This window comes from Cornus florida, unplaced genomic scaffold (genome assembly GCF_030987335.1).
Source record: "Cornus florida cultivar Cherokee Brave unplaced genomic scaffold, ASM3098733v1 CherokeeBrave_3.0.0_Hap2_Chr11, whole genome shotgun sequence".
Lineage (NCBI taxonomy): Eukaryota > Viridiplantae > Streptophyta > Magnoliopsida > Cornales > Cornaceae > Cornus > Cornus florida.
In genome coordinates this window covers 127,061,896-127,133,491 of record NW_026775581.1, presented here as the reverse complement: position 1 = coordinate 127,133,491, position 71,596 = coordinate 127,061,896, and the positions used below count along the sequence as shown (strand labels likewise).

At 35.2% G+C, this 71,596-nt stretch overlaps 5 protein-coding genes across 9 annotated transcripts in view; 2 read left to right on the top strand and 3 right to left on the bottom strand.

The window, feature by feature from the left end:
- Positions 1 to 7,410, bottom strand: part of LOC132283011 (gamma carbonic anhydrase 1, mitochondrial-like) — a 7,939-nt gene extending 529 nt beyond the window's left edge. The window contains exons 1-5 of the mRNA XM_059784880.1: positions 7,194 to 7,410; positions 5,797 to 5,940; positions 1,210 to 1,335; positions 958 to 1,109; positions 1 to 103 (exon numbers count right to left, since the gene is read on the bottom strand). The exon at positions 1 to 103 is cut by the window's left edge and continues 529 nt beyond it. Of these exons, the coding sequence (XP_059640863.1) occupies positions 1 to 103; positions 958 to 1,109; positions 1,210 to 1,335; positions 5,797 to 5,940; positions 7,194 to 7,308 (640 nt within the window). The 5' untranslated portion in view covers positions 7,309 to 7,410. The remainder of the gene's footprint in view (positions 104 to 957; positions 1,110 to 1,209; positions 1,336 to 5,796; positions 5,941 to 7,193) is intronic.
- Positions 7,411 to 26,812: 19,402 nt separating this feature from the next.
- Positions 26,813 to 33,270, bottom strand: LOC132282622 (soluble inorganic pyrophosphatase-like). Its single transcript, XM_059784361.1, has 9 exons — positions 33,130 to 33,270; positions 30,510 to 30,656; positions 30,208 to 30,236; positions 29,976 to 30,041; positions 28,741 to 28,848; positions 28,569 to 28,634; positions 27,841 to 27,961; positions 27,419 to 27,500; positions 26,813 to 27,275 (listed from the first exon to the last, which is right to left on the bottom strand). The coding sequence occupies exons 2-9, from the start codon at positions 30,637 to 30,639 to the stop codon at positions 27,233 to 27,235; spliced, it is 645 nt and encodes a 214-aa protein (XP_059640344.1). The 5' UTR covers positions 30,640 to 30,656; positions 33,130 to 33,270; the 3' UTR covers positions 26,813 to 27,232.
- A 6,615-nt stretch (positions 33,271 to 39,885) lies between these two features.
- Positions 39,886 to 45,037, top strand: LOC132281130 (phosphopantetheine adenylyltransferase). Of its 4 annotated transcripts, none has more exons than XM_059782863.1 (7): positions 39,886 to 40,085; positions 40,159 to 40,230; positions 41,141 to 41,200; positions 41,779 to 41,873; positions 42,061 to 42,130; positions 42,273 to 42,383; positions 44,849 to 45,037. In XM_059782863.1, exons 1-6 carry the CDS (start codon positions 39,978 to 39,980, stop codon positions 42,378 to 42,380), a joined length of 513 nt encoding a protein of 170 aa, XP_059638846.1. In that variant the 5' UTR covers positions 39,886 to 39,977; the 3' UTR covers positions 42,381 to 42,383; positions 44,849 to 45,037. The 4 variants fall into 4 exon arrangements, with proteins under 4 accessions (XP_059638846.1, XP_059638845.1, XP_059638848.1 ...); XM_059782862.1 differs by having other exon boundaries at positions 42,058 to 42,130; XM_059782865.1 differs by lacking the exon at positions 41,141 to 41,200.
- Positions 45,038 to 47,623: 2,586 nt separating this feature from the next.
- LOC132281129 (tubby-like F-box protein 5) lies at positions 47,624 to 50,880 on the top strand. Its single transcript, XM_059782861.1, has 5 exons — positions 47,624 to 48,001; positions 48,549 to 48,925; positions 49,035 to 49,122; positions 49,568 to 49,697; positions 49,787 to 50,880. The coding sequence occupies exons 2-5, from the start codon at positions 48,578 to 48,580 to the stop codon at positions 50,457 to 50,459; spliced, it is 1,239 nt and encodes a 412-aa protein (XP_059638844.1). The 5' UTR covers positions 47,624 to 48,001; positions 48,549 to 48,577; the 3' UTR covers positions 50,460 to 50,880.
- A 2,672-nt stretch (positions 50,881 to 53,552) lies between these two features.
- Positions 53,553 to 62,323, bottom strand: LOC132281726 (U-box domain-containing protein 5). Of its 2 annotated transcripts, XM_059783399.1 has the most exons (6): positions 61,895 to 62,323; positions 60,794 to 60,870; positions 59,640 to 59,825; positions 58,704 to 58,811; positions 55,524 to 56,680; positions 53,553 to 54,787 (listed from the first exon to the last, which is right to left on the bottom strand). In XM_059783399.1, exons 2-6 carry the CDS (start codon positions 60,845 to 60,847, stop codon positions 54,019 to 54,021), a joined length of 2,274 nt encoding a protein of 757 aa, XP_059639382.1. In that variant the 5' UTR covers positions 60,848 to 60,870; positions 61,895 to 62,323; the 3' UTR covers positions 53,553 to 54,018. The 2 variants fall into 2 exon arrangements, with proteins under 2 accessions (XP_059639382.1, XP_059639383.1); XM_059783400.1 differs by lacking the exon at positions 61,895 to 62,323 and having other exon boundaries at positions 59,640 to 59,838.
- Positions 62,324 to 71,596: the final 9,273 nt, after the last annotated feature.

The following is a 71,596-nucleotide window of genomic DNA, read 5'->3' as shown; positions in this document are numbered from 1 at the left end:
GAACCTGTGCTAAGTTGGTATAATTCAAAGCTGACTGGGAGATGAAGGCTATCTCTTCTTCTGTGAGCTTCCTCAGGAACTTTGCTGGGTTACCTCCCCAAACCTTTTCAAAAATTACGTATTAGTCAACTAAATTTTGTTCATTTGCCCATCTCAAGTCATAGAAATACTTAAAAATTTCATTTTCAGTAAGTAGTCGGTCTCAAATCGTTGTAGAGTCACCTCCCTGGCCTGGACCAGGGAATATTAACTTTCACCTACAACTTTATTTATTTATTTGGTAGGTAAGAAACACGCCCAACACTCATAGACCCACTAATGCCTCAAAGGAGCTCGAATCCTCAACCTCCCACGTTGAAGGATGAGGAGATGTGATTAGAGTCAAAAATATGGTTCTCTATGCCACCATTTGGTATGGCAGAAGATAACAATGGAATTAATTCCTCAAACAAACAGGAATGCGCAACTCAACTGTAGGTGAATAGAAGCAGCAGCTGTCAAGATACTTTTGAGACCTAGACTCCGAGTCTATGAAAGCATTATTAAACTAGAATCCCCAATACATAGAGAGATGTTTAGCTATGGCAACATGGCAATTTCTAACCAAGACACTTTCAAAGAATAAATGACCAGAGGGACCAGGAGGATGAAGCCCCTGGACTGAAATCTTTGTGCATCATCACTTCAATACATCCAGTCAACACCTTCTGGCATTCCCACGGCTTGCAGAACCATATTTGGCCAGAAAACAGGGGAAGCAAGAGACCCAACCTTGCTGTGGCACTAATGCAATTAGCATAGTATAGGAGTAGAATTACTCTATTGAACACATTGAAATCATGAATTTCACAATGATTTCATTGCAAAAGATTTAGAATGATTTGTTATGTGATCTCCAACATTCCAGAGGAATGTAATTAACACCCAATTACCCAAAAGCCATTAGAATATACAAACCTCTCCACAGGGTACCCTTGTATTTTGCCTCACAAGGGCTCCAGCAGCAACCATGCCATGCTTCTCAACAAAAACCCCATCAAGCAAAGTTGCACCCATACCAACAAATGCCTCATCCTCAACAGTACATCCATGCAAGACAGCACTATGGCCTGTCAAGTCAAAATTGGACATTGTAAAATTCAAGATGCCTGATAGGTAAAAATATATATATACAAATAAATAAATAAAACTTGATAGAGTGTCACACACCCACAGTAACATTGTCGCCGATAATAGTTGGCAAAACCTTTCCTGCTAGATTAGATTTAGCTACATGAACAAGAGAGTTGTCTTGTATATTTGTTCCAGATCCGATACTGATGTTGTTCACATCACCTGCACAGAAGTATTCACATTCAGACAAGAAACAATAGCATCGAACATGTGTGTGCCCTTGCACACAGCTAGAAATATTTATTTATTTATTCATTCTTAGAAAATATTGGATAGCGTGCGGTTTATCCGAGCTTATGCCCTTAAAAAGCGCAGAATGGTGGAACATAATACATGTAGCCAATGCTTTTTTGAGTTGAACTGGGTTAATTCTTTATAAATTTTGAGAGAGGGAGCTTTTTCTTATCTTTTTCTAACAGCGGTGATGAGGGAGAGGAGGACAAAGGAGGGGAGGATTGGGAGGGGTATCGTTTGCAATCAGCTGGGAAAAATAAAATAAATATACAAACTTGTGAACTGCATATGACTAGCTCCAAAAAAAAAAAAAAAAAAAAAAAAAAAACCATTATTAACTTCTGGATAACATCAAATCGAAAACTTTTTAAAATGATAATCATGATGACGATAACATCAATCACAACAAAATATGAAAACTGAGTAATCATTAACTCATGGACTTATGCCAACTTTTGCAGTTTGCAAAAACAATAATAAAAATATGCAAATATCAGCTGCAGCATCCAGTCACTATAATCTTCTTCTTCCTCTTCTTTTACTTCTAGTTATCGCTAAAGAGGGCAAAGGAGAACATAAATGCTCTAAAAAATGCAGTATGCCACAGCTACCTCTTTGCTTCCTTTCCATGGCCACAAGGCCCACAAGCACAATTCATCTAATAAATGGTCTACAATGTTACAGCATACAGTTCATAAAACCACCACTCCCCTTGAACAAATCTCTTCTCTAGGCACCTCCATAAATATCCACAAGCAATTCTATCTCCCCTCATGCCACCAATGCCCCTCATCACCAGTAGATTCACCACCACCTCCCTTATTTAACATATTCCCTCTCACCTTCTCCAACACTTTGTAAGCCACCATCCCTATCACCTTTTTGAACCACTGCCACATCGCCTACATGGTTTTGCCACTACCACATAATCCAGCAACAGCCAATAATTAGTACTTCAGCAGTCTCCTCTTACATCCATATACAGCAGTCACTACCAATAGCCACCAGTATTATAAAAGGGGTAAGTGCAAAAAACACCCTTGAAGTATACATTTTATAGCACTTTTACCCCTTATTTAAAAAGGTGTGCAAACAACACCCCTATTCTTTTCAATTTGTGCGAAAACACCCCTCAATTAATATAATACCCATTTTACCCTTTTACTCTTCCAAAAATACCTCTACCAAACCACCTCCTCCTTCTTCCTGTGTGTGTTTTTTCTTGCTTCCGCTCACTCCCCTTCACTACCTTCATCTTTCTCTCTCGTACAGAAGACCTGGTTCCTAAACGTGGTCGCCTTCGTCCCCGAAACCTCCGGCTGGGCTCAGGATGACAAAACAGCCGTCATTGAAGAAGCAGAGGTCAGCTGGGAAAACAGTTACGTGGGTGAGAGTGGCGATTGGGAAGGCGGAAGCGAAGATGAAGCAGGGGCAGTGGTGGAGGCAGTTGGGGACGCCACAGAGAGTGGCGGAGAAGAAGAGTTTGTGGAGTCACATGAAAAGGCAAAGGTCTTCGTTGGGAACTTGCCATATGATGTTGATGGTGAGAAATTGGCTGAGATTTTCAATCAGGTGGGTGTTGTTGAGATTGCAGAGGTAATGATCTTTGCATTTGATTGTGAAAATTTGTCCCTTTTGGGTTTTGAAGGGATTTTTTATATTAGGGATTTTTTTTTTTTTTTTTTTTTTTTTTTTTTTTTTTAAGGTTATTTACAATAGGGAACTGATCGGAGTCGTGGGTTTGCATTCGTGACTATGAATACTGTTGAAGAAGCTGTGGATATGTTCCACTGTTTTTCCCACTTATCATTATATATGCATAGATATACGCTATATTGTTATAAGCTTAGTTGATTAATTTGCGGTTAGTTTTTGTATATTGGAAGGATAGTGCTGGGTGCTTGATAAAGCACACGCAATGATGACGCCTACTGGGTTTGCCTTGAGCTTCTCGGTCTCTTGGTTCATCGCTGCAAGTTGGTCTGAAATCTGAATAGAAGGAAGCCTGCCGGAGATGGATCTCACCGTCCTCAGGAAGCTGTTGTTCAGAGACTGAGCATCAACTACCCAACGGTAGGGACCCCAAGCTGCTGCATGAAGCTGAACTAGAGCCAACAATTCTCCTAGCCCACCGGAACAGTCTCATAGCTCACCAGACTATATCTCAACGAAATGGAAGCTCACCGTCGTAGCTCACCGGTTTTAATGGACAATTGAACTAGGCACGTCGTCACCGAAGTGGGTCTTGACAACCACAAAGATGATGAAGAAGAAGGACCAAACCCTTTTTAGTCATTTCACAAAATATGTATTTTTTATATATATTATAAAATGTGTTGCTAAGGGCATTTTAGTCCAACTTTTATAAATAGGACCTATTTGCACAAATGTCATAGTTTAGGGGTGTTTTTTGCACAGGAGGGTACAATATGCACTGCATGCATACTATAAGGGTGTTTTTTGCACTTGACCCTATTATAAAACTCACCATCATAGTACAACAACAACAATAACAACAACTAAGCCTTCTTCCCAACTACTTGGGGTCGGCTACATGAATCATATATATCCATTGCGCTCTATTTAAGGCCATAGCCACAATCAATAAACATGCTATCAAATCCTTCCTTACTAACTCTACAAAAACTAACTTTGGTTTTCCTTTTCCCCTAGTATTACTCTCATTGTGGACTATGTCACTTTTCCAAACTAGTGAGCTTAAAGGTTTCTTTGCACATGTCCAAACCATCTTACCAATTTTCTCTCATTACTCATTTTATTTTAAATTTTTACAACTAATTCCTAAGTTTATAAAAATAAATGCCTAATTTTATCAAATTTTGTGCAACAACATCCATTTTGCAAAAATTACTAATTTGCTCATCCACTGACTCCAAAAATCCAAACAGAAATTTGCCGTAATACATGTCAGACATTTATTTGATTAAAATTGTGGATTGTGATACCAGAATTCCTTTTCTCATTTCCATAAATAAAGTACAGTACCATTTTGGATAATTTCATCTCTCAATCCATCCTCCTAGGTATAGCTCAAGGTCCTCTATCTAATTTTGCCGCCAGCTCCTTTCTCACTTTGAAGGGTCACTACATGAATATTATAAAAGCTACAATGATAAAAATGGGAACCAGATTTCCTCCAGGCCTATGAACCATCTCATCAATGAAAACACTCAGAGAGTGGCCTCAGGAAGGGGTTATCATGGAAGGAAAAATAGTAATAATAATAACAGAACATGAACAGCACAGCCTTGCTAACCCCAACTGCAGGAAGTCAAACAAGCAAAATGACAGGATCCCGGTATTCATAGAAGAATATCATCACCTGAGATATAACAGGATGGGAGGGTGTGCTTATAAAATTGAATTGCAACATATTCTGTGTAGACGAGGCCAAGTTTATATTGCTTTCAGTCTTTCACACCGGAAATTGTATCCAAGAAGTAGTGAAAGTAAAAAAGAAAATTGAGTTTTCTATTTGAAGGAAGGAAAAAAAAAAAAAAAAAAAGGTATAAGACTCCCGAATGTTTGACATCAATGTATACATCCAATCAGTCCCAGATATTGTTATAGGTGCAACTCGGTTGGGCAAACCCGAGTCTGACCCGATCTTTAGATGGGCTTGGGCAACTCCTTTTTGCTAAATTAAACGCTCACATGACAATTTAAATCTTTGGATGGGACTCAATGAAAGCAATTAACTACTTGAAGGACCACACTAAGCTCTTTAAAGCAACAGAAGGATGACCATAGATGCCTACTATCAGCAGGTGGCTGCAAGCTTCTTTCAATAAATAAACATACAGATATTTCAAATGTGTAGAAGGTTATGAGGCAAGTTAAGTATGCACCAAAGAGCTTGGAAAAATAATATTATAATCAATCAAGGCTACCAAGAAAAACAACATTTGAAGAGTATGAATGAAGATATCTTTAATATCTTGAATCCAATCCTTATGATCACCATGTCCATAACTCCCATTTCCTCTCAACGACAAAAGAAAGCCCATCCCCATTTCATTTGCATGATTGACCCTTAATTTAAAACTTAGGGTTTCAGATTCCAAACCAAACATATTAATTTTAGAATCTTAATGCCTATGTAGTTAGAATGCCATACCTAGCCCAAATTTCAAGAAACCATCACATGTTCTACAGCACAATGATAACAAGTACATAATCAGTAAAAACACAGAGATATTAAATGCAAATTTGTAACTGGAGGTTCCATTATTTATTTTAATTCATCCTAAGGGTCACTTATGGGCCGAACGTGCATTACAAAACATGAGAACAAAAAATTTACCCAAAGAAAATAATAATAATAACATGAAAACAAAAAATTCAAATTTAACTTGTGGTGCAGCTTACCTCTTAAAACACATCCATACCAAATAGAGGAACCTCGTCCAACCCGAACATCCCCAACAATAGAAGCACTAGGGGCCACAAATGCTTCCTTATCAACCACAGGAGCTTTGTCACATACGTTCATGAGTGTCCGATGCCTAGACACTTAAGGATATTAAAGGGAAAGGGGGAAAAAATATGTCATAAGTATGATATTTTTAAAGGGATTCACAGAACAGTGTATAAAAAGTCACTTATAAAAAATAAAAATAAAAAGTTCAAAAGATAATAAAGAAATAAACTGAAATTCAAACTAATAATATGATTTAGAAGGATAATATTTCAAAATGGATTCCAATATGGTATATAAAAGGTCCAACCATAAAATTGAAACAAACTGAAATTCAACAAACAATCAAATTGCATATACAAATTCAAATATGTTTTTCAAATGATGGCAAACACCAAGAGTGTCGATTTCATTATAGGTGAGATACACTACTCGTCCATCACTAAAAATGGAAACAAGTTTGGCATCATAACAAAATTAATCCGCCGAGTATTATTCACAACAGGAGGACTTCAAAGTCAGCTTACCTTGCCAGAATCTCAAATGCCAGATTTAATACTAAAATTATCACTGAACATATTATGAGATTGCGAGATTCACTCTAAATAATGTAGGATCATTTCTCCTAGCACGCATCTTCAGATTCATCCTTATTTTTAGGAGACCAAACAAAACACTATTATTGCACCGTTAGCTACACTATTAGTCCAAAGTTCAAACTTTCCTACAACCTATCTAGGCATTCTGAAAAATAAAACATTCACCAACGGCAATCGTGTTTGAACTCTGTCCAACTTGTAACTCTGATGTACAGCTATTTTGAATTTTCCACTCAGTTCTGCAGAAAATTAAGCTAAAAACAAAAGAAAATAAGATAATATATAAATGCACTCATGCACACTCCTCTTTTCCCTATGATTCTAATTACAATTAGGTTAGGCTCAATTCCAATTCCAAATCCAAAATTTTCTATTTTCACGAACCATTATTAGCTTCGCAAAATAAATATATAACACGTGCTTAATATTCCAAAAGCAACGCGCACAAACACATATATCACATTCATGAGAAAGAGCTTAAAGTTGACGAGATGAAGCAGGAGAATGTCAGATTCTATCAAACACAATGACATGAATGTACAGTTTCGTTCACTGATTTTTGTTTTTCTATATGCAAGAAGAGTCAATTGGTCAACCCTAAAGTGTTTGGTGAACATTGAATAGATAACAATTTAGAGTGAGAAGTGATGAATTACAAAATAAATATTGAATTTCTAGGGCTCAACATGTATGAGTAATGTTGTGAAGATCCATAGAAGCCAGAGACAGAGAGAGAGAGGAGAGCGTACGATGTTCTTGGAAGTAGTAGTTGCCTTGGAGGCGACAGCCAAGGCGATCGAGGGCTTGGCCAGTTTCGCGGATCCAGAATCCGACGGAGTAGATTGCTCTACCCAACGTCCCCATCTTTCTTCAACTCTCAATTCCAAAATCCAAGAGACAGGAGGCTGTGTTTAGTTGCGAACGCACAGCAGCATTTGGGGGTAAAAGAGAGTGTGGTGTGTGGAGACCATTTGTTTATTTATTTATGTATACAGTACAGTGTACATGCGAAATTGGCTGAGTGGACTCGTAAACTCGGAGGTTGGACCTGCTATTTTTAGGGTCAGTTTTCCAATAATGCATGGAGCTCAAGTCACCACCAATTGGTCTCTCTCCCTAACCGCTCGATAGAAGCTTTCTTCGATGTTTTGCGTGTTTTTGGATTTCTGTTTACGAAAAATATATACTATATATATTTCAAAACGTAACAAAAGTAAATTATAAATTAATTTTTTACAAGTTATAAGAAATATATTTTTTTTTTGTTTTTGAAAAACATTTTATACCTAAATAAGTCAAGCCTTTTTGTATTAATTTTAAAAATAATGTTATTAAGTGAGTTCTTGCATTAACTTTTAATTACAGACAATTTTACTGTGACTTTTCTCCCTTTCGCTCAATAAAAAACATAAAGAAATTACAAGAGGTTTCTTAAGGAAGGTCTCCTTCCTCTCTTTTTCATCACCTATTCATTTGTTACTAAATTCACCTTTCCATATTAAGCATTTTTCTTAATCTTTTATGTTGCGTTTGGTGTACAAAAATAAAATGTAAGTGGGAATAAAATGACCATTCTCATTCTATTATTTTGTTGTAAATATGAAATGTGTAGAAATAGAATGATAATAATTATTCTAGTGTTTGATTTGACCAATTTTAAATTTAGAATAGAATAAATTTCAAATTGAGTTCTCCAAAATATCCGTGTTAGTAAAAAATAAATTAAATTAACAAAATGACATTCTTTTACAACATTTTTTTAAAAAAAAAATGGTGGTAGTGGCGGTGGTAGGTGGTGGTGGTGGTGGAAAGCTGTAATACCCCTAATTTTAAAAGGATAGTCTCGGTATTTATTTTATTATTTTATTACATTTTTTTTATTTGATTAGTTGATTATTTGTCTAATTGTTTAATTGTTTATTTGCCTAATTGAATTCTTTGTTTTAATTGCATTATATGCTTATGTGGATGTTCATTAATGGTTTAAATTAATTTATTTGTTTAACTTGCCTTTTTGTTTAATTGAAATTATTAGATAGGTGACTTGAATTAAATGTTTAAGTTAATTGTTTAAATCAAAGTGTTTAATTTTATTTAGGATGGGATTGGATGATATGGATTAAATGGGTACAGTTAATACCCATGGATGCTTATACATGTATATATGGGTATATATGTGTAATACCCCTAATTTTCAAAATGATAGAATTGGAAATTTAATTTAATTTTTCATTGATTAATTGATTAAGTTATGTGACTAAGTTGTTTTTAAGTGATTAATTTTGTTTGCTTAATTGATTTAATTAATGTTTGTGTGTATTTAATTTACATGTTAATTGAGATTGTTTTAATTATATTATTTGAATTTATTTAATTGTCTTATTTAGTTAATGTAATGTTTATTTATTTTCTGTATGGTAACTTAGGGTTTTAGTTATAATTTTTGGCTTATATTTCACGTATAGATGAGCCGCCGTAGGTTATAACTAAGATAGTTTCATGGACCGATTAGGATGGGGATTAGGGCTTAGTCTCTAATTATTCGTGGACTAGGGTATTAATATACACCTATAAATATAAAGCAATACATGGTTTAGGGTTTGGAGAACAGAATAAACGTACGTTCTGTAAACCACAAACAGAGCCCTAAATTGGTAGTGAAAACCAGAGAGATACAGAGAGAACCGGAGTGGGAGTTTGGGTGGTTCACAAAACAGAATCAAGGAGGGAAGTTTGGTGTGTGTTACTGGACTGCAGTAGGAGCAGCAAGGGTGGTTTAACACTCAGAGACGTGGAATTAGCTTTACAAGTTTGAGTTTCAAAGGCAAGTTTATGATCTTCTCTTTCCCAGGAATCTGTGTTCTGTGCCTGCTTAGATAGACTTCAGGGATTAAACTAAAGTTTAAATACATCTTTTATGCATGTGAAATCATTATGTGATTTTATGGAATCAATCTGGTCTCTGTTGTTTTAAAACTTAAACCTGTGTGTCTTACTGTCGATGCTTAAAACTTGGGTTATAGTTCCTGTCACGGTTGGATTATACTGCTTCAAAATTAATATGGGACTAGGATGGGACCTTAAAACATGTAATTAAACTTAATGCAGAGACTGTAAGTGGTGTCGGAGGTGAGGAAGAAAACTGGAAGGGACAACGGCTGCTAAGGGAGGGAGAGAAGGCTCCCAAAGGACTTAGAATCGGCTCCCAAATGGGGGAGCTAGCTCTAGATGTATTGGAGCCGACTCTAAGGGTAGTAGAGCCGGCTCTAGGCAAAGTGGAGCAGACTCCTAATTTTGGGAAAGCCTGCCTCTCCTTAAGCTTCTCTGAGGTTAGTTTTAGGGACTGTTTGGATGGTTTAGGGACTGTTTGGGCTATACAGAGTTTGTGTACTTTGTTTAAAGTGTTTCAAATGAGGTATATTATTGTTTTAGACCTGTAAGAACATGTTTAATAAGAATTCATAAAGGGATCAAGGAGGAGGCAATGTACAGTTAGGGAAAGAATCTACAGGTTGCACCTTGAATATTGATTAGTTTAAACTCTGGAACTTGGAGGATTATTTATATGTGATTTAATTTTGATTAATCATGTTTAACTAGGAATATAAGTAATATGGATTACGTGAATTTAACCATGCTTCGGTTGGACTAAATTAATAGTCATCTTGTAAATCAACTGCAGCAGTTTAGGGACGAGTCAGAGAATGTGAATGCTTCTGTTACTTATTGTTTTTGAAGTTTTGATGTCTCTGAGAAATCTTAAATTGAGAATCATATTTTCAGCTGTGTTGTAAGCATATAGTAATTTAAATATGTGTATGCTTAAATGGAATTAACTGGTGCTTAAATCTGTTATACATTGTATCAATGTGGCACTGTTTGGAGAGGTAGATTGTGTAATCTTATTTTACAAATTTAAAGGACTGGGATTTGGATTTTAACTCTATTAGTGGATGCATGATTTAGTTTTACACATGTGAAATTATATTTGTGCTTATTTTGGAATATAGTTGATAACTGTTTATACTGTTTTTGGTCAACTATGATAAATGGAGGATTTAAATGCTATGACTTATATTAGCAATTTAAATGGCTGGAATGTGATGTTTAGGTTCTGTAATTAATGTCTAATGTCATGTTATATGTATTAAACTGTATTTATGTATATTCTGGATAATGGTTGATAGATAACAATTATTGTCTTTATAATTATATTGTTTGGAGGATTGTGTGCACCAGTATGGGACGGTGGCATACCAGGGATGGATTAGTAAAACACTAAATCCTACCTATTTTGGAATGAGTTGAATTAACTATAAAAGGTTAAGTCTTACTTATGTGGATGTCTATGCACCGGTATGGGACGGTTGTAATACCCCTAATTTTAAAAGGATAGTCTCGGCATTTATTTATTATTTTTATTGTATTTTTGCGTTATTATTTGGTTTAATTATTTTTATTTATTAATTTTATTTAATTGTTTACCTACGTGACATGTATTTAATTTGCATTTATTGTTTAAGTGTTTTAATTGTTTAATTATGAATTTTATTTTCGTTAATTGTTTCTTATTTTCTTTAATTGGGTTGTGTATTTAGTTATATGTGTATTTTCTGTAATTGGATTAGTTGGTCATTCTAATGTGTAAATTGGTTTATTTAAATATTTTAATTAGATTAAATTATAGATTAAATTAGTATTAGTTACTGTATTAAAATAAATTACTAACTGGTCTAATTTTAAACAGTAGAGTTCCCTAAGAGGTTACGCGTATGTAGTCGAGTATCTTATAACCTAGATTGCTATATGGGCCGACTGACTAGAGTTTTACATTAGGGCTCTGGCTTTAATTAAACAAAGCTTAGGGTTTAGGATTTTTACGCCTATTTATACATAGTTGTATCTGTATTAAGGGTTGGAAAACCCCGACTCACGTAACATAAAAACAAAGAGTTACAGAGTGAGGCTTTGAGAGAGAAGAGTAAGTTTGTGAGGTTTCCTACCGAGGCTTCAAGATTTGTCTTAGGAAAAGGGAAGAACAGAAGTAATAGGAGGCTAGATAGTGTTGCAGTGGTTGCCGGAAGTTAGGACGACGGCGACAAGTTTTGAGTCTAAAACTACAAGTAAGTTCTTCTCTTCCTCCTTCCATCTGGCTTGTGTTCTGTGCACCTAGATAATCTATAGGGTTTAATTAATTGTTAAATCAGAACTTAAATGCTTACCATATAAAATATTGATGATCTCTGCGTGTTAAAATAAATTCAATTAAATGTTTGCAAGTCTTGTTTCAGTTCTCTGTTTAAGCATGTTTTGTTGTTAGTAATTTTAGTTTCTGTAATTGTTTTTAACCTCTGTAAATAAATCATGGGGATGATTATGGGGTGTTATAGGACTCTAAAGATCAGTAGTGAAGAGGAACAGAGGGGTTGGACTAGAACTGTTATTGCAAAATAGTTGCAGATTTGTTCCTAACGCGTGTTAGTTCGGTAGCCAATTTAACCTCTGTAATTGATTCTAATGGTTGCTATCAAACCTTTGGGATGCTCATGGGTGTTAATAAGATGCTTAAAATCTATTTTAGAAACCAACAGAGTGAGAGGAATTGATCAGAGAAGGAGCAGATGGACTGAAACGAAACAACGGGGACAGAGGCTCTCAAATGAGGTAAGAGCCGGCTCCATGGATGTGGGAGCCGGCTCCCACAACAAGTAGAGCCGGCTCTAAGGACTCCTAGAACCGGCTCTAGGCTGAAAGAGCCTGCTCCCAAAATTTGGAGCAGGCTCCCTTTGCAATATACGATTAATTTTTATTTATTTTTAGTTTTTAAGGCACTGTTTGGTATTCTGGACACTGTTTGAGCCTTGGGATGCTTCTAATGGATTGTGGGGACTTTTCAGAGGATTTAATTACTTGATTCTAAGTGTGATTAAACTAGTTGATGCATGGTTTAAGTCTCTAAGATAAAGGATAAAACAGTATAAAAGCGTATGACTTAGTACACTGTTATCGGATGGGACGAAATAAATTGTTTAGGTTAATTTAGCAATTTGTTGGACTATAATGGGATTATAGAATTTGTTCTAAATGCATGATAGAGTCATTGATATATTGGATTGGGTCTATGCATGCTTTGGATGCTAGTTGTGTAAACTATTAAACTGTTTCCTTCAATTACATGGTTTAATTCTGGGATTTAAATTGCTGAAATCTTAAATACTTTTTTGCAATTATTTGGATGGTGGTTTTGGACTGTAAATTACTTGTTCATTATGTATACATTGTAATTTACCTGGATATGGAGGATTGTATGCACCGGTATGGGACGGTGACATACTGGTGACAGTTTAGCTCCAAACACCTAAACCTAACCTAACGGATTTAAGGAATGGATTTATAAATATTGAATCCTAATTTTAGTTAAGACATGTCAACTGCAACTAAGTTGAGTGGCTTCTTGGATTAATGGACGGAGGTTAAGTCACATCAACTGAATAAGTTGAGTGACTAACCAGTTGGTTTGTTGTATGTCAGTTTATTAAATATTTGAACTACATACCCTGGATTTGGATGGATGTTATATATATGTTTATGGTACCATGAGCTGAGCTTGAGTCTCAGACTCGTTGGTTAGGGTGCGTATATGCGGTGGATGCGTAGCTGGTTATAATAGGTTAAGGTGTACCCTGTTAGGTCTAGGTACTTATGCCCACCTTTGGGTGCGTATTCACATGTTGCCTTCTATTCAGGTTGAGACCCTTATTATAGACTAGTGAATGTCCCTTAGTGTGGATATATTTATACGTATGGACTAGATAGATATTGTGAGGTGTCTACGGTGTATCTGCGTATCGGGTCATTGTACGGAATGTAGTTAGATTAGAACTTGCTCGTGGGTCTGACCCACTCCTTTATTATTTTTTTCAGGTACAGGACGGTTCCAGCCTTAGAGCTTGATCGTGCTTGTCAATGACAGTCTCACATTCATCTGATTACGTAGGATTTTCTCGATGTTTTTAGCATTTTCTATTTTTAATTTTCAGTTTCAGTTGAACTTTTGGTTAGGGGTCCAACAGTGGATTCCCAAGTTGTAACCTTGAAGTTTTGGGAGGATTGGAGTTTTATTATTTCAGTTATGCATGGAGGGTTTTATAATTAATGTTTCTTTCAGTTTTATTCCATCTTTATTATTTCATTTTGTCATCTGTGTTCGCTTTAAAATATTTTAATTGTTTGATATTCCCTCGGGTTTGGGTCTGGGCCTGATCAACCCGTGTCTCGGATCCGAGGGGTATCACAGTTGGTATCAGAGCACTCCAGGTTCAAGTGTCTCTAGGACGTTTCGTATTGAGTCTCAGCGTAATACCCCTAATTTAAAAAGGATAAAAATTGGAATTTAAATGTTATTTTGTGTGCATTTTTATTTTATTTTATTTATTTATTTTGTGGCTAAGTGTTTTATGTGTCAAATTATTTATTTGTGTTTATTATTTGATTTATTTGAATTATTTGTATTAATTGAATTAATTGCATTATAGTGATTTAATTGAAATTGTTTGTTAGCATTTATTGACTTATTGGAATTCTTATGTGAATTAATCTACGTGAATTTTTAAATATATTAAGTTATTTTTACTTACAAGTTTTGGGACGTCATCTGGTGTAGCCGACATAGAATTTAATCGTAGGCTTTATGATGGGCCGACTAGGATTAAGTTTAGGGCTCTGTCTCCATTATGACAAGGATTAGGGTTTTGGTATTAAGCCTATAAATATACCATTATGCTTTAAGCTTAGGGTTTACGATATATCACATAGCATACACGTAGAGTTGTTCTGTAAAAACAGAGGGCAAAGGAACAGAGCATTGTAAGGATTGTCAAGGAGGAAATCAGAGAGGACCAAGGGAGAGTTATGGTGGATTAAAACAAAACCATGGGAGGCTTGAAGGTGGTCAGTGTTTGCAAGAAATTAGGAAGACGGCGACAAAGTTTTGAGACCAAAACTGCAGGCAAGTTCTTCTCTTTCTCCTTCCCTTTGGCTTGTGTTCTGTGCACCTAGATAGTCTCTAGGGTTTAATTGAATATTAATTGGAAATTATATGTTTAGTACATGTTATATCAATGATCTGTAGGTGTTGATATCAATTCTGTAAAACAAACTTTATGCATGCTTTCGTTTCAGCATTCTGTTCTTAAAGTATGTTAAGTTAGTTGCAATTTTAGCCTCTGTAATTGTTTCCAACTACGGTAGATAAGCCATTGGAATGATACTAGGTATTTATAAGACTAGTAAGTTCAGTATTTAAGAGAAACAGAGAAACTGGAATGACCGGAGGTGGAGCAGATAAGCTGAAACGGAGCAGAACGGGGACGGAGGCTCTCAAAGGAGGTGAGAGCCGGCTCCATGGATGTGGGAGCAGGCTCCCACACTTAAAGAGCCGGCTCTAAGACCTATAGAGCCGGCTCCAGGCTCAAAAGAGCCTGCTCTTTAAAACTTAGAGCAGGCTCTCTTCAATAGTGAATGTTCTGTAAACTTTTCTACGAACTGTTTGTTACTTTGGAGCATGGGAATGTTTCTGTTGATTCTGGGGTTTCACAGAAGGATTAGAAGGTTGATTTTGGGTGTTATTAAGACCTTAATTAATTAAATTTGATAAGGCTCCTAAGTTCAGTAGAATTGTTGTTGAAAAATAGTTTTAGTTTTGTTCTTAACACATGTTAATTCGGTAGCGAATTTAATTTCTGTAGTTGATTTTAATTGTTGTTTTCAAATCATTGGGATGCTCTTTGGTATTAATAAGACCTTTAGGATCAGTTTTTGAAATTAATTGAATGGTGGAAAAAGGCCGGAGAAGAAGCAGAACAGTCGGAAACGGATAAGTAACTGAACTGAGGCTCATAGGGGAAGAGAGACGGCTCCATGGAGGGAGGAGCCGCCTCCCCCATGAGTAGAGCCTGCTCTAGAGGAAGTAGAACATGCTTTACCTTTAAAAGAGGCTGCTCTACCTCTAAAAGAGCCTGCTCTTTTAGGATTAGAGCAGGCTCCCTTCATTTTGCACATTCAGTTAATGTTTTTACGAACTTTTTGCTACTGTTTGGGCACTTGGGGTTCTTGAAAATTCTAGAATTTTAATGGGGGTTTAAATAATTAATTTAACATGTAATTAAGATCTTAAATTGCATAAACTACCCTCGTTGTAATAATGGAATTAACAGTGCGCTAATTAACAATTTTGCGTACGGTTAACGACTGGAAGGAAATAAATTGTGTAATTTTAATTTGACAATTTAAGGTGTTATATATGTTCTAAATTAAATTTTAGATGCGTGAGGGAGTCTTTTAATTAATAAATTAGACTTGTAGCATAGTTTGTGGCTGGGTGCTTAAATAACAAAACAATATACAAGTATGCAACCTAACTTGCTATTGACGGATAAAAGGAACTGAATCGCTAGAATTAATTTTTAGCAAATTCTTGGATAATATTATGATTTTAAATCTTATTTGAATGCATGATAGAATAGTTGATTTATTAAAACTAATTTATTCATGCTTTGGATGCTTGTTGATGAACCGTTAAATAATACATGGTTTAACTTTTGGATTTAAATTGCTGAAATAATTAATATTCTTCTGCAATTGTTTGGAATGATTTCGGATTGTAAATTACTAACATGTATTTATATGTTGTAATTTACATGGTTTTGGATTTTAAATTGTTGAAACTTAAAACACTTTTCTACAAGGATATGAATATTTGGTTTTGGACTGTAAATTACGTGCTTAGTATTTATATGTTGTAATTTATATGGATATGGAGGATTGTATGCACCGGTATGGGACGGTGGCATACTAGGTATGGTTTAGCTCAAAATGCTAATTCCTACCTTATGGATTTTAATTGGTAAACAGTTTTATCTGTTTTATCAATTATATGGATTTTGTGGATTGTATGCACCGGTATGGGATGGTGTCATACTAGGGACAGACTGATTCAAAATACTCAGTCCTCCCTATTTTGGAATAAGGGTACGAATTATAAAAACATAATTCTCCTTATATTTAAGTCTGTGCAGTTGAATAAGCTGAACGACTTACTGGATCTCTTATATAAGTCTGTGTGGCTGAATAAGCTGAACAACTTATTGGATTTCTTATGGATCGATATGAACGGATTTTAAATATATGGTTATGGTACCATGAGATGACCAGCTTGAGTCTCAGACTCGTCGGTTAGGGTGCGTATATGTAGTGGATGCGTAGTTGGTTATAGTAGGTTGAGGTGTACCCTGTTAGGTCTAGGTACTCATGCCCACCTTTGGGTGCGTTTTTGCATGTTACCTTCTATTCAGGTTGAGACCCCTACTGTAGTTCAGTGAATGTCCCTTAGTGTGGATATATATATATATATATATATATATATATATATATATATGTATGGACTAGATAGCTATTGTTGAGATATCTAGGGTGTATCTGCGTATCGAGTCACTGTTTGGATTACAGTTAGAGAAGAATTCACATGTGGGCCTGACCCACTCTTATTTTTACAGGTGTTCGTTAGTTCCAGTCTTAGAGCTGGATCGTGCTGAGCAGATACAGGCATTCACTCCACCGATGCTGTAGGATTTTGTTTCATGTTTTAGGCTTTGATTTTTTTTCCAGTCATTTGAGTTCAGTGGGATATTTTAGGGGTCCGCTAGATGGATTCCCGAGTTGTATAATTTGGAAAACGATTTGTATTCGTGAAGGATCAACTATAACAGAATAGTTTTATTTATCAATAAAATTTTATTCTGAGGTTTCAATTTTTGGATTATCATTGTAGTTTCTTTTCCGCAATTTATTTATTCCTGTTTTCTTAATTGTATTCTATGTTCGTTAACTGCTAATTGGTTTGATATCCTCGGGTAATCGGGTGTGGGTCTGGCCAACCCGCATCTAGAAATCCGGGGGTTATCACACTCAGGACCATGGTTAGGGTGCATATATCGCCTAGGATGGATAACTGGACAGTGGTTTTGTTCCCCTGTAGGTCTAGATACACATGACCACATTACGTGCGATTTGCATGGTATCTCTACTCAGGCTGAGACATACCTATTGGACTAGTGAGCGTCCTATAATGTGTAATATATTCATATATGGACTACTCTAGATATTGTTGAGTCTATCTAAGATGTATCTACGTATCGGATTCTTGTTTGGATCGTAGTAGATCAGGACTTGCATGTGGGCCTGACCCACTCTATTATTTTCCAAGTGTTCGACAGTATCAGGCTTAGAGTTTGATCGTGTTGATACAGATACAGACACTCACTCTTTCGCAAAAGGAAGCAGATGTTTGGGAGGCAGGTAGGAGGAGGGACATAATGCTTTGTTGCAAAGTCTGATATCTAGTAAATAATCTAGATGGATCATCAGAAATCATTAGATCCTTGTGGCCATTTCTCATGCTAGATCGGGCCTGATAGAGTAGTTTCCACGGATCTAGATGAGAGATTGATGATTCTACACAAGGGTCAGGATTTTGGGTGACTGATACAATTAAATCAGCTTTGTGTTGTCTATTTTAGAACTGGTAAGATATCAATTCTTACGAATAATACAGATCACAAGATGGCTTAGATGGACAGGTGTGGTGATTCACAATTTGTATTAAGTTGCGTCTAGTGGAGGTGGTGGGGAGAAGGCTTTTATCAACCGCTATGGTAGTTAAACCTTCGGTGGTTATTTTGGAAGTTAGTTAAGTTTTCGCATGAGGAAATAATAACACTTGTAATTATCAGGAAAATGGAGGCGATCAACTTGGAAGGTTTGGGCTGACCCCATAGGAGGTAGTACCTTACTCCGATGAGTTTAGGGTACTGAAGGAGGAGTAGTAGTTGTCTTTCTGATTCTGGTAAGGTCGGAGTGACGGAGGTGTAACATTCATAAATTTTACATTGCAGTTAAATGGAGGACTTATAGTACGACTTATCAGGTTCGTCTTGGTGAGCCGGTACGGATAGAGACAGGTATATCACTGTTTCTAAATGTATCACCTGCTAACAAGGTGGAAAATTGATACTTGGATATCACTGGAGGTTTTAGCCACTTCCTATATCGGAATGGGAGTAGGACTAATCAGGAGGAGATGGTTAGTAGAAGTTACCAACATTATTTAGAATTTTAATTCCATATGGTTTAAGAATAGTGGATAGAGCAAGTTCGCTTGTGGACTACACTTTAGTGGTGTTTACTTAGGCACTTCTTATTCGTTCTCCATTGCGCTGATAACGGAGTTTTTAACATGTGGTTATTCAATATAGAAGATAACCGGTGCTGTGTCAAAGGAGTTTTCTGAAGGTGTTGGAGCAACAACTATGTTTCGCATCTCTAGACGGGAAATGGGAACGCGATACTGTATTTAATCACGGCAAATATGCTTAGGATATATCCTAGGTTGGCATAGGTAATTGGAAGTGTTACTTAGCTTTTCAAATATTATCTGTGCTATTGTTGGCACAAGGGGGTTCGTGCAACAATGTCTGGGATTTTGGGTAGTAAGTGGTGTCAATCTCTTACTAGTTGGTCCGGCCTGAAAGTAAGGTTATATGATAAAACCTTGACTTTATGTAAGGATACATCAGAGAAACATACTCTCTTTTGGTAATGAGTGTGTACGGTTTGGAGGAGGCAATCGGATTTTGTAGATAGTTGAACTCGTACATAAGAGTTTTTTAACGGGAAATGGTTGTTTTGGAGGAAGGTTAGTTTTCGGTATTACACTGCCTTTTCACGGATTTTGCTAATCAAGTTAGGCAGTTGCTTATACTATAGCAGTACCAACTTGTTAAATCGCTACATGCATAAGAATTCTATGCGTCTGTTCTATGGAACATGGAGGAATAGGGATCATTACCCTTCGCTAAATATTAGGTACGATTGGATCATTGATAGATACAATCTCGGAGTTGTACATATATGTTATTTCTTATACGTGGTATATTGTTGGATATGTTGGAATTTATTGGAGCTCATCTAATGAAGCTGTACCACACGAAAACAGAAACGAATTTGGTAAAGTCATTAATTCAGAGTTTCGTGAATTTCGAGGACGGAATTCCTTTTGTTAGGAGGGAAGAATGTAATACCCCTAGTTTTCAAAAGGATATAATTGAAAATTTAATTTAATTTTTCATTGATTAATTGATTTAGTTATGTGACTAAGTTGTTTTTAAGTGATTAATTGTGTTTGCTTAATTGATTTAATTAATGTTTGTGTGTATTTAATTTACATGTTAATTGAGATTGTTTTAATTATATTATTTGAATTTATTTAATTGTCTTATTTAGTTAATGTAATGTTTATTTATTTTCTGTATGGTAACTTAGGGTTTCAGTTATAATTTTTGGCTTATATTTCACGTGTAGGTGAGCCGTCGTAGGTTAGAACTGAGATAGTTTCATGGGCCGATTAGGATGGGAATTAGGGCTTTGTCTCTGATTATTCATGGACTAGGGTATTAATATACACCTATAAATATAAAGCAATACATGGTTTAGGGTTTGGAGAACAGAATAAACGTACGTTCTGTAAACCACAAACAGAGCCCTAAATTGGTAGTGAAAACCAGAGAGATACAGAGAGAATCGGAGTGGGAGTTTGGGTGGTTCACAAAACAGAATCAAGGAGGAAAGTTTGGTGTGTGTTACTGGACTGCAGTAGGAGCAGCAAGGGTGGTTTAACACTCAGAGACGTGGAATTAGCTTTGCAAGTTTGAGTTTCAAAGACAAGTTTCTGATCTTCTCTTTCCCAAGAATCTGTGTTCCGTGCCTGCTTAGATAGACTCCAGGGATTAAACTAAAGTTTAAATACATCTTTTATGCATGTGAAATCGTTATATGATTTTATGGAATTAATCTGGTCTCTGTTGTTTTAAAACTTAAACCTGTGTGTCTTACTGTCGATGCTTAAAACTTGGGTTATAGTTCCTGTCATGGTTGGATTATACTGCTTCAAAATTAATTTGGGACTAGGATGGGACCTTAAAACATGTAATTAAACTTAATACAGAGAATGTAAGTGGTGTCGGAGGTGAGGAAGAAAACTGGAAGGGATAACGGCTGCTAAGGGAGGGAGAGAAGGCTCCCAAAGGCCTTAGAGCCGGCTCTAGATGTATTAGAGCCAGCTCTAAGGGTAGTAGAGCCGGCTCTAGGCAAAGTGGAGCAGGCTCCCAATTTTGGGAGAGCCTGCTTTCTCCTTAAGCTTCTCCAAGGTTGGTTTTAGGGACTGTTTGGGTGGTTTAGGGACTGTTTGGGCTATACAGAGTTTGTGTACCTTGTTTAAAGTGTTTCAAATGAGGTATATTATTGTTTTAGACCTGTAAGAACATGTTTAAACAAGAATTCATAAAGGGATTAAAGAGGAGGCAGTGTACAGTTAGGGAAAGAATCTACAGGTTGCACCTTGAATATTGATTAGTTTAAACTCTGGAACTTGGAGGATTATTTATATGTGATTTAATTTTGATTAATCATGTTTAAATAGGAATATAAGTAATATGGATTATGTGAATTTAACCATGCTTGGGTTGGACTAAATTAGTAGTTATTTTGTAAATCAACTGCAGCAGTTTAAGGACGAGTTGGAGGATATGAATGCTTCTGTTACTTATTGTTTTTGAAGTTTTGATGTCTCTAAGAAATCTTAAATTGAGAATCATATTTTCAACTGTGTTGTAAGCATATAGTAATTTTAATATGTGAATGCTTAAATGGAATTAACTGGTGCTTAAATCTATTATACATTGCATCAACGTGGCACTGTTTGGAGAGGTAGATTGTGTAATCTTATTTTACAAATTTAAAGGACTGGGATTTGGATTAACTCTGTTAGTGGATGCATGATTTAGTTTTACACATGTGAAATTATATTTGTGCTTATTTTGGAATATAGTTGATAACTGTTTATACTGTTTTTGGTCAACTATGATAAATGGAGGATTTAAATGTTATGACTCATATTAGCAATTTAAATGGCTGGAATGTGATGTTTAGGTTCTGTAATGAATGCCTAGTGTCATGTTATATGTATTAAACTGTATTTATGTATATTCTGGATAATGGTTGATAGATAACAATTATTGTCTTTATAATTATGTTGTTTGGAGGATTGTGTGCACCGGTATGGGATGGTGACATACTAGGGATGGATTAGTAAAACACTAAATCCTACATATTTTGGAATGAGTTGGATTAACTATAGAAGGTTAAGTCCTACTTATGTGGATGTTTATGCACCGGTATGGGACGGTGGCATATTAGGGACGGTTCAGTTCAAAACACTATGACCTACCTATATTGGGGATGGATTAGTTCAAACACTAAGTTCTACCTATATTGAAATAAGATGGATTAACTACAAAAGTTAAGTCCTACGTATAACTATGTGTCAGGTCAATAAACTATTTGAATGATACACCTTGAACGGACTTTATATATTTATGTTATGGTGCCATGTATGAGCTTGAGTCTCAAGACCATGGTTAGGGTGCGTATATCGCCTAGGATGGATAACTGGACAGTGGTTTTGTTCCCTGGTAGGTCTAGATACACATGACCACATTACGTGCGATTTGCATGGTATCTCTACGCAGGCTGAGACATACCTATTGGACTAGAGAGCGTCCTATAGTGTGTAATATATTCATATATGGACTACTCTAGATATTGTTGAGTCTATCTAAGATGTATCTGCGTATCGGATTCTTGTTTGGATCGTAGTAGATCAGGACTTGCATGTGGGCCTGACCCACTCTATTATTTTTCAGGTATTCGACAGTACCAAGTTTAGAGCTTGATCGTGTTGATGCAGATACAGACACTCACTCTTCCGATTACATAGGATTTCCTTTCTATTTTAATTTTGGATTTTAATTCTGTAAATTTATACAAGGTTTTGGGTTTAGGGGTCCACTAGGTGGATTCCCGAGTTGTACGGTTTTAAATTATACTTAATTTATTATTTCAAGTTTGACGATTCTTATTTTAGTTTTCTTCCAGCGTATAATTAATTTATTTTTAATTCAGTTTTATTTTCTGCTTGTCTACATTTCAATTGTTTGGTATCCCTCGGATCTGTGCTCGGACTTGATCACCCGTGGCTCTAGAATCGAGGGGTATCACAATATGTATATGTATATTAGTTTAATTATTAGTAATTATTAATAATTGAATTTTAATTTTATTCATTATATAAGGTGTATTATAAATTCTAGGGTTTTATATAGTTTCACGGGTTGCCGACTTGGTGGTATTTTTATTTTATTTTTCTTTTCATTCTCTTAGTGTAATTAGGGTTCGAGATGTATACGCCTATAAATATAACTATATATGTCTGTCTAGGGTTGAAAAACCCTATTCACGTACATAGTGACTTGAGAGGAAAACAGAAAGAGACTTGAGAGAAAAACAGAGAGGCTCAAGGAAGAAAGAAGGGATTGTTTCTGGGTTGAACCAAGAGTAACGAAGGTGTTGAACAACAATCTAGGAATTTGTTGGAAAACTCAGAGACGGTGGTTTAAGGTTTCAAAACTGAAACCGAAGGTAAGTTCCTATTTTAACTCCTTCCCTTAAACATGTGTTCTTTGCATGCTAGATAGTCTCGAGGACTTAATCAGACTTTAAAACGAATTTGTTATGCATGTTAAATCAGACTTTAATCTATGTTATACATTGTTAAATTGAAACCGATTTTTTTTTAAACAGATTGTTTCTGTTAATTGTTTTATTTCTTGTTAACGATGCGTATTGGAATTTTTATGAGATTCTAAGATCTTTGGGAGATAGATTGAACTTCTAGAAACCGTAATAAGTTATTACACAAGGGTTTAAACAATAGCAAAGACGAGGAAAATGATTAGAAATCAGGTTACGGCTCTTAGAGGGAGAGAGCCGGCTCTCACAAGGGTGGAGCCGGCTCCCTTGTTTTGGGAGGCGGCTCCTTCTCCAGTTTTTTGGTTATTCGTAGTTTGAGCTCTGTTTGGTCGATTGGGTATTCTGGAATTGTTTTAAATTGCAGTAAATGGTCTAAATAATTGTTTTAGACATTCAAAAACATTTGGAAGCAGGGTTACGTTAATATGCTTAGGAGTGGAATGACATGAAGTTAAACAGAAAACCTGCATGTTGAGTATTGAATGATTAATTTAACTTATTACTTGTGTTTAACAAATCTTTTCTACATGATTTAATAGTGTTAATCATGTTTCAGCAGTATTATAAGTGTAGTTGATTATCTGAAAATAACTATGCTTAGATTGGATTAATTGATGTTTTAATTTATTGTATATTGCATCAATTATTAGATTATTTGAAGGATTTAAATGTTTAGTTTTATTTTAACAATTTAAAGGACTTGAACATGTTTTGTAAATCTTGTAATGGATGCATAATATAGTCATATATATATATTAGACTTTATTTATGCTTATTTTGGAGTATGGTTGATGATTAAATTTATCATTTACTGCATTAATGATTTGATTTGTGAATTGTATGCACTGGTATGGGATGGTGGCATACTATGGACGGATTAATTCAAAATACTAAGTCCTACCTATACTGAAATATGAAATGAATTAACTATAAAAGTTAAGTCCTACTTAGATAAATGTCAGGTCAATAAATAGTTGAATGACATACCTTGTGTTAGATGGATTTTATATAAATGATTAGGGTGCCGTGATATAAGCTTGAGTCTCAAGATCATGGTTAGGGTGCGAATATTGCCTAGGATGGATAACTGGACATAGTTGCTGTTCCCTGCTAGGTCTAGGTACACATGCCCATATTATGTGCGATTTGCATGTTATCTCTACTTAGGCTGAGACAGACCTATGGGCTAGTGAGCGTCCTATAGTGTGTACTTATACATATATGGACTACTTTAGTTATTGCTGAGATATCTATGATGTATCTGCATATCGAGTCTCTGCATGAATTGTAGTAGAGTAGAACTTGCTAGTGGGCCTGACCTACTCTTATATTGTTCAGGTGTTCGTCAGTTCCAGGTGTAGAGCTTGATCGTGCTAAGTAGAGATAGTCACTTACTCCTCAGACTACGTAGGATTTCCTTTTATGTTTTAGTTTTGGATTTTTTTTTCGTACTTTACTTTATTTTGGGATTTTATTAGGGGTCCACTAAATGAATTCCCGAGTTGTACATATTGAAGGTTTTAAAAAGTTTGGATTATATTATAACTTTTGAGAATTTAATAATTAGAATTCTTTTCAGCTTTATTATTTATTTCTTAATTCTTTTGTCATCTGTGTTCATTTAAATATTAATTATTAGGTATTCCTAAGATCTGCGCTCAGACTTGATCACCCGTGTCTCTAGAATCGAGGGGTATCACAAAAGCGGTAGTGGTGTAAGAATGTTGGTGGTGGTGGAAGGAGATGGTGGTGTAGGTGACAGTGGTGGAAACCAACGGAGGTGACTGTGGCGATGGCGATGGCGATGGCGGAATGCGGTAGTGGTAGTGGTGGAAGGCGATAACGGTGGTAGTGGTGGAAGGCGGTGGTGAAAAGCGGTAGCGGTGGTGGTGGCAGCAACTGTAGCGGCAGCGGTGTAAGACGGTGGCGATGGTGAAAGGCGATAGTGGTAATGGTGGTAGAAGGCAGTGGCGGTAGTGGAAGGCGATGGTGATGGTCGTAGAAGGTGGTGGAAGGCAATGACGGCGGTGACGGTAGTGGAAGGCGGTGACGGCAATAGCGGTGGACGACGGCGGCTGCGGTAAAAGGCGGTGGCGGTGGTGGTGGTGAAAAGTGACGGTGGCGGTGGTGAAAGGCGGTGGCGGTAGACTGTAGTGGAAAGCGGTGGGTGGTGGTGAAAGTCGGCGGTGGTGGTGGTGGTGGTGAAAGGTGAAGGTGGTTGTGGTAGAAGACAATGGTGATTTTTAGACTTGGAACGTGAGAGCTTTTTAGGAAGTTGATTTTTTAAAAAAATTTACTTGGGAATGGAATAGACATTTCATAGGTTTAGTTGTGGAATGGATTTTCAACCCAATAGAATGATAATTCCCATTTTAAATTGCATATCAAATAAAAGAATGGTTGGAATGGACATTTCATTCCTGCATACCAAATGCAGCATTAGTGTATTTGTTTCAAATTACAAGTATGAGAAAAGAACCGGCTCAAAATAGGTTAATACATAGTATCTTTTAAGTACACCTTGTAATTAAAAAACTGAATATATGTGTTTTTTTTTTTTTTTTCCTTTTCTTTTTCAAGTGCAATTATCATAAGAAACAACTATTGAAAGGTCACTTCTTATTTGAAATTGTAATATTTATAGTAAATTTAGTTAATAAGTACATTTAGTATTGCATAAATGTGTCCTCTATTTCCGAATGCAATCTGAAAAACATCAAATTTAACTATTTGCTGAAAAATCTTTGTCGTCAAAATCTCTCAAAGTTACTATTTTTTTTAGCAAGCTTACTATCAGGGATCTCTCTGAACTCAAGTGATTCAGTGCATCTAACGAGGCTCATATAATCTATACACGCAATTTTTATAATTCCTGATTTCACATTCATATCAGTGTTGATTAATTTCAAAATACAAAATCACCGTATATTAAACCCATTCATAATTGGAAGAGGTTGAAAAAGTTTAACCCACCTTTTTCTCTCGCCTCTCTCTCTAACCCTCAGCTGCCTCCCCTTCATTTTCTCTCTTCTGCTCCCCACTCTCTCACCTCCCACCATTTAATGCATGCTGTAATAAATTCGCTCGGTTAGGTGAGTTTCACGCGGTTTTGCTATTGTTTTGTTAGATCTGCTTTGTTTGACTTGCTTCTCTAGCTTGACAAGGTGGATCTGTTATTTTGTTTCCGGCTAGATCTCTAATCTATGTCGAATTTTGGTGTCTTCGCCTTTTTGTGCGGAGTTTGGATAGTTTTTCCCTAGTCGACGGCGCCTTGTGGATGCAGCCTTGGAGCTCTTACCTTGATGATGGCCTGACATTTGGGTCACTCCTATTGTTGCTCCCTCTTGGGTGGTCTGCTGGTATGCTTTGCCTTGTTTCTCAACAAATCGAAGGTCTGTTCTTCGATTTTTTTCTTTTATTGCCTTTTGATTTGTTTGCCTATATACCGTGTTTATGGCTGGGTTTGTAGATGCCGTATGACTATTTTTTTTGCCATGATAAAAAAAAAATAAATAAATAAAATAAATAAATTGGAAGAGGTTGCAGAATTTGCTCTTGAAGTCTCCCCCATCATGCTAAAAAATTCCCACCTATTATTGGACGAAGAGGCTTACTCAATATCACGTCTCAAATTTAAGAAGAAAAATTCAAATATATCAAAGCAATATGAATGAAACTTTAAGCACACGTTTCCTTGCTTAGGCAAGAGCTCAATTATGTTCTTAATTTCACCACAAATTCAAGCATTTCTATAACTTCACAACTATTTTCCCCAAGCAACCTAACTCACATCAAGCAATAAAAATGACTTGAACAAAAGTGTCATCTAACTTTCCTCGTGAATATTAAAATGGCAATGGATGAGGAAGGCTACACCGGTTGTCGAATTGTAACACTACTAAAACTTCCGAGTGGCCATTTTATTTTTTATTTTTCAGAAGCTTATACAGCACTCGAAAACATATTTAAATACATATAACGCCATAACAGTCACATAACAAAATTCATACTAATATATAAGCACCGGAAGTTTGTCAGGATTTCAGATCATTGGTCATGCAACAGCTAACTCAGGTCGCGGAGCGAATTACTGCCTCAAGCTTTCAACAATGTAAGAAGCATACAGATCCCTGCAATCGAAAACATCCATGTAAGATAATAATGACCGAGGACACTTGGAGGCTAAGTGTATGAATACAATACATTCTAAAACAAAATTTGAATAAACGAGAAACTAAGCTTCAGTTTTGTACAACAAATTCAGATTACGCACATGGAGTATTTGATAGCTTCAATAGCAGCATCAGCCGGCAGAAACTCATCAACCGCAACTGATTTGTTCTCATTCTTTTTGTCTATTCATGAGAAATGAAGGGTGTGCAATGCAACCAAGCAGATAAAGTGCATGATTAATCATACGTAATACATTTATCGGATGGCCAAGATTATAAAATTTGGTCATATTATATAATGACGTCAACCGAGATGGTAAATAAACTCAAATATAAGGTTTATGGTGCACATTCAGGTGCCTCAAATTGAAGGACCAAAACCGGGTAATTACCTTTGTTTTTTGTTTTTGTGTGTGTTTTACAGTAATATACTGGGCGTACAGTAATACCAAAAGATCAAGATCTATGAGTGCACACAAATAAGTTAAACAATCACTAGTGCATGTAAGTGCATAGTGGATACAGTCCTCGAAGAAGCGTCGGATCTCGGCAAGGCGGTGTGGAGGAAGATCCTTGATATCCTTGCAATGGCGAAACTCAGGGTCATCGGCACATACTGCTATAATTTTGTCATCCTTTTCACCCTATAAAAGTTTTTAGTTTATGAATGAGTGAATGGTAATTACAGTTCCTGAGGGTATTAGATAAAAAAAATCAACAGAATACATATAGAAACTAATCTGAAACTTAGCAAGCCTGTTGGTGAATTTCAAAAGAGTGAATAACAAAAAGTTCAATAAGTTAATTATTATGTCTGCCAAAGGTTGGCATCATCATCATCTAATTCCCTTCCGTGTCTTGTCATTAGTCATGATCAGGGAGAAATCAGGTAACTCAAGGCTTTAAAATGAGATAACTGACAGGGGAAAGGTTAATTGATACAAATGAAAACCTTACGGAATGAAATTGAGTTTTCCTACCATTAACAGTTCAAGTTAAGATACCACTCCTGTACCGAAGTCATACACTGATGAGAAGAAATCAAGCAACTTTAAACATGTAATTTATGAGCTTCTTTGGCAACAGATAATTATAGGACAAGAAGCCCCGCGACAGCTTTTGCCCAATCCATCCTTCCCTGCCTGAATATTTCACTCTCTAACAGCCCCTCGACGAGACACCGATATTTAGTCATAGAATATTGTGAATATTGAAGATACAAAATTAAGCAGCACAATAAAAAGCCTTTACCTGATCAATCATAGGCATCAGTCCAATAGCACGAGCACGAAGGAAAGTACCAGGCAGTACAGGTTCCTATACAAGAGGAAAAATCCAAATATTATCATTATTAATTTAGCTGAACAAGTGATCTCATATAACTTCCATTATGGTGAGATTAAATATGCGGTAAAGAAGCTACCTGCATCAGTATCAGGACGTCCATAGGATCACTATCTTCACAAAGGGTTCGTGGGATGAAACCATAGTTGTGTGGATAAACAACTGATGAGTATAAAACTCGATCAACCTATTTGGAAAAACTTCATTCATGATTAGTCAATCTTTCTTTCTTGAACTTCTTGGGATATAACCACTAAAATTTACCACAAGCACGCAACAATAAACTTGAATCCAATTACATACATGTTCAACATAAAATATATTCACAATTTAGAGTAGATGGTGATTACTATGGTATTAGAACCGCACCACTTCCCATAATTATAATTGATACATGTGCTGACCCACTAATGACAGAATGTGGCCACCATAAGGGGGCGTGTTAGAGGATAAAAAGACTTAAGTTACCCCCTCGAACAACTTAAATGTTTAGAGTAGATGATGGTTAATATAAATGATACAAGAAACAAGTGTAAAGGAAAATTCACATTTGCCATTGGTAATTTCCTGTGCAAATGATTCTTCGTTACATCTATTGACTAAGACCCAGCTTGCTAATGAAATCTGTATGCCAATTATTTATGCACTCTACTAACATGAAATCGGAACTTGTCTTGAAGCTGTCACAAGTTGAAAGCTATTAATGAACCATTTGGGCCTTGCTCAACATCACTTTCCATGTGATTCTTATTGACTAGCTGTCTATCTGAGGTAGTTTATTCTGCTCCTAGTGAAGAAAAATTGCTAGGCTCAAGTCCCAGTGGAGAGACATGGATGGTAAGAGGGATTGTTTCATTGGTATGACGAGCACTACCTACATTGTGTAACCCAGAAAAATACATACGAGTGCACAAAGAGATAGAGAGAGAAGATACAACTCCCACAAAATATGTCATTATTGTGGTTTGAGATAATCAGAACATCAGCAGAATCCTATTAAGAAACATGAAGATCAGGATTAGTATGACCTCATAATTGGAATATATATACTCAGCAACACATATGGAATTTTGTTTCATTGTGAAACTGTCAAATGATATATTCAAACATCTCTTAAATACCTAACCCATATAATGCAGATATTTCTGTTGCCATCTTTTGTTCTTTTTCTTTTGAGTGAAAATTACACCCACGGTATCCCTTGAACATAATTAAAAAATGATTCAGTTCTACTACCTAAAAGTTTGTTTATCAATAAATTAAGTTACCTTGAAATTGGAGAAAAGGAACACAGGAAAAGATAAAGAACCTCACTTTTATTAGGCCGCTTGTCTTGTCAAGTTCGTACTTAACTTTGCTGCCTTTTCCAATTTCAATCACCTGCCATAGAAATTCACATTAAGATTCAAGTGTAGTTCCTAACACCACCATTTGTTTTAGATGGGTGAATTTCCAGCCAGCTGTCTCACTGGAGCAAAACTAAGAGGAGTTCTAAGGATCTTCAAACTATTTAAAGCAAACAGGATTTAGAAATTGCAAAACTTACACAGTTGAAAACTGCCGGTGCACCTGGCCCTGCATAAGCCAAAATATCAAACATTATTAAACAAGTATATAAGATCCCATACCATTACACTCTTGAAAGTCTAAATCAGACCTGAAGAGAATATGTGAGATTTAGACCTGAAGAGAATATGCGAGTAAAGTGGGATATAGAGAAGACCGGTAGAAAGATAAATTTTTATTTACATATAATTACATAAGACTTGACACAGAGTCACCGATGTGGACATTCATCCATTATTGATTAGGAGATATAAGTAACATTTTAGCACATGAAAGTTGTACCTATTTCTAAGTCATGCCATGGATGAGCCGCAACAGATCTTCGTGACATCGAGGAGAGGATTCTCTCATTGAGAACTACATGAGGATGAGAGAACCCCGTGTTCTTTCCACTCCCTTCTCCGTTAGACATGTTAACCCTCGAAATAGCTAAAACACAACAGAGATTAAAATCATAAAAAATAACTGAGCTCGATAAACCAAAGTCTAGATGGACTGCATATAATGCAATGCAAACCTTACTTCCATTTAATTCAATTAGAAAATAATTAAAAATAAGAACATATGTATTTCTTGATATTCCACAAATACTAAGTTGCTTTACTCAAGACTTTGCATAAATTGAGCTAAAAGCTGTTGGCATGTCCTAGACAGAAAAATGCAAATTCAAGTATAAACAAAGAAAATAAAATTAAGTTGCTTCCCCTCATTGTGAAGTAGCACAATTTATCACCAAACTTTCTTTCTTTTCCAAATAATCAATCAGAGTTTCAATTTTAGGGGACAATTTACAAAAAAGAAACTTGAGAACACAAACAGACTTCCATTAATGCGGGAATGAATTCTAAATGACAGGGCACCAAAATAAGAGAGATAAAATCATACAAACCCTTTGCAAAGATCACTTGAACATATGAATCACAATTCACAAATAAGGAGAAAAACCAAGACATAATCAAAAAAGATTTTGACAAAACAGAAAATAAAGCCAATCATAAACTACCACAAATCTACATGCATGTGTGCGGACGCCTGTATGAAGGCCCAGTGGGGGCAATTGCTATTTTATACCTACTGATTTTTTCCCCCTGAATTATATACCTAAAAAATTTGAAAAATACCCCCACTGAAATTACAAAAAAAAAAAAACCCATTATTGCCCCCACCCCATGGTTTTATTTATTTATTAGGGTAAAAGTTTGCCTATTTTTGGACAATGACACCCCTTCAAGTTTGAAAAATAGACAAAAAGACCCTGAAGATGGTGAATTGACCTTATTACCCTTTCAAATGAAATTAACATTTTAATTGACTTAAATACCCATCTCAAACCCTAACCCAAACCCATCTCAAACCCTAACCCGAACCCAAACCCAACCCACTTGTGTGAAGACCCCTCTCCCCTTTTCTCTCTGTATATACATTGAAGAAAAAGGCAACAGGAAGAAAAAGGCATGAGAGCAGGACGTAGATGGATGGCAATAGAAGGAGTGGGGGTACCGAAATCAATGTCGGGATAGACGGATTCCGCCGCCGCCACCTCGTGGTGCTTGAACCCTTCGTCATGGTGGTGGTGGTGGTGACGACGCATGCTGCCATGGAACATCATCGGATTGAAGTCACCGTATGAAATTTCGTGTCGGTGAAGATGAGGGTTCATCAACTTGAAGCGGTGGCCGCAACCACAGTGAGAGAAATGGAAAGAGAAGGGACGTTTCAATTGGAAGTGACGGTTGATTGGAGCTCAAAGCAGTGGATCTGTTGGTGTTGTGTTTGAGGTCGTCGTCGATGATGGTGGTTGAGGTGTGGTGGTGGTTCGCCGGTGGGTTGGTTTGAGGTTTGTTGCAGGTTTGGTGGTGGGTCTGAGAAGGGTTTGTTTTTTTGTTCATTTGCTCGGTTTGGGTTTGTGATGATGGTGGCTGTGTTGTGTGTAGCAAGTACAGAAGTGATGGTGGTTGTGTTGGGTTTTGCTGGGTTCGAGTAAGTTCCATTTGGGTTTAGCAAGTACAGAGGTGGCGGTGGCAAAGCTCTGGCGAGGTCAAGGTTGAGGGTGGTGGTTACTGTGGTTGTTTGTGTGTGTACATATATATATATATATATATGAAAAGGGTAATTTGGTCATTTAAGTATTTTGATATTTTATAATTAAAATAAATAAAATAATAAAGGGTAAAGTGAACTTTTCACATATTTTAAGGCTTTGTTTGGATGAAAAAATCTCACAAGGGGTGTGACTGTACAAAAATAAGAAAACTTTCCTCTGAATGACCTTACCCCAAACCTCAGGGTGTCTTTGTACTTTACCCTATTTATTATTATTATTTTTTTATCTCCTTTGTTAAAGATCCGCCCCATCTGACATAATTTTCTGGGTCCATAGTAGTAACAAACAAATGTTTTGCACAATTTAGATTTGGGGGAAACCACACAACCTCACATTCAAATATAAATTTGATTTATAATGGATAGTGGAAATCAAAATGAATACAGATATTACACACGCTCAAATTAGTAGTATAAAGATTTGTCATGCAACGAAAGAATGTCGGAAATTCCCGGGTATGAACAGAGATTCAACATTTCGAGATCTAATCAATTTAACAAAATAAGAAAAATTAATGAGAAATTTAGCATCCACATGCCCGCTAATCACCATAAACTTAAAAAATGAAACCAACATAATAAGCTCAGCAATTCCGTATTGATGCATGCAATTTTTGAAAAAGTTCAATTAAATTGGCTTCTTGTCGTAAAGTTGTTTTTAAGCAAACAATCTATACACATCCAAATCCTGTATGTATATATATTATATAGTTATATACAAAAGCAGTTATATATATATATGTGTATATATATTCACTGAAAGCTCTTGAAACCAAGTAAAGAGATAAGGTGAACTTACAGTGAGACGCTGAAATGTGAAGTAGAGCTTCGATTGGCGTTTTGGGAAAGCGAGTGACTGAGTGTGTGTGTGTGTGTGTGTGTGTGTATATAAAGAACTGCGTAAGTTGGACGGGAGAAGATGATACTACCACTTTTCGAGCATTGTCCAGCGGTCGGTCTATTTGGGTCAAAAATCAAGATGGTCCGTTGGATGAGATTGACTTCAATCTGACGGTTATGGAGGCAATCACGTGTCAGGATTTTTTTTTGAGAAAAAATAGTTCTTTTATTTTTGGTTAATTACAATGACACCCCAGAAGTTTGACATATTAATAGTCATATATAATTTAGCCATATTTTGAACAATGACACCTCCTGTGAGAATTTTGTTCCAAACAAGCCCTTAAAATGTTAAAAAGATGAGATTGCCCTTCAATGTTTAATTCATTTTTGTGAAAAAATATTAGAACTTATGAAAAGTCAATTTTGCCCTTATATATATACATTATTACATCAACACCATCATATATATATATATATATATATAAAACCAAGTCCAACAAAAAATTGGGATAGCAGTACCGTTGCTAACCACAGCCGAGCTTCACCTCCCTCGCCGGATCTGTCTCACCGTCCACAGCCACCGACCGAGCTCGCCATCGCTCCCATCGCCGGTCGCAGATCATAGCCGACTTCTCCTTGCCCGCCGGTGGACATCATCAAAGCCGAGAGTCCCTGTCGGTGGACATCCAGATCTGTCTCACCGATCCACAGCCACTGGCCGAGCTCGCCGTCGCTCTCATCGCCGGTCGCAGATATCCACAACCGAGTTCTCCTTGCCCGCCGGTGGACATCATCAAAGCCGAGAGTCCCTCCTCGCTCACCGCCACAGTTAACCAACTCGTCTCTATCGGCTTCATCAAGCCGTCACCGCTTTGCCGCAGTTCATCCACAGCCGTGCTCTCCATCTTGCTCACAAGCTCGCCGCCGAGTCTCCACGGCCAGTGGATGCTTTGACGAAGGCCCTGCACTGCCTCCACTCTCTCTACCACTATCGCCCCTGTTCATTCTTTCAAGAAATATATATATATATATATTTTTTTGCCCACAAAATTGAAGAAACACATTGGATAGGCACAAAGAAATTAATTAATAGTATGCAATAATTCTCACTAAACCCATTTGCAATTTCTCTGTTTCGTTTTTTGGTGGAGGTGGCAGTGGTGGGTGGTGGTGGTTTTGGGGGCAAAATTTCTGGGTTTTCAGTGAGAGAGGATAGAGATATAAAATTGGAATTAATAAGGGTAATTCTGTCATTTGAAGATTTGGATATTTTAAATTAAAAATTAGTATTTTATTGAAGGGCAATTTAGTCTTTTCTCACCTTTTAAGGGTCTGTTTGGATCAAAAATTCTAACAGGGGGTGTCTTTGTTAACTTTATCAAACTTAGAGGGGTGTCATCGTTCAAAAATGGTCTAACTTGTATATAGCTGTAATTATAGCAAACCTCAGGGATGTCATTGTAATTAACCCTTTATTTTTCTAGTAAAAGTTAGCAGCATTTGGGTAGTATTAGTACAGGTCCTACTCCCATGGTGTTACAAGGATCATTTGTTTCGCATCGAATTCGAATGAAATAGTGATTGGGTATAAATGAGTGTGTATATAATACTATTCAATAATTTGAACTTTTGAATAAATGAGTAAGTGTCCACTCGTTATAGTTGATATTGGAGTCAGACCCAGTCTTCGGTCCGATGTTACGCCTACCGCACGGCCCAGAAGGGGTCCGGGTAACTCACCTGGATAAGCAGGGTGGCCCGATCGCAGCGAAGACATTGCGAGTTCGAGCGGAGAAGAATGTTATAAGGGTCATTTGTTCCACATCGGATCCAAATGGAAAAGTGATTATGTATAAATGAGTGAATATATAATATTATTCAATAACTTAAATTTTTGAGTAAATACGTAAACGCCCACCCATTACACACAAAAAGGCCAAATATTTCTTTACATGTATATTAACCCCAGCTTTTTTTTTTTTTTTTTGGGTTACATGTAAATTAAACTTGAGAGACTGACTTTTTGACATTCTTTTTTCCACAAAGAGAGACTGACAGTTTCAACTTTAATCATAGCTCAATACATGAATTTTCAACGAGCTCGGTAACATAATAAGCAATAAGCAATAAGAATCACTCGGTGAACAACTAATAATATCTAATCTACAATTAGCAATAATGAAGTTGTTAAGCTCTGTTGGATAGAGATGTTTCATCCACAATAAACAATAATAAGGCAGAAAGCACACCCACCTCTTCGAACAATCTAACCTAACATAGTGTAATTATCCTTGCTAAGTATTGCTAAAACCCCATCAACAAAATAATTTGCATTATAACTCCATCCACATTTTGATTGATTCCATGTCTCTAGTCTGTGTGTGAAGTGAAATGAAAGGTAAAGTAGGTCTTTAGGTTAAAAGTTAGTAAAATTTAAAATAATGAAAGAATAAAGAAAATATAAATAGTGTATTCTATATATAATATATAGAAATTTAAACATATTAGATAGGATTTTTTAGACGGACAACAAATTTTTTGTTTGTCAATTACTAACTGAATCATAAAATTAAAAAACCATTCTAATTCGCAAGAATCAAATTGAATTATTGGATCAGATCAGTTTCATAGATTGACGGATCAAATAAACACCCCTACTAAAATTCACGTCACACTTTAGTCAATTTTTTACTTTTTTTTTTTAAATCATTTTGTTAATGAATTGAACCATTACATTTGATTCGTTAGTACAATTTCATTTTATGTTTGACTAGCGGCTAGTATGATTTTATTTTAAAATATTTTAATATGATATATATATATATATATTTTTATATATTTTTATGTAAGGCTGTTTAAGTATGAGATGTTAAAATATATATATATATATAAAGTATTTGCTTTTTACTGATCAAGTTTAAAATTTGATTTTCCAGCGATCCAAGGTTATTTTATGATAATTTTCTTCAACCTTTGTTGTTGACTAATCTCCAATCTCCATGGTATTCTTCTAGATTTTCATCATTTATGATGAAGATTTTTTAATTTTTATTTATTATTATTTTAATTATTTTTTGTTATAAGTTTCATTTTTACTTCTATTTCATAAAAAAATTTCTTATACATTAGAGATTCATTCTCCATATAGAATTGCTAGCTAGTTCACGTTGTTCTAATAATTTTATCATTTTTATTATTCGTTTTCTTTAATATGACATTCAAGAGCTAAAAAAAATAAAGTAGGTGTCAAGAAAGAAATGAGCATTAAAATACACACATATACATAGAAAATCCTAACTAGATTGAACCATATTCAACCATCAAAGTAACTCCCCCACTATTTGTAGCGGGGTTGTGCCATGCAAGCACTAAAGAGGACTTGCATGAAAAAAGTATAGTTCTAGAATTTTTTGAGATTTGTTAGCATTATATGGTGAGATTTGTTAGCATTATATGGAGGAATGGAGTAATCTAAAACATTAGAGAGGGTTTGCAAAAATGGATATATGGTGTTTATTTCATTATTTTTGGTTCAATAAAAAGACGACATGTGTCGACTTTCAATGCCACATTGGATTTGGTACTTTGAATGTCCAAAAGAGGAAGTATAGTGTGGAATTATTGAAGATTGAGTTTGTGTTGCCTACCAATAAGGAGGAAGTATGTGGCGAGTTCCAATGGAACTTACCACGCTGAATCGCAACTATTATGAATTATTATTGGAAGCTATACAATATTACGTAGTAATTATACAAGTGAGCCAGTACAACCCTATTATGGAGTTTTCTATTTTTGTTAAAATGAAAGAGGTGAGTCCTATTAGGACTTGTCATCTTTAAAGCAATGGCCCACATCTTCGAAACGAATTTCACCACACATGATGAGCTCTACTAAGCTTACTATAGTGCTAATCGCGGTAGATCAATTCTTTTAAGGGTTGGTATTATGGAAGGTTCATGGATTGTGTTTCTAAAGATTGTGTATTCCTAAATAAAAGAAAGACTTACCAAATATGACAATGCTAAGGTTGACCAAGCAAGACATGGGCTGGATTTTCTCCTTATTTTTAGGAGAATTCAAACAACTATCTCAGCAAAGTGGGAAACATTACAGAATGGCAAGTATATTTTGGATATATATTTATATATATTGAAATATAAGCCCACGACGATGAAGAAGTTGCTAGAAAGAAGGAATACAGGGCGTCATAAATTCTAAGACCAGAAAGGTATTATATATATATATATATATATATATATATATATATATATTTGTATTATATGCGGCCCACGTTGTGAAAACCGATGAAGTTCAGGGGTCACGACGCCATGAAAGTTAAGGTCAATTAGGAAAGTCCAACTGAAAGGAAGTTGTATTTATGCATACATATATATATTTATATCCCAGATATACCCACGATTGAGAAGTTTCTGAAATTGTAAGGAGGGCCACGACGCCATGATTTAGAAAGGAATGTCCACACCAGGATAAGTTACCTAAAATTTAGGAGACGTGGAATACTTGGCCAAAAATGATATATCAGTTGAAAGTGGTGGTACCTTACATGGTAACTACCACTAACTGAGGGAAGTTGTCAGAGATCATGGATGACAAGGCTAAATCGTGTCTGAAAGAGAAGGAATTCTACAGCAGAGGAAGAAGAACAAAAAGACATGGGATATGTGTAAATTTGCGAATAAGATAAGTGGAAAGTTCACTTCAAAAACTACCCACGATTCAAGATCATGGAACACTTAAAAGGACATTTTTCAAGTCAGGTATCAAAAGAAATCAACAGCAAGAAGAAATGAAAAAGAAGATAGAAGAAGATGGTTACAACTGCCAAGAGATCATGGGGGCACTTGGTAGTCCGAAATTTGGCTAGATGGAAGCTGCCAAGGTTGCCACATACAACAGACCAAACTGCTGCATGGAAAAAGTCTATAAATAAGCACTTAGGCTTAGTTTGCAAATCCTGTTCAAATTACATTGCATTATAACACTTCAATTATTACATTTCATGTATCTTTACATTCATGTAATGCACCTTCAATATGTTTAATTCAAGTCCTGCACTTATTATTCTTACATTCTAGCACCTTACATTGAAGTCCTGCACTTTTAATACCGCTTTCCTTTCCACTAGCCATAAAGTAGTTCAGAAGTCATTTTTTAAGGCAAAAAGAACCTCAAAATGTTGTAATTCCAGTCCTTCGTATAATCGCCAGATCCCTGTAATTTTTTACTGGATAATTATTCGGATATCCACTTTGGAACGACCGCAGTTCCTGGCACGTTCGCAATTCACCCTCCTTTCCACATTTGAAAAGGACCACGATTTTTAGGAGCCGAACATATAGTTTAAAGAAAGATTCTAAAGGATCAATAAAAATTTATAGAGTTTTACATGACGTTTCAATCATTAATTAGAGTGCATCGTAACCCTCATTAAAAAGGAAGATGCCTATAACTAATAAGAGGATGTCATTCGTGCAAAAAAGCTCTGGCAAGAGCAATAGTGGGAAAGAGTCTAATATGAGGCAATTGTGTAATCTTTTCCAGTCAACAAGGGATTAGATGTATAGTGAACAAGCGATTACAATATATACATTCTAAGCAATAAACACATCAATTTCAAACCCGCAATATGCATGTTACCTTAATAATGGTAAGGACGCCTAGGGACAGGTAGGAATTTACACAATTTAGATATAATATCTAATGAGGATGTTAACGCAACCTAAACTCTTGTACTACTGATAATAATAAACTAAAAATTAATTAAGTTTTTAATTTTATTTTCTCAGTTGATGATACATCAAATTTTCACTCTTATTTTATCACTTGATAGTTATCTTGGAAAGAGAAGCTCGATCACCAAGAAGAAAGAAAAGAAAATAAAAGAAAAGAGATTAACAAAAGAATAGATATTATGATCATAGTTTAATTTGTGAATTTAGTGAGAAAGAAAAGAAAAACCATTAATTATCCAAAAAGAAATAAAAAGTAAAAAATGAAAAAAAATTATTAAAAATAAAATAAAAGAAAAGAAGAATAGTTTGTCTCATACTTTAACTCAAATTAAGAAACAATTTTTTTTACAAAAGCTATTGAACATTAGAAAAATAAAAAGAAAATGTCAAGCAAAAATATTTTTTTTGTTCTTTATATAGCAGAAAAGACTGTTTACTTTCATATATATATATATATATATATATAATAATAATAATAATAATAAAATTAAGCAAAGTTTATGAGTTATTTTTACCTTGCATGAATTCTTAGGGGTCCATATATGATACATATATATATATATATATAATAAAATTAAGCAAAGTTTATGAGTATTTTTACCTTGCATGAATACTTAGGGGTCCACACACACACACACATATATATATAAAATAAAATTAAGCAAAGTTTATGAGTTATTTTTACCTTGCATGAATACTTAGGGGTCCAAAGTGGGATCTTTAAACAAGCCTAGACATCTCCAAAATATTCAACCTAACTTCGATTTGAGTGCTTAGCTAAAAGTGTCAAGACAACTCTAGCGTTGCAAAACTCGTCCGAACATTACAAACGGGCACTTCACCTAAATGCACTCCACGTTCAATGTATCTAAGCCGCAATGGTGGGTCCATGATTTTCTGACTCTACTTGTCATTTAATTATTTATTTTCATAAAAAATAAAGTGTAGTTTCAAAATAGTGGGGTGGGAATATCTACCATATAACTTCGTGGAAGGACAGTATTGAAACGCCCATCAATTTGTTTCAAATTCAATCAATTTTTGTTCACAGATGGCGATTTCGGAGGACTCCAAACCAACTCCACCGAATTCATTTGGAGCCGTTGTCCTTGGAGGCACCTTTGACCGATTACACGGTGGCCACCGCCGTTTCCTCAAGGTTTTCCCCTGTTTTCTCTCTCTAAACAACCCACCCACCCCCCCCTAATTAATCAACGGAGTATTCTCTACAGGAAGCAGCGGAGCTGGCAAGGGATCGCATTGTGGTTGGAGTATGTGATGGCCCTATGTTGATTAACAAACAGGTTATATATAGATATATAATACCAATGCATATATGTACACTTTTATATTTCAATGTTGTGACGATGCGGATCTTATAACATCAAAAATTGGATGCAATATAGGAATATGTCTTTATGAATTACTCGTTTCCAGCTAAAATAGTTAGCCTGTATATGCCATATTTTTCAGATATGGCACACATTCCAAAATAGTTTTTTTTTTTTCGCCAGTTTTAGGTTCATCCACTGATGGGTTATAAGATATGTCAGGTGTTTAAGCTAATGTCAGAGTTCCTAAAGTCCTTCTTTTTACTAGCATTAAATTTATCATATATTTCATTTGGTATCAAAGTTCTTTAATTTGATGTGATACAAGTTTCAACAATATATTCGAACTTCTTTATTGAATTTTTGAGAAATAATCTTCTTCTATGCAAAAGGTACACGAAACTTAAAGATTTCAAGCCGGCATTACATTAGTCACATGAGATCATGTACCTTTTGCATAAAAGAATATAATTTCATGACCTCCAATATTGCTTTAGAGATTGAGACTTTAGAAATGGGCACTCCAAGATTTTTCCGAAGCAATCTCCAATGCTACTAAGACTATAAGGCTATGTTCGGCTGAATTGGAGAAAAGTTTAGTTCAAAGTTACACCAAAATTTTCTTCAATTCCACCAATTCCAATTCCAAGGCTCCAATTCCATGCAGCCAAACATATCCTATCTTCTTGGGAGTAATTGTTGACGTGGCTGTTTGATCATCAATTATCACCTGCTGTATTTTCACTTTAATCAAGAGTTTGAAGTTGATGTTCCATGTTTATATATGTGTGCACGCATGTGTGCTAATTATTGTCTTATAGTCTGTTCTATCTATGGAGTAGAAATTGATAGACTAATATATTTTTTGCACTCACTTTTGCAGTATTCTGATCTAATAGAACCCATTGAAAAAAGAATGCAAAATGTTGTTGATTATATAAAGGTAACAAAAGAAAGAAACTTCTCTATTCAGTTTCTTATTTTTCATTGGTGTGATAAGTGTATACCATTATTGAACTTTGCACATCAAATTAAACTGGTTTTCCGCACCGCATGTGCAGTGACAAGGGCTGCATAGACATCTTTTCATTGTAGCTGGATTGCGGGTTTTAAGTGGTTCATGTGTCCACTTGTATCATGTTGTTGGTGTTAACTCTCAGCCCTGTTTTACTCTACCACATCCCAAGGGCAAGATGCTTATTTTTTAAAAAAATACAAGGAAAAGGAATTTTAGGTATTTTACCATTGTAATTGGATTATGAGTTGAAACTTGCTCTATGAGTAGACTACTAAGTGGCTAAACACACGGACCAACAAACCAGTAAGTTAGATGCATTGTGCTATAAAGACTAAATAGGTCCAGGTATTTGGAGCCTTTTAATGAATTTTAAAAATAAAATAAAATAAAATTAGAAAGGTCTACATAGGCTCTTTGTTGCAGTTGTATGTATTAAACAATTTCCACTTCTTATATATGTGGTATGATAATATAATGTCCATTTTTCCTTCATCTTTTCCCAGTCTATAAAGCCAGAGCTGGTAGTGCAAGTCGAACCTATTACAAATCCTTACGGTCCTTCAATCATAGACGAGAATTTGGAGGCTATTGTAGTCAGGTCATTTCCTTGATCAAGAACCTCCTTTCCACACTGTTCTCTTTTCTTTCTTTCTTTCTTTCTGTGTGAGTGGGAGCTCATGTGTCAAGGGTTACCTGGAGGACTGTGGATTTGTTACTTCATTTTTTTTTAATATCTTTGTGATTATCATTGAAGATTAGCTACTTAATTTTTTTTCATTCAGCAGCAAGGAGACCTTACCCGGTGGACTGTCTGTCAACAAGAAGAGAGCTGAGAGAGGCCTCTCTCAGCTAAAGGTTTGAGTCCGGGCTTCGTATATATTTGCCTAACAACATAAAATTCTCATTATATAATTATAAACTTGTTAAAGAGTTGATTGCTTGTAATTTCTTGAGAACATTTCAAAACTGAAGCCTTACGGCTAAGGACCCTGTGCAGGTTGAAGTTGTAGATCTAGTCCCTGAAGAATCGACTGGAGATAAATTGAGCTCCACGACATTGAGGAAGCTTGAGGCTGAGAAGGCCAGGAAACTTCAGCTGGGATAACAGGTATACCTACGTGCTAGAAGCCAATGGAAAATCAAAGGGGCTGTCTTTGTCCTGAAGTTTGTTTATCCATACCATAATTTTCGTTGAGAATGTTGATTATAGATGTCAACAGGAAATTAGTATTTCCACATACTAGACTATTCAAGTTTTAATATTGCACGTTTACATTATAAAGAAGAAATAATGGAGCATCATTGTATTCAGTGGGTCAGTTCAGCTTTATATCTTCCTCCCTCTTTTGTTTTATGTAAAGAAGAAAAATAATACAACCCTTATATTCATTGAGTCAACTGAATATCTCCTCTTTGGAGCATCATTGTATTCAGGCATACTTATCCACACTCAAAAAATAAATAAAATAAAATCAGATACAGGCATGTATATTGAAAAATCTCTGAAGAAGTATTTACTCATAGACCATATTATTTATCCGTTGAAACCAAATGCTGAGTTATATTGGCAAAATCCCTACTTGTTGCACTCCACCAAAGCACACAGCTCCAATCACGGTTGCATCTGTGGGTGGTTTTATCTCTTCCTCTCTTGCATTCTCATATCATATATCCCTCTGTGCAACGGAATGCTCCATTAATTTCATGGTATTAGGTTCTCTGTATGAAAGTTGTTTTGTTTATCTATAATTTTTTTATTTTAAATTTAGCTTGTAAAGAACCTAGATTTTAAGGAGCCACTGAAGTATCATGGATGCAATATTTATTGTGATATTGTTTGATTTAAAGAATGAGAGTATATGACATAGAAAGTGCGAATAAGAGGAAGAGTGAACGGGAGTTTTCCGTGGTGAGTGCTTGAGACCTCACGCGATTAAGTTTGAATCGAGTCCTATTTTATATCTATTTCAAGTTGATACGTTTCTGATTCAGTTTCGTATAAGATGTATTAGGTTGCAGGAATTGAGGATATCTGAGTAATAAGCTTTAGTAATGGCTGGGATCTTATGTTGGATCAAATGATCATTCTGGATTTTTATGCTTGCCATTTATTAGGATTAAACTCTTCTTGATAGGTAGATCTAATATATTCTTAGTATTCAAAGTGTCAAAGTTTCGCATTTAGGAGTCTTGGATCCTAGTAAGAGGTATAAACCCTGAATGATGTTTCACTTTTCATCAACTAATTCTTTGCAATTTCAGCAATTAAAATCTCTTCAATTTCAGCAACCTGACTTTCTTAGTTTTACCAATTTCAACCCCTTACAATTTACAAACCCTATAACATTTATTCCACCATTTAAACCATAGACACAGAAGTTTTGCTTAAGCTATGCCAACCATTTAATCAATTGTACGCTGCAGATTAGTAATTAAGTAAATTGCATCTTCATCGGTTTGTATCAGAGATAAAGGATCTTAGGTCAAGATCCAATTAAAGGTGCCATGGATCTCGCTTCATCCAAAGTTAGTTCTATTTTTATAGGTAAGGATCCTGCTGAAGGTACGATTCAAGAATAAAACCTTTGAATCATTGTCTAATACTGTAGAAAATCCTACAGACCAATAAGAGGATGTTATGTCAAGGGAACAAAAGTCAATATTATTCTGGCACTTGAAGGAACCTTAAATGAGTAAGTTGAACACAACAATAAAGCTAAAAGAGTAGTAAATGATGAGCATGGGACTAAATTTCATGTTTGACACGCTGGATATCTTATCTATTGACTTTGAGGTAAAGGATTCTCTAATGTTGGGAAACTGATGTAACCGTGTAAAGAGCAAGTCCAAATTGAGAATCTTGAATGGAAGATGCTTTATGAGCTCCTATAATCAAGTTTAAATTCAATGTAATTTCATGTTAATAGGCTGCTGATGTTGATTTATATATGTTCTATTAAGTTAATAGGAATCAAGGATATTTTGATAATTTAAGGAGTTATGCGACTTGGATTATAGTAATGGTCGGATATTTTAGTAGTTTAAGAATCATATTTCCTGTTTAAGACTCTTAATCATAGTGGTAACTTAGTTCTTAGAGAGTTGATTTATGAGAGTTTTGTGTGATTGCTTGATTGAACATGACTTTTTGGGTTAGTTCCAAGGAATTCTAAGTGAGATTCTTCAGCCTTCAATGATGTTTTTTTCTGTTTTTTTTATTCCCAAAACCAAACCAAAGCTATAAAGTAGCCAACCCCCTCTTTTGGGGGTGGGTTAGGTATAATGTAGCCAACCCTTGTATTATCCTTTTATGGCTTTTAAGTTAACACCTAAAAACCCTGAAGTAGCTAATATCCAGAATTTGAATTAACTAATTTTTGGCAGTTCGAGCGAACTAACACTTTCTAACTCCAGTCAATCCCTGCCCTTTTGATTCAAAAACTTTATAAACTTTCCTTTTCACCCTATTAAAACATAAACCTACAAGTTTTACTTTACTCTCTTGACTTCTTATCTTGCTAAGAAAGATGCTCCTTAACTAATGGTATCTTTGATCTACCTTTTGACTTGCAGATCAAATTGGCTCGTCAGATCCTTGTTTACAATTCCAGAAGAGTTCATTAGATTGGGACAGACTTTAATGATGATTGTCATGGGTTCTCTCCATTAGATTTAGTGTTAGCTCTTGACATAAATATCGATAATGGAACTTGAAATTATATTTACCATAGATGAATATAACATTATCTTTTTCGTTTTTCATATTCTTGCCTTCATATTCGATCACATCATTAGCAAACAGGTGACACTTTTTACATCTGTTAAAGGTCTCAATGACTTGCCGGTTTGTTGTTGGAAACTCTATTCTTCATCTAAATGCGTTGTTACTGCAGATTTCACAGAATCCCGGTGCCAGTTTGATGACAATGTCTTAGCTGCAGCATTATATCACCAAGGACAATGGCCTGGTGGTATTAACACTCTCTTATCTAGTAAAACAATCATTATAAGTTTGAGGTTTAAGACTTGATGAACTTGATGTCTGTGATTGTCAGTTTTGGCTTCGGAAAATGTGAGTTTCAATTGTGTTCTTTGTCTTGGAAGAGGATTTACGGTTTAAGAGTTAAGATGATTATACATTCCAGTTGGATCTTTCAACTATTACTCCTCATCTTCCGTTGTACCTCACCAAGTACATCTAATTACTTTGTGCTACCCTTCAAATAACGACACAATCAAATCCATTTGGTGCAACCAAGTCGGACTCATGTGACTATGTGGGTCTCACTTCATGCTGAATACTTTGATATAAAAATCATTTTTGAAAGGGTAAAGTGCAAATAACCCCCCTGTACTATTGACAAATTGCAACTAACCCCCCTAAACTAAAAAAAATCCCCTAAACTATGAATTTGTTGCATTTCAGTCCATTCCGGTGACCGACTTAACCGGAAAAATAAAAAGTCTGAATTGCCCTTATGATTATTCACTACTGTATAAGGTATATAAATATATATGCGTTTATATATGTATATTTCTGGTTTTAAACTGAATTTATATATGTGTGTTTATATATATATATATAACATTGGAGATTGAAGAGGGAGAGAAGCATCAGGCTGGAGATTGAATCATGAAGAAAATGAAGGAAAAAGATGGTGGCGGCGGCGGCGATTATGGTGACGGAAGAGGAGGTAAGTCGGCGATTATGGTGACGATGCGGAGTTGACGCGTCAAAACCCAAATCATCCTCGTCGCCGCTGGGATCTCGCTGCCGTCATCTCCTGCGCCTGCCCCGCCACCGTCTCTTGCGGTGACAGCTGGAACGAGCTCGGATGGTGGAGAGGACCGGCGAGCAAGGTGGGCTGAACGGCAATGGGCTGGTTCGGCCATGGTTAACTCGCGGCGATGGGCTGGTTGCGGCTTAGCTGCACAGCGGCCGAGCTTCGCCTCATCCGCCAACCTCCCTGTTCCGATCGGGATGGTCACCCACTTCTCGTTTTCATTGACCCCAAATTACTCCGCAATCATTCTCCACAAGTGCTTCCACTTGAACAGATCGCCGTTGCTGAAATTGAAAGCTTCGTTGCTCGCATACGGATCCATCGCCGCCCATACTAGTGCTCCGCTATCAGACCGGAATCCGACGCCACCGAGTAGCAGTTCCATGCCGCCTTCGTTCCCGAGGGAGAACCAGAGATTGTGATTGAAGGGGGTGATGGCAGTGGGTTAGTGGGGGTTTGGTTTCACGGTGTGTGATGGGTTTGATGGAGAGAAGGTTGGGCTGTGGTTGGTGATGACGGGTGATGGTGGTGGCGGGATTGGGGTGGTGGCTGTGGGTTTGTGTACTGGTTCGATTGGGTTTGGTGGTGTGCCGTTGAGATGCCGATGGAGGTGGTAGTGATGGTGGTGGGTTTGATTTTGTTTAACGGTGTGTTTTGGCATGAGTTCAGGAGGGTTTCGTGGTGGTTATGTTGGTGGTTGCGGACGGTGGTGGTGGTTATGTTGGTGGTTGCAGAAGGTGGTGGTGGTCGTAGACGACGGTGGTGGTGATTATAGGATAATTTGGTATTTTCATATATAGAAGGGCATTATTGTCCAGAAAACTTAGTTTGTCTGTCGCGTGTGAATCACGCGCTCATTTTTGGACGGCCGGTCACCGGATGGAGTGATCTGCAACTTTTTTGTATAGTTTGAGGGGTTTTTTGCATTTTTGGTAGTTCAGGGGGTTAGTTGTAAATTTCCCCATAGTTTAGGGGGGTTATTTGCACTTTACCCTTTTTGAAATTATTGTTAAGTTATACTTGTAAGTAATTAAGCTCAAACCAAATTCAGATCTTATATGTTTCGAACTTGTTTGGTTTAGGTATTTCTATCTACCAATGGTTTTAATTTTTTTGAAACCATTAAAATCAGAATATTTCTGCTTCATCTTCTAAATTGGATTAAACTGATTCATGTGTACTCCTATAGAATTACACACAAAAAAATAAAAATAAAATAAAGATAACCCAATTTCATTTAAATTCAAATATAAGTTATTGATATGTCTAATCAACCACCATCGACCATTTAAAAATAATCCCAGCAAATAATTGTATGCACATTAGTTAAAAAAAAAAAATTAAGTACGGTAAAATTTATACGTCTTTTAATACATTTGTTGATATATTACATGGTGGTGAGGGGTTATAGATCTAAGTATCACGTAATTATTTCTTTCTCATAAGTTAGGCCATCTATAATTTTCCTCCTCGCTGAACTCTTTGCACTTTTTTAGCCACGTGGACCAATGATTTGAATTTTAGATTTATGAGTAAGCATATCCAAGACTCTCTCTCCATTAAGAATAGTATAGCAGGTGTAAAATTTTGGGATGAGAAATAAATAGCGTCCCTCTCAATGTCATCCATGTTTTTAAGGGCGTGAATTTTGGGTGATTGATTGAAGCTCTGTATGCTTCGTGACCTTTTCCGTTGAGGCGGTGGCGGAGACACCGTTCATATGGTGGCGATGTTGGTGGTTACGGCGGCGTGATTCGAGATGTAAAGGCGATCTAGGGTTTCACGGTGAACGATTTTGGGGAATATGGTCGCCATTTTCGAGTTTTCCCGTGTTTCCCCGATCTGATCCTTTTCTTTTCCGATCTGACATTTGAGAGAGCTCACGCTGAATTGTGGACTACTTTCTGTTCGATCGAGGCGTTTTATTACGCAAATTGTAGAGGTTGGTTGTTTTTTCTTTGTTTTTCTATCGACACTGTTTTCCCCTTTTATTCAGATTTTCATTTTCCGCTTAGTTATTACCCTCATTTTGTTTTTCTGTGATTTATTTTAGATTGGATGGTATTCTTATTTTGAAAGAAGTGAAACATTTTGAAATCGGTAGACTGACATATACATTTGTTTAGAGTCTCATTATGGCTAAATGTTTAATTTAATTTAATTTTTCTTACTTATCTTTTTTTATGGCTATAGTTTTGCTGAGTTTGCTGGGTTTTTGAGATCGGGATCTAATTTTGTTATCATCGTGCTTTTGTGATTTTTTGAACAATAGTTTGGAAAAGTTTGCAATGTCTTGAAAAAACTTCTCATTTTTCAGTGGGTGGTTCAGAAAATTGCATCAATGATACCATTTTTTAAATGTTAGGAAAATATATCGATAATGTTGCTTAGTCTTGCCTTTTTTAACTGTTTTAATGTGATTTATATATACTTACATTTATATTTAAATTGGTCTCATTTGCGTATAATTTGCTGTTCAATAATTGTAGGGTGGGATTGATTTGAATGCTCATTCGAGATGTCCTTCAAAAGCATTGTACGAGAGCTGAGGGAGATGAAAGATGGGATTGGGAACATATCAAGACGAGGGGTGGAAGGCAAGCGTTGGCGCTGCCGAACACGATCACATATAGCCCCTGATGTGGCCCCATCCGAGCCGATTCAACAAGGCCAGTGGGCAAACTTACCACCGGAACTACTTCTGGATATAATCCAGCGGGTTGAAGAAAGTGAAGCTTCATGGCCTGCTAGGAACAACGTTGTTTCCTGTGCATCAGTTTGCAAGTCATGGAGGGAGATTACTAAGGAGATTGTGAAGACCCCAGAGGAATGTGGCAGACTCACCTTCCCTATTTCATTGAAACAGGTATATTTTAATCATCTGTTTATTTATTTTTTTATCGTATCTAATGATTTTCAGTGTTTAGCTTCAATCTTATGTAAGTGTTGTTTTGCCTCTTTTAACTTCCAAGCAGCCGGGACCTCGTGATGCTCCGATTCAGTGCTTTATTAAAAGGGAAAGAGCAACTTCCATATATCGTCTGTACTTTGGTCTGGCCCCTTGTAAGTCACATTATCTGCTCATGATCTTTTCCCCCTCAATACGTCAGGTTTCCCTTGAATTGTACAAATGAAGATCCTTTTTCAACTTTTGTGTCATGGCATTGTTGCTTAAGAAATAAACTTTATAAACCTAAACTTAAATGATACATTTAAAATTTCACTTTAGTGAATATATGTATAAAGTGTTTTTGATAAATAATATTTCCTGTTGTATCATAGGATTGATATTATATATTATTATGCACACAATGAGAGTGCTAGTGTGGCATTGCTCCAATACTTCCCCGCGTGACCTAGTTTTGGAGTTATTTGGAGTTATGTTGGCTCTTTATAGCAGTGTTAAAACATAATGATATTTAAGAGGCTGTTGGATTTGTTGATGAAATGGAAACCTATTAGCTACTGGGAGGTATGTTAACTAATAATCATTTTACTGAATTGACAGCCGAGGATGACAGCGATAAATTGTTGTTAGCAGCTAAAAAGATCAGAAGGGCAACGGGCACTGAATTTGTGATATCTTTGGTTGTGGATGATTTTTCTCGAGCCAGTAATGCATATGTTGCAAGACTGAGGCAAGTCTCGGCCACTACATGTGCTAACTATCTTTCTATGATTAATCATTTTCCTATGAACCTAACAAACATTAAAAAACTTCTGCCAGGTCTAATTTTCTGGGCACCAAGTTTACAGTTTCTGACAGCCAACCCTCAAATGATACTGCAGCTCAACTGAATAGTCGGTCAAGTCGGAGATTTCATGCTAAGCAAGTATCTCCAAAATTACCTGCATGTAACTACAGTGTAGCTACTATTTCGTATGAGCTCAATGTCCTCCGCACTAGAGGCCCTAGGAGAATGCGATCTGTCATGCATTCTATTCCTGTCTCATCAATTCAGGAGGGCGGTACTGCCCCCACACCAACATCGTTCGCACTTTCTTTTGATGAGAAATATTCTCCATCACCAGCATCAAAAGGAAAGAACTCGGTCACTGATGTCAGCTCCCCATGCCTCACAGCATCTCCAGTATCTGTCCCAGTCTCTAGAGAGCCATTGACGCTAAAAAACAAAGCTCCTAGATGGCATGAGCAACTACAGTGCTGGTGCCTGAATTTCAGAGGTCGTGTTACAGTTGCTTCTGTTAAGAATTTCCAGCTTGTAGCATCTGTTGATCCTTCTCACAATGTATCAGCCACAGAGCAAGAAAAAGTAATTTTGCAATTTGGAAAGATTGGAAAAGACATTTTCACTATGGATTATTGCTATCCATTGTCTGCCTTCCAAGCCTTTGCCATCTGCCTGAGCAGCTTTGACACTAAACCAGCCTGTGAATGACATCCATGTGGACATCCATGTGGGTTGCATTCTTTTGCTAAGTTGCTTCCATAAAGTTGAAGTATGTTTATTCTCGGCATGGAAAGCTCATCTTGAACGGCCGTATATTTATTATAACTGACAACCTTACTGGTAGCTTGTAGTTTATCTGATATCATTTTGGATAAAAAAAATTTCGCATTTTTTATGTGTCTTATATGCTTGGTCGCGTGTGGAAAATGTTTTTCCACACTTCTTAAGGTTTGCTCTCACTCTGGCATTATTGATATTCAATGTAACAATGAGAGCAGTGATTTATATCCATTTAGTCACAAGGTGATGACTCTTCCTGGGATTGTTTATGACTTGATGCATACTAAATGTACTCTTTATCTTGTAAATTGCTCAAGGCACTGTTTCAATCCACAGTATTTTATCTGTATCCTATCGTGGCCATTTCGATTCTCTCTTATTTTAATCTGCATGATTGCTGTTGATCCAATTTTTTTTTTTTTTTCCTTTGCTGTTCTTAATTGATAAGCGTGGCCGCTCCTTTATTTTTATTTAGGGTTATTTCTTGCCTTCCAATCTTTGATCTTTCCTCGTTCCATCTGTCAGGTATCATCGGACTCTAGGGCTAGCAAACTGGGTTTGTAGTCTGGGATATCAAGTTCACTCATAGTGATGCACGTATTGTTGTTGGTTTGTGTTCATTAGTGGGGATATTTTGCTTCTGCTTTTGCATCTTCTGGTTTAATTTTACATTCCAGACAGCTTAATTTTTTTTTTAATCTTTTGTGCCCTTTCTGTGCCTGCAAGGTTTGCTTTTCTTTATTTTTATTTTTTCCATTGTGGTCAAGGTCTTGAGAGATGGAAGTACGTTTTTTTTGTTGCAGTCAAGAGCGAACAAATTGATTCAAACTTGCATAAAAATAATTATCTTTTCTTCAAGCTATGTCCCCTGGTTATGGTGCCATGTTGAGGCTAATTCTGTCTCAGAAGATTCAAGGCTAATTCTGGTTACCCGCGAATCGCCAAGAATGAGGAAACATGATATCATAACATTGATTGGGTTTCATCGATGGGCTTGAATTCCTTATTTACCATTCAGAGTTTATAAAATTATTTAAAATAAAAAATAATATAAGAGAAAGAAAAAGAAAGAAGAAAACGAATCACTGAGGCATTGAAATCGAAAACGCTAGAGGAAGGGATTGAACCTTAGACCTGTGGTTATGGGCCACACGATCTAACCAGCTGAGCTACTCCAGAACTTGCCACACGTTTTGAATACGGTTATTTTAATTCTGTACCATACTTTTTATATTGATCCGTGACTATTTTAGTCTTGATTTTGTTAATCAGTCGCAAATTAATCCTCTGACAATTGTATCCCCACCATAATAGATCCAAGGAATGCAAAATTTTCCGTGCACCACATGGATTTCCTCTTTGGCATAAAAATAAAAATAATATTTTTTGGGGTGTTAAAAAAATTAATAAATTACAAAAATAAAAAATACAATAAATATAGATTGTTCAAATTACAAGACAATATGCCAAATCAATTAATATAAGAAATATAGTACTTGACCAATATAAGATTAGTTATTAATTAACATGTTCATTGATTATGGTGGTAGGTGATTATATTTTGAGAGTGATGCATGAAAATTATATCCAATGACTTCATAAATTATAGAAATAAATTTAAATAAAAATAAGAGAAAGAAAAAAAAACCGTAGTATAAACATCATTTGTAAGTGTGAGAAAAATTTTAAGTAGGAATAAAAAAAGAGAACTTTGACAAGAAAAAAATTAGATAGGAAATCAAAAGATTTTTAAGAGCAAAAGTGAAAAGAAAGAAAATTTTAGAAATTAAAAATTTTAGAGGGAGGGGGCGGGGGGCATTATATATATATATATATATATATATATATATATATAAATGTAAGTTAAAATAAAAAATAATCAAAATTTTTATTGAGCATGCAGGTTAGGGGGCATGTGCCCCAGTCTCGGGAGTATGCAGGTCAAGGGGCATGTGCCCCGGCCCAGAGTACGCACTGGTGCACCCCTATAAATAATATACACCATCAAGGGTCATTAATCTAATGGTATAAATAAAGAAAGGGAGTTAGAGGATAATATTATTCATACTATTAGTGGATGATATGATCCTTTCTTTTCAAAATAAAATAATTGAGAGTTTGACTTTTAAATTCCCACATTTGCTTAATTTTATTTTATTTTATTTATTTATTTTTTAAGGCAAGATGAGTCAAAAGTTAGATCAGTAGGTATAAAGGATCGAAGTCTGATACTTCTAAAATTTATCGGAGACACTTATCACTCGGCTATCGAGTCATCTGCACACATTTGCTTAAATTTAAAGAAGAGGAAAAAAAGAAAAAGAAAAGAATTATAGCAATTATAGTGGATACCAGCTCATATAATATGACATGTAATAATTAACCCAACTTTCAAATAGTACGGCAGCGTAGAAACTTTAATCATATTGTGCTGGTATCCACTTAATCATAGGAATTAGTAAATTTTTAATCTTTTTTTTTTTTTTTTTTTTTTTTCATAGTTTAGTAAATCTTTAATCATATGAAAAAATAAAAAATAAAAAACTTTAATCAGGAATTAGTAAATCTGCAACCCATATCCTGAATCATTTTAAAGCCTAAACTTTTATCAGTGGCACAGTTTTTTCAGCCTAAAGGGGAATTCTTTCTTTGTGAGGGGCATTTTTAGAAGCCATAAGTTATCATCAGCTTCCTGATCAAAATGGAGAACCAATGCACTAAAAGAAACAACATAAAATGGCCTAGGCAAACCTTGACCTAGACCTTTAATGAACACCAAAAAATATAAAAAAAATTATATATATATATATATATATATATATATATATATATATATGGGGAAACAAACGGAGCCTAAGTTGATTTAAGAACAAACTTTTTATGATTTCCTCTATAACAGTCATTAAAAAGAATTTGCATAAATTTGTATAATAACAAGTTAAGTTGGTGAAACCAGCAGTCCATTATGAGAGATTATGGGGTTCACAGGCCACAATGATGAAAAATGAACCGTAGTGCTGATGAGCTAAAACAAAAGCAGAATTTTGTATTTAAATGCACACCAATACACAATTGTACAAGAGTATGCTTAAATGTTGGAGCACTTCTACACATCAGAAGAAGAAACATCAACTTAAAACACCATATTAACAAAAAGACCACATAACAAACATACATTCTAACTAAGTGCAAACTTGCAGAAAGTATACAATTTGACCAAGTGCAAATTTGCAGAATGATCGGAGAAATATCCCGAGTGTTATCTAAGATAATCGAGAGAACATGCTGGGAGTTGAGAAAACCTAATTGTTTACCCACTAGCTATATCAGCTTTGCTGTAATAATAATGTTCTCCTCCAAGTAAATCTAGAAGCCTTGTGCGCAGAACTTTGGAGAAGCAAAGAATCTTACCTGGATGCATTCTATGACACTAATCATCAAGAGAGGCTGGGAACCACAGGTTCTAAATGGGATAAAGATCTGAGTTCTACTTTTTCTTTTTTGGTGCCAAAGAACTGTTTTTTGAGAATATTGACATTTTCATCCCAAAAAGTTTAGATGCTCTGGAAGATGATTTCTGCTCTCTATAGTGGTTGCCAGTGTCTCTAGAGAAAACTTGATCAGATACAGAGCACTCTTGTAAGTCACTATATTCAGTATCTGTCAAGAGTCGAAGCAATTCCATTGCACTTGCCTTTCCTTTGTCATTCCCGTTTACGGACACGGTAAAAAGGGCAGGGATAACACCCTCATCCATGACCAACTGACAATATTGAGCTCGTTGAAAGCACAGAGAAAGGAGAACAGTCACTGCTTGCTCCTGGGCCTCGCGACTGTCAGTCTCAAGTAGTTTAACAATGCTAGCAATGCATCCTTCAGTTTCAGCAACAGAAGCCCTCGCATCTTCTTTATTGCACAAGTTGTTCAAAATGGATATGCTGTATCTTGCAAGAGCAGTGTCCTCAAAAAGAGGAACCAGTTTGGGGATGAACTTAGAAGAAACAATAAGGGAACAAATATCACTGTTGAAGGACAAATTATATAGTATTTTGATAGCTAGTTCCTGGAATTTCCTTATCTGTCTGTCAAGTATACTTGGGATGGAAGCAAGTGCACCAGATGCCGCAATTTTAGATCTACAATAGTGGTGGGAAGACAACACCTCCATAATGGCAAGAGTTTCTTCAATTACTTCCATATCAAGAAATGATGCCAATAGACTGAATGCATCTTCAGGTAAGTATGGTATACTGCTTCTGCATGAAAGTAATCAATGGTAGATTAATATAGACTCGAAAAAGCCATATTTTTCCCACATAATGGTAATATGAAAAAGATACATTAAATTTACCAAAGTTTCATGACCATGAATTGAGTTAATCAAAAAGTAGTACCACAATTAGCATGGATAATAAAAACTTTTTCATGGTTTAAAGCTATGTTATATGGACTCGGTATGTTGTTCGTATAGGCATTTCATTCTTTTGAAATAATAATATAATAAATCTGAATTACTGGATATGTTTTTTAGGTGCATGTCAAACCAAAAGTGTCGGGCACATACCCATGTCCGAGTATTGTGTGTCCAGCATGGGTACTTTTCACTTATTTTTGAATAGTCCATGTAGCATAGGTTTAAACTTTAAAGTAAGGCTATATATGACGTAGGCTATGGCCTTAAATAGAGTGGCATGGAAACATGGGATTCATGTAGCCGACCCCATGTAATTGGGAAAAGGCTTGGTGGTGGTTGTTGTTGTTGTATGATCTAAGCAGCACATTCTTATAATTGGTATTTGCACTAGTAAGTCAATGCAAGCAATTTCAAACCCAATAAATTTCAAGTCAGAATTTGAATATTTAACATCATTCTTGATGATAATAAAATCCGCAATTACAATGAACTAAGCACCCCTAAAATGGGGGGCATATTTCGTCACAACTAAGGATAATGTTAGAATTCAAATCTACCAACAAAGAAGAAGAAATTACCTGCACTTGCTTACAAATGCTAACAGCAACTGAGATCCAATTCGAAGAGCTTTTATATCACGCTTGTCTTGTGCGTCCTTCAGAAACCTAATAAGTGGTTCAACAGAATTCTCACACGATAATGAACAGCAAGCTTGATCAACGTTGTTAAGAAGGCTTTTGACATTTTCAACAGCCTCACATTGAGATTCCCAGGAAAGTGCATCAAGTTCAGATAAAATCCTCATATCTATTCCATGTGCATTTTCATATGACTGAAATCTGTGACAATTAACATTCCTTTGCTCTGACATCAAGTTTAAGCCATTTGTCATGTTGAAACTTGATGAATCAGAATTGTAACTAATATCTAAAGATTCAAGTGATACATTGCTGAAATCAATTGGAAGCCGTAGATCATTCATAATACTTCTCAAGCTAGCAATCGAAGAGGAAGAAGCTTCCCATGGTTGAATCTCTGCCGATTGTTCAAATGGGTCAGTAATGGTTACTCCATTCGCCATACACCACTTTGAAATAAGGTTCAAAATGGCAGTATTCGGGGTCAATGACAAATGGGCAAGCTTCCTTTTGGTCTTTGGACATGTATCATGACCTTCATTAAACCACTTCTGTATCCACATCCTTTCAAATGTTTGCTCAGAAGCAATGATAACAGGATCATACATCAATCTCAAAGACAGGGGACACAGAAATTCTTCAGGAGGTATCGGTCTACTCAACATGTCAGGATGAGCTTCATCATGCCCATATTTAACACGAGATTCCACTTCAACGGATTGCTCGCAAGAGGCTGCTAATGAAAAAGATTCTCCATGCTGTACAAAGGCATTTTCTGTTTGCTCCCTCCCAGTTAATTGTCCATAATTCTTCAGCAGATGCAAAAGGCCTACCAAGATCTGTTTTTTTCCAGGATCACCATCACCAACCTTACCGAGCAGCTTCTTAATAGATCTTCTCTCCATCACAAGAGCCCTCTGGGAAGTTATCTGAAGCCTTGAAGCTGCAAATTGAATAGTCTCAATTGCAGATTTTTCAATTGAATCTGTTGCAGTTGCATACTGCTGGAGGAATGCTCGCACGACCTTCCCAGCCTCTTCTTCAGATGAATCCAAGCTAAACTTCGCACTCCTAAGTTCAACAATGATTCTAGAAATCTGCAAAAGATAGCTATCATTATACTACATTGTTTTGGGTCCTACAAATACCTCCCAAAGGGGAAAAGTAATGCAAGAAGCAACACAGAACAGGAGAGCTTCAGGTTTGTGTGCCGGATTCAAAAATAATAATGTATGCAGGTTTCTTCTGAACATTTGATGTAATCTTTTATCTTTTATTTGTTTGGGGATTTTTTTTTTTTGTAATTTTCTTCTTTAGGGATTTAGTTTTCTGGCTTCAATTCTTAGTAGTTTTCAGGCATCTAATAGTTAAACTTCAGTCCTAATAAGACAGTATATTTGTTAGGATGAATTTTAGCAAATAACTATTTGTAGTCTGATCTCCGTGGGCATATAACACAGGTTATGAAAGTAAGAACAAAATATCAATTAAATTATTTAACTTCAATAAAATTGAAACACTTCCCTTCCCTTACGGATTCAAGGTTCCTTGAAAATTCAAGGGTCTCTATAAAGTTTTAGGTTGAATGCTTTAGATTCTTTATTTATTTCTTTCATTTTGACTACTACACTTTTTATCAGAGACTTGACTGAATGTTCTGATGGCAAACCATGGAAATGGTAAACTTCTCAGTAATGTTGGTCGTGATAAACAACATTTAGAACTCATGGTCAACCGATTTAAGGAAATGTCCTATTTGAAGGACTTGAATAACTATAAAAACCTTATAGAATTTGATGGTTTGTGTGTGTATGTGTGTGTGTGATTTCTAAATGGGGAAAAAAGATAAGGTTTAAGTCGCAAAGGAAACACACCTTGACAGACCCTGACATCAGCTGTCAGACAACCACCCCTAATATCATAGGTAAATCACAATGCAACCCCACGCAGCTGGCAAGTTGCATTGATACATACGAAGAGGATTTTTTATTGGGAAAAATGAGGTAATGGAGATCCTCTTTTGGAGAGAATCAAACGCACAACAAAAGATTACGTAGTCAAATCATGCAATATGGAGACAAGAAACCATGCAGCCAAAGATTGCATAATGTACACTATGTGAGGAGGAGATAAGGCAATGTGTGGTTGGAGATTGCATGGCTGGAGATCGTGTGGTTTAGGAGATTAGCTTTTTTCCATGATGAGCAATTCATGGAGAAACCTAGCTATGGTGTATTGTCCAGGTCCATAACCGAGGACCATGTGTTGTCAACTGCTGGACTGACAATAGTGTTTAGCAGTGGTTGAGAAACAATTGGAGATAGCCATTACCTCACCACTGGAGGTTTCTGGTGAGGGTGTGACAGTGCAGCCAAAGAATGCACAGTGACTGAAAAACATCATCCGCAGGGCGACGTGTCAAGGTGGAGAGTCTGGAGACTGCCATTCATGTCATCAGGTGGGTGCATCGTTCTGAGGTGGAGGTTGATGGTGAGGGAGAATTAACTAGTAATAGCTGTCATAGTGTGGCCAAAGATTGCATGGTGACTGATAATCATCATCTGCAGGACAGTTTGATGAGGTGGGGACTGTCATGCATGTAGTCAAGGTGGTGCATTGTTCCGAGATGGTGAATGCCATGTGACGGATTGTGAGGAAATGGATACAACTATCTGGGAGATAAGTGGGAGGTGACGCATCAAATCCCCCCAGAGTGATGGCATGGCATGGTGAATGGCTGCTATGTGGTGCCCACATGGCAACAGTAGGACCTGATACCTAGAGAATGGAAGGATAAAAATAAAAATAGCAAAACTTTCAATTAATCGCATGAGCACGCAAAAAGAATATCACTTGCAAGCAATTGCTCAAAGCAAGAAAGAGCTATAGGTAGAGGCTCAGGCAATGTGGTTACAATACAAAGAAAACTTGCCATACTAAATTTGCATTTGCTATTTTGAACATTGTTTGGTTAAGCATTACCGAAGAATTGCTCGACAAATGCAGGACTAAAATTATTATTTCTTCTGGGTAGCATTTCATGTGCCCCACCCTGGCTCAAAAAAATATGATAAGTAAATAGAAACAGAAAATTCCAAAAGGACATGTAGCTTGACTAACCTCCGCAGCCAACTCTACTCGAACCATGTTTTGAATTTGGCTTAAACCTTGCTCCAACAAGCTCCTTGTTCTTTTACATCTCGACAGTATTGCATCCCCTGTTATTGCCTGATATGATGGGAAGCGTACCATTATGAAAATGACAATTAGCTACACAACAAAATTAGGCATATGATAAAAAAAAGATGAAAAAATATTAACGGCACCATTTTCTACAAAGCAAACAAATATTCCACAAAGGAGCAAGCTCTATATAAGGGCACAACAAAGTACAAACTATAGTCAGTAGCAAACCCTATATAAGCTCATATAAATTGACTTCCTAGCAGAATGTTCTTCAATAACAGTTGCAACTGTTTATTTTCCTTCTACCCCCTAATGAGTTTGACAGCATACACCTATTTTTTGTTTAGCCGGCCGTCAGAAAGGTAGGAGTTATGGCATAAAACGTACGTATACTTGAATGAAATATTGAAGTACAAGAGGTCTTAAGGCCTATATCATGAAAATCCTAAGTGAAGACTTGGCTGGCTTCACCACTGCTTTCGAAAACCCAATATGACCACTATTACTTGTGGAACCATGTAAGCCTCCAGTAATTCTACAGTTCTCCCTTTCTTTTCACAAAACGAACAAAACATTGCATCTACGCCTTAATTCTACAGACCAGGGTTTGAAAATTATCTCTAGGATACACTCACTAGGATTTATGCTCTTCAGCAACTCACTAATTTTAAAAGTTTGCCCCAAAAACGCAATGCAAGAGTTTCCCGATTCCAACTCTCTCATTGTAAATCAGTACATTTAGGACCTGACTTAATTTATGGACCTACTTTTTCAGATTTATTCGAACTGATGATTTCCACATGGGTGATAATCAGTTGAAACAGTTTAACATATCTAACTCCATTTGTTGAAGTGTTGTAATTTACATACCAAGTAGAGCTTACTAGACTCGCTGCAATGCTGAAGCAGTAATTTGGCTTTCTCAATTGCGTTGTTCAAGCAGCAAAGTGCTTGTATTCCTGTTGAACATCGGGGCCGTGCTGCTTCAATTTCTGGAAATATATTTGAGACTCTATCAACCAATGTCATTAGCTCTATGCACATTAGATGATGCACCTGCATTCACAAACTACACTAATGAGATTTCAATCTAGAAAAACAGTACAACAAAAATAAATAGCCTTTGGATTGTTAAGAAGAGGGATGCAGAAAACAATATGTTTCATCACTCCTCCTAATGTGGACCTCTTGAATGAGTCATCCACATGCTCAAGTGGTAAGTCACTTGGGCCCCTGGTGCCTCTAGAAGCATCAGGTCTAAGGTTCGACTCCTTTTGGGTCCAAACAATTCCTTGAGTGGTGGTGTGTGAGCATCAACTAGGAAAAAATTATATATATTTTGTTGAGAAGGCAACAAGATTTGAGCTTAAAATTATACCCTGCCCTGATACCAAATCAAGAACCAACTGCTCTAAAAGTTTAAACTGATAGAAAAGTGCTGCAACAATATATTCCACAATGGCAATATAAATGTATTTTAATAAATAAAACAGCACTCAATCAATCAAAAGATCAAGTTACAAGCCAATGTAAAGACTTCTTTAGCTAGACGATCTATTAAACTTCCGCAGAAAAAGTATATTTTTAAGCATTCTCCAATGGAATTACATGGCTACACCTTTTAGTATTTGATTTAAGGACACTATAATTCTTTCAGGAACAGCAGTCTACATTTCATCTTCTTAATCACAAAAATACTAGAATTTTTGCAATGGTTTTACTTCTGTTTGTAGTTTACACCAACTACTATGATCTTAACATCACGATATGTGACACACAGTATATATGTCTTTAGAAAAATAGAAATTTTAGGTGTATTTATGGATTTTCTTATGAGCATATGTATAAATGATTTATTACCCCTATAAATCTAAACTGCATTTAGCAGCTATCATTTTATTATCAAATGTCGCCCAAATCACTTGTTACATTAGTAAAGCAAATGAAAGTACGTTAATGTTGAGTACATGAAAGTGACATTCAAATTGAAACAGAAAAAAGAAATCACCACAACAAATTTGTACCTTTATATCACGTGGACATGGTGTTTCTTCAACTTCAACAAGATCAGTCCCCATCCAAAAAAAGTATTATCCTAACTCTGCATTTTAATTAACAATGAAATTGTTAAATTATCCTTAAAACTCAATATACTCGTATAAAGGTAGAGTACACAAACAGGCTAGTTGTATTTAGTTATCGAAGTGGTCTCATAAATATGTGATGTTGAATCACTTGAAAGGGGTGGACTGAGTTTGGTCCACCTCATCTAAAGTTATTGAATGCTGTCAGGATAATTATTGAGTTTGGTCCACCTTAGTTAATTCCGTCGAATGTATCGTGATTTCTCAATATGTGAACTTCAGTTATCAACAATCCTTTATAAATCATATTATAAATACAGGGTAAGTATCTATTGTTACTTACTAGTCACTACTTATTATCTCCTAATTAGACTTAGCAGCGATAACGCTAGAGAATAGAGTAGAACTTTCTTGCACATCAAGGTATTAAAGCTACTCTATCACAACTATTGATACAGGATTCATGAATGTTTATACTATGCGCAAATGATTAAAATTTGGACAAGAAACACCTAAAATTATTTACAAAGAATTAAAACAAAAGTCCTATCAACCAAGTGACCATTTTAATTTCGATTGACAAAAATTGCATACAAATCCAAGTGAATTATTGGTTCAGCTGCATAATCTAAAACTCCTATCGCTGAGGTTTTTTTATATCAGAAGAAGTATTAATAACATTCTAAATATCAACATGTGCAAGAAATTAATCAGTATCAATATATGGTGGAAATACTAAATATTGGCTCACCTGCGTAATCAGAAACTTCTTTTTCGATATATGAAATAATATTAATAACAATCAAATTAACCAGTAGCAATATATGGTGAAAACCCTAAATATTGGCTTAGCTGCACAATCAGAAACTCATTTTTCAATTAAAAAAAAAAAAAAAAAAACAATATTAATAACATTTCAATAACAAAAATCATTAGTCAGAAACTCCTATTTCGATATAAAAAATAATATTAATAGTATTTAATGAAAAAAATATCAACAGCTCAGAATTTGGGTAGGAATTAAGCATTGTAAAGCCTTACCCAGTGATGTGAAAAGCTGAACAGCAATGAGAAGCTCAATCCCTTACTCTGTAAATCAAACTGATCACAACCCACTTCTCAAACCACAAAAATTCTGTAAAGATTATCAAACTCCGAGCAAAAAATTCGACTTTTTCGCTATATCTTTTGCTCTCTTCTTTTTTCTTCCAAAAAAACAGCAAATAATGGTTCAATAGAAGTTTCTGGAGAAGATGCTTGCACACAATCAGAGAAACCCACAAAAAAAAAGAGCAGACGAATACAGAACCGGTAGATATTAAAATAGATATTTTGAATTTAAAAGAACTAGAAATTATTCAGTTTTCAAAAACCCTCGAGAACACAAATAAATCCAGAAAAGCAATCGCTTTAAGTAAAACAACAACGAAGGAAACAACAAAGAAAAAGTCTTTAAAAAGGAGAGAAATAGAAGAGAGAGAGAGAGAGTACTTTTTGTAGTATATATTTGGAATCCAATCTCGTAATTTGTAATTAATTCTTGGGTCATTGATGATGGTAAGAGATAATGATGATGACATTGTGGGTCTCCTCAATTTCTGCTACAACAGAGAACTCACTATCACAGGAAAAAAGCTGACATGTCATTGAACAAGAATAGTAGAAGCACTAGTAGAGTCTTACTCGTATATTAGAAAGCAGAGCGGTCTTTTTTGAATGGTTTTACTCAATATAACTAGAAGCCTCCAGAGTGTTAGCCCGTTTGACATAGTTTGGTTTATCTTGTTTTTGTTTTTAGACTGTTATTGTCGATTTTACTAATAGAAGTATATTTGAAGTTGTCTTATTTTATTTTATAGTGTTAAAATATTTTACGAACAGTAATCTTTAAAATCAAACTAATAAAAAAGTATATTTTTTCTTGCTTTGATAATTATTAATGGTCCAAAACCATAACTCTGTTTTTGACATTTCTACAGTAAAACATTGTTCGCAAACGTGCTTCTTATTTTTTTCAAAACATTTTTACAATAAAAATACTATTTATATTTTAGCCAAAAATGCCAAACGAAACAAATAATAAGGGTGTTTTTTGGTTTATAATTAAGAATTTAGAAAATAAATTTATAGAATTATAAAAGATAATTATTTAAAAATAGATTTTTTTTATAATTGAATTAAAAAAAAATTGAACGAAGAAATTTTTTTGTATTATTTTATGATTTTCAGAATTACAAATTAAGGATACCGTTAATTATTTTACTGCTTTCACTACCTATGATTGAATAATACAACTCAAACTGAAAATTTGTTTAATGGAAATATCAAAATAGTTCATGGAATTAGTGGTTTTCTATATCAAATACTCAAACAGAGAATTATATATTTTGGACAGACACATTTTAAACATAACTTTTTATTATTATTATTTTATTCGATAGGTCAATTTTAAACATATGAGTGGGTTTTTTTTTATATACTTTTTATCTGATTTATTCTTTTGCCGTTTTTTTATTGGTGGGCTTTTTAAAATTAGGTAGAAAACCTACTAAAGGAGCAAAAAGTGATGTGATTCCTGGGGGTCTACACGATGTTGAGAGCCTTGCAAATGATAGCCACTGAAAAATGGTAAAATATCTGGGTGGAGTATTGATTCCAATTTTTTTGCAAAACATAACCACTCGAGTCACTTTGGGACTTGGTTTTGAAACTTTTTATTTTATTTTTTTGCTTCAAAATTCTTTGCCGAGCTTCACTGTGAATGACGCCCTGTAAGCGGAATCACTTAAAATTTTATATTGTGGGTGATTTATGCTTTATGAAGCACAAATACGAATAGGGGTAGAGTCAGAATTTTTTTTTAGAGGGAGCACGAAGCATTTATTGAAAAAAAAAAAAAAAAAAAAATTAAATCATAGGCAAACAAGAAAAAAAAATTATTATAAAATAATATACTAATAAGTATTGTAAAAAAAAATATACTTACAAATATATGAATCAAAATATTGATTAATAATATTGTAATAAAATACAAGCACAAACGTCGTCGATAAAAAGAAAAAAGTGGAAAAAATGAAACAATATATAATTATACATAAGTTAAAAAAGAAACTTTTTAAAAAAGGAAACACAAATTAGAAAAGGAAAAATATACGGTGCACTTGAAAAAGGGGATATATGTAAAGAATTTTTTTTTTTTTTCCAAAAGGAGATTAGAGGAATTTGAAAATTTTAGGGGATACTATTTAAAGAAATTACTATATAAATATATGTATATAGAAAAAATATATATATATGTATAGTAGGTTGGAGCAAGGACAAAATGACACGTGCCCCCTCTGGGCCTTAATTAGGGGTGGCAAATTATAACACGACACGGCAACACAACACGAGTTAAGAGGGTTTGAGTTTGGCATAAACGGGTTTGGGTCATAAAAGGGTTGACACAATTAACCTGTGTACTTTGCCGTGTTGAGTTAGGGTTGAGGAATTCAACGTGTGTAACCCGTTTATGACCCATTTAACTCAACATGTTATAATTATAAATATGACCTATGTAATATGTGACTTGTTTAAACCCAATTATTATGAATAATTAAGTCATTTCAATATAAACCTCATCTATCCCATATGATTTTTCTTTTTATTTTGAATATTTGGGTTAATTATGACAACTTTTTTTCTATTATTTAGTATTTGATTAAATATTAAATGTCTCGTTTGATAAACGGGTTAACACGTTTACCTGTTTAATAAACAGGTTAACACGTTTAGGGTTAGTGTTAGAGGATTATTGACACGATTATTAAATGTGTTGGATTTGGATTTACCTATTTAGTATAATACCTTTACATTGACACGACACAAACATAAATTGCCACCCCTAGCCTTAATTGACTCCACCCCTGGATACAGATACAAATGCAAAATATGGGTACAGCATGATATAAGTACGGTGATACAATAGACGTAAAAAAAATAAGATACGAGCATAACACTAATTCAGAATTTAGGGTTAAATATTTTTTATTTTTATTTTTAAAAATTTTATATTATTTTAATTACTTATAAAACATTTTAAATTACATTGACTTTCATTTTTTTTTTTTTTTTTATAATTATTAAATTAGCCTGTAGTATTCTGAAAGTGTTCAAATCATGCTCGATAAAATAATAAAATATTTACTATTCAAATTTTTTTTAATTGTATTTGATACGTCTCCACGCGATATCTGCATATTAAAAAAAAATGGGTGAAGTGCAAAAAAACACTCATTTAATATGCTTACTGTGTATATTGCACCCCTCACAGGTAAAAAAAACACCCTCAAATTATGACATTTGTGCAAATAGGACATACTCACACATTTTATGACTAAAATGCCCTTAGATACACATTTAATAATATATATAAAAAATTAAAATTTTGTGAAATGACAAAAAGGGATAGCTAAAAAAACCCCACAATCTGTACCCAGTTCGCTGCCGGAGGAAGAGAAGAAGACACCTAGAAAATTGATCGACCAAACTCACCGAGAACAAAACCACCCAAGGATAACGGCACAACAAACTGCGAAAAGACTGCTACCCAAGCACCGATACCCGCAAGGCCCAACAAACCCCGCCGGAGAAGAATCCCAATCGAACCAGACTCATCATTCGAAGCCGCAGTTCACAGCCCATCGCCGGAATTGCGACTTCACTAGTCGCTGTTCGCTGCCATCGCCACCACTCGCCGAGTCTCCCTCTTGCTCGCTGGATACTGTTCCAAGCTCACTGCCCTCGTGAACCTCTATCAGTTTAGTCTGAGTTTTCCTTGCTCGCCGGCTGTTTTCATCCTCACCAGTCCGTCACCGCCTTGCCCGCCGCAAGGCCACTGCAGATCAATCCCGCCGAGTCTCCCTCTTGCTCGCCAGCCGCAGTTCACCGGCTAACCTCTCCACAGCCGACCCCTCCATAGCCAGTCATACCAACACGGACGAGCCCTGCATCGGCCGAACTTGCCGCTGCACCAGCCTGTCTCCACCGACCAAGCTCACTGTTGCTGTCTCTCCACCATCCCAGCACTGCCGAAGTTCATCCACAACCCATCTTGCCCACTGTGATACCACAGGTTGTGGTGATGGCACCAGATTGAATGCAATTTGTTGTGGTTGTGGGTTTCCGAAGACAAATAAGGAAGACGAACAAGGCAACAGTGATCTGGGTTTGATAGGGGCATTTTTGGGAGAGTATAAGGATAAAATGGATATTATATTAATTAAGGAATATTTTTGTACAAATTAAAAGGAATAAGAGAGTTTTTTTACACACTTTTAAAATAAAAGATAAAAATGTTATGAAAGATATATTTTAGAAATATTTTTTGTATTTATCCCAAAAAAAAAAAAATGAATATCTAATACCGTTTATATATCATTAAATGTTTAGCTGGTCGTTGTTGATGGGACAGCGAGAGTTCGTAATGTTTTTTTTTTTTTTTTTTGAAATTATTGCATTGGGATCATTGGTCCCACTGATCCACTAGTTAATAAAATTGACACAAAATTTGTCCTTTTGCTAGGGATTAGTTGAGATCAATGTGCCATGACAATGTAATCATCTCTCAATACTTTTCTTTCTTATTCAAAGCACGTGAAACACCTCGACCGTTGATGTTATATGATAATGTTGACAAAAATGTATAAATTTACAAAATATATGGGGTTAATAAGTTACTTTTTGCAATGAATAAAATACAGCCACACCTTTTGAGATTTGATAAAAGAATAGTCAAAGTAAATTTACCTATTTTTTTAAACAAAGACACCACATAAAGGTTCAAAAATGGAAAAAGATACCTATTTACATGAAAATTGACCAAATTACCCTTTGACAATTTATGAGACTTTTTTAACTTTAAAATTTAATAAATTGGACCGATCTACCCTCATGAATAATTTATGCATAAAAAAAAGTAAAAAAAAAAAAAACTTTATATTGTTTACTTTATAAATGTCCCAACTTCTAAAAAATGTAGACGTCTAAAATGATTTTTTGATTCAATACATATATTTCAAATTAATTATATTTTGTTATTACTTTTTTTCTTTTTTATTTTTAAATTAAGATTCTTAATTCTTTCATCCAAAAAAATTAAACCAATCTATTTTCTTTAAAAATAAAAAATATGGTACCAGTATAACTTTATGCATCTTAAATTTTATATCAATATTATATATTTCCCAACATAAAATAAAATAGGTACCCGTATAACTTTTGCATGCCTTTGTTTTATTTTATTATTATTTATTATTATTATTATTATTTTTTTTTCCCTTTTATGTTTGGAAATGCATAATATTTGATATATAATTTAAGATGCATAAAATTATACTGGTATCATATTTTTTATTTTTAAGGAAAAGAGATTGATTTATTTATTTTAGATGAAAGAATTAAGTATCTTAATTTAAAAATAAAAAAGAAAAAGAAAAAGAAAAGAAGTAATAACAAAATATAATTTATTTGAAATATATGTATTGGATCAAAAAATCATTTTAGACATCTACATTTTTAAGAAATTGGAACATTTGTAAAGTAAATAACAAAAAGAGAAAAGAAAAAAAAGTAAACAATATAAATTGTTCATGAGGACAGATTAGTCCAATTTATTAAATTATAAAATTAAAAAAGTCTCATAAAAAGTTAACGGGTAATTTGGTTAAATTCTCATGTAAAGGGGTTTCTTTGTCTAAAAACAGATAAATTTTTTCTAAACATTATTTTGCCAAACTTCAAAGAGTGTGACTATACTTTATCTTTTACGATTATAGAAGTCCCAAAAAGAAGGGTCAAGCACTACTTTAATTGATGGCTCATTTATCCGAGGCAAATGGTGTATCATTCGCCTACTTCTACTAGCACAACCTAGGGATGTGCAATCTTTGAGTCCCCATATAAATTAGGGTTTAGATTTTGGAATAGAAGAGTTTAGACCTTAATTGGGTTAGGAAATAAAAAAGGAATCAAATCATATTATATATAGCACTATATAATACATGTAAATTGCTTTCGGTGAGTCGGCATACAATATTATTGATATACTTATTTAATAAAAATATAACAAATTAATTTATTAGCGATGTACGACATTACAAAAATTAAAATAAAGTCACGTGGGTAGAGGAAAATTATTAAATACTCCGGGAGTACATACTCCCGAGACATACCAACCCTTGGATGTGGTGGGGTCCACCACCACATCCATAATCCAATGGCCCTCACTACCCCGGGGTACCATACCCCGGGTATTCAATAATCTCTCGTGGGTAGGACATAGTGCGAGTTAACTTGTCGCAGCGAAGCTTGTAAGAAACAAAAGCAAACACGTTGTTGGGCCATTGCTACCACCATTAGGTTGTTGAGTCTGTATAAAAATAAAGCTAAAAATTGGTACATAAATTTGTTCATTCACTTTTAAAATTTGATTAATCATTTAAAATGTGTCATAAAATTTCAACAATAAGAGTGCGTTTAGTAATATTTTCGTTTTTTATTTTTGTAGTCGCAAAGAAATAGAAACATAATTTTGTTTTTCAAAATAAAAACAGAAAGCAAAAATAACGTTTAGTAACCTTTGATGTTGCCACAATTTTAATAACAAAAAACAAAAAGTAGTGTTTAGTAAAATATTTGTTACAAAAGGAGAAAAAAAAAATACAAGATAAGCATACAATTGTATAATGTATATATATATAGAATATAAAAATAGATTTTATATATACCTGTATATTAACAAAAAATCTGAAAACAAACCACAATCCATACATGTATAACAATCAAAAAAAGAAATATATATATATAGGGTGTACAGTTGTATAATGTATATATATATAGAATATAAAAATAGATTTTATATATACATATATATTAACAAAAAATCTCAAAGCAAACCACAACCCATACATGTATAACAATCAGAAAAAGGAAAAAAAAAAAAAATATACAAGACAAGATACTAGCAAGACTAATTCTCCTCCTAATCCGAAACAAAAAACTATTAAATTCACAACCCATACATGTACAACAATCAAAAAAAGGAAAAAAAAAAAAAAATATGGCCAAAAAGTACTAATAAAAGAGTAAAGTGATTAATAGAAGAGTAAAGAGAGAAGAAAGTACTGATGGTGTGTATTAACGAAAGAGTAATGTCAGTAGTTGTGTATTAATGAAAGAGTAATGTCAGTTGTTGCGTGAAAAATAAAGAGAATAGTTATAAAAACGTCTCCTCTGCTACATTGAAAAAACACAAGAAACATCATTTTGATATTTTCTCTTTCTTTCACAAAAATAAGAAATGTTTTTCATTAAGAAGAAATAAAAACAAATTACTAAACATAATTTTTGTATTTGTTTCTCCCTTTTAAAAATTGACAACAGAAAGCAAAAAAATATTTTGGATTACTATACACACCCTAAAATTACTATAAAATTGCTTTGTTTATAGATACATACACGGAGACAAGAAAAAACCGTGTTTAAAATTCATTCAAAGAACAAAATTTACTCCATTAAAAAAACAGGAGTTACACTATTTGGTCTAAATAACTTTATGAATTTTAACTTTAGTGTTAGAAGAGATTGTTAATGGAAGTTTGAAAATTTGAAGCTCAATGTGATTCTTCTTCTTTCATATCTAAATATCTAATCACAGATTTTGTGGTTGTGGAATAATGGACCCATTGTGACAAGTCATTGAAGCTTCCCGCCATGTTTCTATTATAAGTAACATACATGGTGGGATGGTTCCAAAACCAAATAGGAGAGTAAGAGTTGATTGAGATATATCTCTTGAACCTTGTTTGGTATGGACTGCCTTTCTATTCAATAATTTGCTTTTGCCTTAAATAATAATAATAAAAAAATCCCCAATTTGCTTAATGGAAGAAGCAAAGAAAGAGAGTTGGAAAGGGACACAACTATACTATAAATAACATGCAAAGACTTCTTTCTATTTTATGCAATTTATTTTTATTTTATTTTTCTCTCCTATGTTCAAATAGGTCGGCCTAACATGAGTAGGGGGACAATGATGGTCTACTGGATGTTGACAGCATTGCAAGAAATCCTCGAATTGCACTATTTTCTCATGCTTTACGTAAAAATACACAAAAACTACTGGTATATAGTAAAATGCTTTTAAGTCCAATGGTGTGACTACATCACATGCTTCGACGTTGCAACACACGGTTTTATTGGCCTGAATTGCTCTGATGTTACTAGACGTTGATAGCATTGCAAGAAATTCTTGAATTGCACTGTTTTCTCATACTTTACATAAAAATACGAAAAAACTATAGATCCATAGTAAAATGCTTTTTAAGTCCGATGGTGTGACTACATCAAATGCTTCGATGTTACATCACACGGTTTTATTGACCTGAACTTCCGATGTTGCACCACACGGTTTCATTGACCTGAATTATTTGCACATAAGTGAAATCAAACTTAAGATCTGAAACTTAATGAGACTCCAAAACCCAAACCTTTTCCACTAGGCCAACCCCTTGCATTTATATAAATTTAATATTTCAATTGAGATTCTTGAATTTATGTATCATAACTTTATGAACAAATGAATGTATTAATTAAAAAAATAAAAAATAAAAACTATCTGGTCCAAATTGTAACATTCACTTCTATGCACCACTAGGAACGTGAAAGCCTCAGATCCTAGAAATAAAGTGTTGGGAAGAAGAGAGCCTTATGTAGGCTTGAAAAAGAAATTAACCCTCACTAATATATATCACACACAAACATATATTACCACTTCTAGGTGTTATCAATGAAGTTGGTATTTTGAATGAAACAAAGTTATTCAACCCATTGTAAAAAGGAAAATTGTTTTTCAAGTCATAGGGAAAGCATACAAATAAGAGAGAGAGAGTAATAAGAAACTTCATTTCTCTATAAGCTTGAATCAATAATGGATTATTTTATTTTAATTTTTTTTATCAAGTCTTGTATTATAAGAGAGATTTGTCTCACGATAGATTCAGATGAAGAAGTGAATGGATATATATAGATTAAGTGTTAGTCCCATTTAACATCTTAAGTTTTTAGATCAAATCGGAGAACACCCGACCCTTTACAGTTAATATCAAAGTCAGACCAATTTTTTTTTATCCGATGTCACTCCAAACACCCGACCCGAAAAGCCTTGATGAGCAACCCAGTAAGTAAGGTGACTCGATCATAATGAAAATGTTGTGAGTTCCGCTAAGAGAGGTGATACCCACCAAGTCACCAACCAAATCCTAATGGTTGGATAGAGTTGACTTAATATTAAAATTTTATACATTAAATAAATTCAAGTTCATCTCTCAACCTACCGAATTGCAACCCTATTTTAGAGTTTACTTACAATTGGAGGTGTTACAATACGTAACCTCCTAACCTACCGAATTTTCAATCCTTTGTTTCGTTGAGTAGTCCCTATTAGTGTTCATTTCAAACGTTGACGTTTCTTCCCAAAGCCCAATCAAATTGTAAAGTCATAATTTAACAGGAGGTAATGGGTCAAAAATATTCAAATTGACCTCACTCTAACTATCGTTATTTCAAGCCGACTAATTGACCTCAATAATGTCTCAAACCGTTGCATACAAACCACGCTCACCAACTCAAATTTTTCTTCCTTTTTCCTTCTCTTAATTGTTTAATCGGAAAGCAAATTATATTAACACTGATTAGGAAAAGCTT

What these genes read in the sequence shown, in the direction of transcription:
- LOC132281726 (XM_059783399.1), bottom strand. Translation starts at nt 60,847, where the DNA reads ATGGGGACTGATCTTGTTGAAGTTGAAGAAACACCATGTCCACGTGAT. An exon ending in CATGTCCACGTGATATAAAG is followed by an intron (nt 59,826 to 60,793) that starts GTACAAATTTGT and finishes TTGTGAATGCAG; the next exon opens with GTGCATCATCTAATGTGCAT. An exon ending in AGTCTAGTAAGCTCTACTTG is followed by an intron (nt 58,812 to 59,639) that starts GTATGTAAATTA and finishes CCATCATATCAG; the next exon opens with GCAATAACAGGGGATGCAAT.
- LOC132281129 (XM_059782861.1), top strand. Translation starts at nt 48,578, where the DNA reads ATGTCCTTCAAAAGCATTGTACGAGAGCTGAGGGAGATGAAAGATGGG. An exon ending in GTACTTTGGTCTGGCCCCTT is followed by an intron (nt 49,123 to 49,567) that starts GTAAGTCACATT and finishes CTGAATTGACAG; the next exon opens with CCGAGGATGACAGCGATAAA. An exon ending in GCATATGTTGCAAGACTGAG is followed by an intron (nt 49,698 to 49,786) that starts GCAAGTCTCGGC and finishes AACTTCTGCCAG; the next exon opens with GTCTAATTTTCTGGGCACCA.
- LOC132282622 (XM_059784361.1), bottom strand. Translation starts at nt 30,639, where the DNA reads ATGTCTAACGGAGAAGGGAGTGGAAAGAACACGGGGTTCTCTCATCCT. An exon ending in ATGGCATGACTTAGAAATAG is followed by an intron (nt 30,237 to 30,509) that starts GTACAACTTTCA and finishes TGGCTTATGCAG; the next exon opens with GGCCAGGTGCACCGGCAGTT. An exon ending in CACCGGCAGTTTTCAACTGT is followed by an intron (nt 30,042 to 30,207) that starts GTAAGTTTTGCA and finishes TTTCTATGGCAG; the next exon opens with GTGATTGAAATTGGAAAAGG.
- LOC132281130 (XM_059782862.1), top strand. Translation starts at nt 39,978, where the DNA reads ATGGCGATTTCGGAGGACTCCAAACCAACTCCACCGAATTCATTTGGA. An exon ending in GCCACCGCCGTTTCCTCAAG is followed by an intron (nt 40,086 to 40,158) that starts GTTTTCCCCTGT and finishes TATTCTCTACAG; the next exon opens with GAAGCAGCGGAGCTGGCAAG. An exon ending in ATGTTGTTGATTATATAAAG is followed by an intron (nt 41,201 to 41,778) that starts GTAACAAAAGAA and finishes ATCTTTTCCCAG; the next exon opens with TCTATAAAGCCAGAGCTGGT.